A 72089-nucleotide genomic window follows, 5' to 3' on the forward strand; every position below is an offset into this window, starting at 1 on the left:
GCACACCCCTAGTTATAGGCTTTGAATTTTTGTCTCTCCCCCTCATAGGATTTAGTTTAAAGCCCTCCTTATTAGGTTTGCAAACACATTTTCCCTACCTTCATGAGGTGCAAACCATCTCTCGATTGAAGAGCTTCATCTTGAAAGTGTAAGCCATGGTCTAAAAAACCCAAACCTTTCCTGATAACACCATCTATGTAGCCAGTTATTTATTTGCAATATTCTTTCCCTTCCTAAACTATGGTCTTCAATAGGAAGAACTGATGAAAGCATAACCTGTGTTCCCAGGTCCTTAACCTTTTTACCCAGAGCCACATAGTCTCTTTTAATATTGCTCCTCAAAAGGTTTGTTTATTTCCTCTTCGCCTCCTAGAAGGGGAGGTGAAACTGACAGAGACTTCAGGAGGTGAAGAGGAAATTAACAAACCCTCTGACGAGCCATTTTTGCTGGCTCTGTAGAAAGGGGAAATTGACAAAGCCTTCCAATCTGTCTTTTAAAACTCATCTTCCCAGCTAACATTACAATTCCCTTCACATGCGTGTTGTAATGTAATTTGTCTCTTGTAGTTTAGCTCTCAGAGCCCAGTTGTCTATGGTGTGTGCCTCAGATGAGGAGGAGCCTAATTCAATTCAAGGCTCACCGAGCAGATCAGAGGTGAAGTGCAAGATTGGAACTTCAAGGCAGACTAGAGATTTGAACCCAGATGTCCTTAATCCTAATCCAACATCCTAACCACTGTACTACACTACCTTATGCCTTACTTGTCCTCTTAGTCTTGCACTGAACACTTTATTTTACAAGTAGGCAAATTGGAGATTCAAAGACATCAGTCACAGAATGGTGTTTGTGCTATAAGGAATTATAAGGAAAACTCAAGATGTTCTATAGCATAAGACAGAGACCTACAAGCCCATTTTTATATAGTAGCTTCCTTTACCCACCTGCAAATCTCCATAAACAGAGCATTTCATCCCCCCAAGGAGACATTAGCAAACTCAGAGCAGCTATAAATTGAACAGGGTATTCATTTGGTTTCTGTCCCAAGTGCAAAGTAGGATTAGTAAATCAAAATTTTATTAAGGTTTTATTGGGGTGATTTACAATTTGCCAATAAGGGAATATATATGCTGCTGTTTTTTTTTTTTTACTGCAAGCTTAAATTACCGATACAAAAACAAATCTGAAATGCTCTAAACATTGGTCCAGATTTTAAAAAAATAGTCTGACCATTTCCTTCAAAACGAAAGGAGAGTTCACACAGTTATATTTGCTACTTGATGACTTTTGTGAAACATCCATCATAGATCAAGCATCACAGACCATGGTTCTGGCATCTTTGGGTACTTGCTGAGGTCCACACAACAGCATGGAGGAGGGCTTCTTAATACCTGCCAATACTGGACAGTGGTGGTGATTGCTTCTCCTTCCCCACCACAGATAATTGCAGTAGCTACTTCCAGAGGCACCAGGGGGAGAAGATATCCCCCAGAACCCTCAGCTAGTGCCTCTAGGTGTGAACGTAGGTGTCAGATAGTTGTCTCGGGTTTAAGGGAACCACTGCAAGTACCTTGCCCAGAACCCCCAAAGGACCCTCTGCAGCCAGTTTTGTCAGAATGTAAGTATATAGGAGAGGTCACTGTTGCTCAGACTACTAGTCCATCTAGTCTAGTGTTCCACACGGTTATGGCTGCCACCTGCCAGGCAGAGCCTGGAGATCTCCTGGAATTACAAGTGATCTCCAGCTGCCTGAGACAATGGCTGCTTTGGAGGGTGGACTCTGTGTCATTATAACCTGCTAAAGTCCCTCCCCTCCCCAAAGCATACATTCTCTGGGCTCTACTCTGAAATCTCCAGGTATTCCTAAGAGTGAGTTGGCAGCCCTACAGTAGTCAACTAGTTGCCCTGGAGGGCCAACAAACAGGACATACTGCCAAGGCCACCCTCTGTTGTTGCCTCCTATTACCGGTATTCAGTAGTTTACCACCTCTAGATATGTAGGTTCCCTATAGTCATCATGGACCTCATGAATCTTTCTAATATCTTTTAAAAGCATTCCATGCTAGTGGCCATCACTGCAGCACTGGCAGCAAATTTCACAGTTTGATTAATAGTAAAGAGTCCAGTAGCACCTTTAAGACTAACTAACTTATTTTAGCATAAGCTTTCAAGAACCACAGCTCTCTTCTTCAGATGCATCTGACGAAGAAAGCCGTGGTTCGCGAAACCTTATGCTATAATAAGTTGGTTAGTCTTAAAGGTGCTACTGGACTCTTTACTATTTTGCAACTACAGACTAACATGGCTAACTCCTCTAGACAGTTTTATTAGTAACTGAATAAAGAAGAATGTCCTTTTCCCATTCTTAAATCTATTGGCTGTCATTGAATGACCTGTGTTCTAATAGTGTGAGAGAGGGAGAAAAAGGTTTTTTTTTCTATCAGTTTTCTCCAGCTCATGTATAATTATATATATTTCTATTGTGACCCCCCCCCCTGCAGTGATCTTTTTAGAAACTAAAAGGCCTCAGATTCTTTAGCCTTTCCTCATAGGAAAGGTGCTCCAACCCTTTGATTATCTTGGTTGCACTTTTTCCAGCTCTGTAATTATTGTTTTAGATGCAGAGACCTAAACTATACACAGTATTTCAAAGAGGTCACAAGTAAAACGACAAGGAAGCCACAAATAAGGCAAAGGCAATAAAATATTGACCATTTTATTTTCAATTACTTTCCCTTTCAATCCCTTTCAGACCATTCAGAACTTTTCACGTTGCTTCTTACCATTCTTAATCACCTTTATGTATTTAGCTATTTAATTGATACACCACCTGTCTGTTCAGTGAACGTCCAGTGTCAATAAAACAATAAAATATATCAGTCCATAAAAAAGTCATTACAATAACATTAAAATCTCAGGGCACCAGTGAACATCAAACATCCAAGGCCTTCCAGAACACACACGTCTTCTGTTTATGCATGAAGGCCTGCAGAGAGTATACCTGTCAGACTGCTGGGGGTGGGGGTGGTGATGACGAGTAAAGTTCCATAGTTTAGGGGAGGCAGCTGCAAAGGGCCTCTCATATCTTGGATAAGGTGGGCTTGCTCACTTGCTTGCTCGTTCATTCACTTACCCACTCTGTTTATACACCTATGAAGGAGAAAAGCAAAGACAAAAGCAGTGGGCAGCAGGGGATACTATAAATCTTTTAACTAATGTCCCCACATTTAAACTGAGAATTAAAACAGCAGAATTATGTTCCTGTTGGACAAACAGGATTGCGGCCAATAGAGTTCTTCTGCAAGCAGGAGAACTTGTGCTCATGCAAAGAGGGATCTATGGTTTTCTCCAGTATCCTGTCCTCTTTTGTGTAGTGCATGTGGGGTTGCAAAAGAGGGGAGGAGGGTGAGAAGGGTCTTTTCTGCCAAAGGAATGCAACTTGTGATTGTTGGAATCCAGCCCATTTCCCTTTACATACACCCACATCTACAAAGACACAGATTTACACAAGAACCTTCTGAGAACTTGGATCAATAAGACAGCCAACATATGCCTCAGAGATCTTTGCCTGAAGGACATTTAACAGTGCTATTTTTGGAACATTGCTAATTTAATCTAGGTTGAAGGACATGGAGTGTATAACTATTTCTTTCTCAATTTGATATTATATGGTTGCAAGAAATGTGGTTATCTGAAAATAATATAGTAAATTGGTCAGATTTTATACATTCTAATGAAACTGATGTTGGAAATAAACACTTGGCAGAGTGGCTTGTTTAAGTTTCAACAGCTGAATCATGGTTACTTGATGTATCAAAACCTTCATAAATTAGTGTCAAACTGAAACAATCAAAACAGCAATTTTATTTACTTGGGTTCATACATTCCTTCTAGTAATTCACCAAATTATTCTGGAGATCTCTGGAAGGATGTAAAGGAGTTTATAAATAGATTAAATGGACAATACTCAGTTGATTTAACGATTCTACTCAGGGCCAAGCTACAAGTGACGAATGACACTTGAACGGCAAGTGGATTGAGTGGAGGGCAAGTGAACAGGGAGAAATACACTTGCCGTTCAAGTGTCATTCATCACTTGTAGCTTGGCCCTCAGTTTTATGCCAGAGTTTTATGGGTTTATGGTAGAAAGAAGTCAGGTGGTCACTGGCTGGGTGGCATTTTGGAGGACACCTAACTGATGTCCACTAGAAACCCAAATATGGCTGCAACTATAAAACTTCTGGGAGTAAGTCCCACTGAATAGCCTGGGAGTTACTTCTGAGTAGACCTACTAAGGATTGCTTCTTATGTTTCCAATAAACACAAAACAAGTCAGCATGATACTTCTGTGCTAGAAGTTTCACAAATCGTGGAAACTGGCAGAGATTTGATTACTTCCTCCATTGTATTCAGTTGTCAAATGCCCCCCAGCCCTAGTATGTCTCAAACTGGGAATCAACTGAGCACATTTTAATGGGCAGGGGCATCAGTAAATGGAATTTCCAATGTGTCTGCAAGAAAGAAAATATGCATTTGGGGTTCAATCCAGATATACCAGATCATATACCAGATGAATGTACACATTCAGTTTTTAAAACATGTTTCTAGATCACTGAAAACGTGCAAGATGTCGCTCAATACATGTTGTAATCTGTTGTCCTTGTTGTTACCCAGCTCCTCTTCCCACTCCTTCTTGCACCCCTCCCCTGCTTTATGGCATATGTGGCTCCTCCAACACCCAGCACTGGCATTTGGAGAAACTTTGGGTCACTTTACAGCCTACGAAGTCCTCATGTTTGTCAGCAGGTAACACAAGGACTTTGCAATAGACATTCAGTGGGAGTTTTGTGCCTCCCAGACTCCTCCATGTCCTTTTCTCCTTGTAGCCAGGGCATACAGGCAGAAGCAGTTACGGCCTTCCCTTCTGCACTGTTTCCTGTTCCTTAAACTGCCCACTGGAGCTGCTCTCAGTTCTGTTGCTAAATTTACATGCAGCCCCATAAATAATGTGATCCTGCAAATGGAGACAGTAACAGATCTTTGGGTTATAGGGAGGGGGAAGGCTGGAGCTGCTTCAACCCACAGGTGACAGCCTCAAGGAGAAAAGGACCTGTGAGTACCTGGGAAGCACAAAGTTCCCCCTAATCATCTGATACAAAGTCCCCATGTTGTCCACCAGGACTTTGTAACTAGGGGTGTGCACTTTGGGTTCCAGGTTAGGGGAAAAAACCCAAACCGGGCCCAATTTGTAAAGATTTGGTATTTCCGAATTGGGGCCAGTATGATGGCCCTGATTTGGAAATACCAAATCAAAGCTTCCTGAAGCAATTTGGATTGCTTTGGGAAGCTGTGGGGCCTTTTTAAAGGGTGCCCACCCTCCCACCACCACCTCACTTACCTGGGGCATCCTTCTGGTGGTGGAAGCAGTGGCCTTCCCTGCTGTCTTGCTGGCCACCGCAGAGGCCGAAGTGGCAGTGCAGGCGGCACAGGTGCTCGCTGCTGCCTTGCCAGCCGCCACAGAGGCCGAAGCAGTGGCGCAGGCGGCGGCATTTGCTGCTGCCTTGCCGGCCACTGCAAAGGCCGAAGCGGTAGTGTGGGCAGCTGAGGCACCAGCTGCAGCCTTCCCCGCCATCCTGCTGGCTGCGGTGGTGGCAGAGGCGCCTGCTCCAGCCTTCTGAAGGTAAGTGGGGTTGGAAGAAGGGGGAAGGGGGGCTCAGGGGGAGATGGGAATCTCACTTCAGTATGCTCCGAATCATTACAAAGCATACCAAAGTGATTTCCGGCAACTCGAACCTGAAGCGGCTTGCCACTTCAAGTTTTGGGTTATTCCAGATCATTTTCCCGCTTTGGGTAAACCCGAAGCAGAAAAACCGAATATTTCTCTGCTGTGAAGCTGTGCAGGAACTGCTAAGGAAAGGAAGATGAGGACAAATTGACAAATGCAAAAGTCTTGATCTCATGCTTCTTAAGACCCAACTCTGAAGGCTTTTTCTTTTTTTAGTATTTTTGGGTCATTTTATTGTTTGCTGCTGATGTAGTCTAGCTGTTTTAATATCGGTTTTATTTAGTCATTTTATAAAATATATATATCCCACCTTTCTGACCTCATAGGGACCACCAAGGTGGCTAACAAATTAAAACATAAATAATAAAATCATATGTTAAAACTATTAAAAGCAACAACACATCATTAAAGCATATCACCAACATCATTAAAACATATTGCCAACAACAGGTCATTAAAGCAATTAAAACCAGAATTAAAAATACAAAGAGGTACAACGTACAAAGACATAAAACAACAATTAAAACATTGGGTGGGAAAGAGGGATTGCTGAGGGGATGCCAAACAAAACAAAAAAGGTCTTTACCCACTGGCAGAAGATGGCAACGAAAGCAGACAGATGTGTCTCCTGGGGGAGAGAATTCCTCAGTTATTCTTTTGCTGCTTGCTGTTTTCCCAGGCATATTAATGATTAGTTTCTGGCTGTTTTATAGAAAGTTATGTTTTACTATTATGTTTGTGTAGGACAATGGAAGCTGCCTTAGGAGCTGCTATGTCCCATGGCATGTCAGGCATGTTTAAATGAATAAAAATTTCTCCTGTACATTAAAAAAAAATTACTGTACCCTATTTTTCTGTCCCAACAGAGAATCATAGCAGCTTGCAACATCATTCCATTTTCATAATAATTATAAATAATAATGAAAGAATACAAGTCATACTATATTTATGAATTCAAGTCAAATAATGCAAGTCATATAATATATACGGGTGGGGGGGTAAGAATTGATGTAATGTAAAGTTGGACAAATAATTTTAATATGTGTTTGTTAAGATAGAAAACAAATTCCAAAGATCAACATGTGAAGGTGAGGCAAGGTGTATACATAAGAAAAGGAACAAAGAAAGCTTTGGAGCATTGGAAGAGTCATGGAGGGAGGAAGTATTGTCTCAGCTCCCAGCAAGCAGATAAATTTAGATAAATTTACTTATTTTGGTCAATAGATTCCACAGAACTCAGACTGTACTTCATGGGAAATCTCTTTAGAAAATGGAAGTAACAAAAGGTAAAGGAAGAAAAGTGTTTTTTTTAAATCACTTGAGGATGGAAATACAGAGGTTAAGATTTCATTATTGTCACAGCAAAAGATATAAATGAGTTCTAAGGACTGCTTTTTAAATTGTTTCCACTATTCAAGCAATTTCCATTCTTTATGCAATTCATCTTGCACAGCTGTTTCCACAAAGATGGATTATGCATGTATCAAATGCTACAGAAGTACAGGATATGTTTTAGGAGCAACTGAAAAGTGGGGGGGGGGCTACAATGGCTTTCAAAGAGGGGCAGCCGTATTTATCAGAACAATAGCATAAGGCTGGAGAAACTGTAGTGTAATATGATAAAACAATGTGAATTACTCATATTCAAGCAGACTCCTGTGAGTAATCAACATAAATTGGAAGTGCTTCTCAACCACATTGTTTTCCTGTTTGTAAATGATGATGAAGTTTGTATAGAAGGTGTGCATGTCTTTGATACTTCTGCAACTGTCCCACAAAAGTGCAAGACGGCCAGTGCCAACCTGTGCAGATCTAGTGTAGTGTAAGCCCATTGAAATCAATTCATTAAGTTGAAATTGATTCCATTGATTTTAATGGGTTTAGACTCTGCACTAGACATGGGCACGAACCGCATTACGAACCAAAAAAAACCCACGAACCGCCTGATCATCTGTTCGCGAACTGGTGGTTCGTGAGGGTCCATGGCCAACGAACCAGCGTTTGTTGGAAGCCCAGTCCGTTGCGTTCTTCCACGGTTCGTGAAGCCAGACAGTCAGGCACCATCAATCAATTCCCTTGGAAACGGAGCTGGGGGAATGCCTGAACTCTGTCTGCACTCCTTCTGTCGCCCTGGAAACCCGAATTGAAGCCCAGCTTATCTTGATTGGCAGGTCTTCCTTCCAACCATGGAGCTTCAAATTGGTTACAATTGGTTACATGGGAGAAGACACCCGGGGGAGGGAGGGGGAAAGGGGGTGTTCTGTAGCCATGGGCACTCCAATCACATCCCTGTAAACCCTGATAGGTAGTTCTGACGGCCAACCCCTTGTACACTGGGCCAACATCAACTTGTGGCTCTAATTGTATCGAATGGGAGTTTTCTGGGGGCCTCGGATTGGAGAGGGTATAACTCCAAGATCCCTATTGCAATCTTGACCAAACTTGGGTGCTGAGAGCCTGCTAAACACTCCCTGGGAATACGGGCTCTCTAAGTCCAACGGGGGCCATTCTGACACCCACGAACCTCAAACCGGTTCATCAGCGGGAAATGTTCATTTTGGCTCATTAGTTCAGGTTCAGTGGCGGCACCGAACCACAAACCACTGGTTCATTAATTTTTTTTGGTTGATGCCCATGTCTACTCTGCACTGTGAAAATCCTAATATCCTGGTGACCTCAGCTTTTCATAACGTACTTAGCCATTTTCTAGTCCTTGAGCCTGTAGAAATGTATTTGCCCAGGGTTCTGAGAATCTGAGAGCACACCAGGCTATCCTGGCCAGCTGAAACTGGAAACAACCAATACTTTGGACAAGAGGCTCAAAAGGCCAACAAGAATTTTTTTAAACCAAAGCTAGAATCAGTTGTATGTACACGCACGGGCCTAAGAACTGAAAAAGACCCTGTACTGAGGTAGTTATAAAGCTTTTATAGACACTTATATTACCTTATATGGAAAAATAGAAATAAGTAGTCTTGGCATAATCTGATTAGCTAAAAGTTTTTCAGGGCAGAACATGTGCTCTGAGGACTGGTAGACGTGACTGTCTCGCTTACTGTTATGGCTGCAAAGTGAAGTAACAACCCTGAACCAAAGTTTCCCATAACAATGGACAATGCTCAGTTCTGGAAGGGTGGTGAACAAGTACAAGAGATTAGAGTAGAAAGATGAAATATTAGACAAAATAAGATCATATTCAAATGGGATTAACTCAGTAATTTATATGTTTAAGATTACAGTTTACAAAATTTGGTTACAATTTCTCTCTGTTTTCTTCATACTTTGTAAGGCTTTTTTAAAAGAGCTGTCATGCCTTCCTCTGGCCTCAGACCAGCTCCCCTGCTTCTCCTTTTGGGAGTGGGATCCCATGGGTTCTTAGGGTTGCCAGACGGGTTCAACAAAAATACTGGACATACTTGATGAAAATTGACCATGAGGAGACTACATGGCTTGGCTCAGGCTCTCCCCAGAGCTGCAAAGAGGACACTTAACTTTTGTTCATTGATCCCTTTTACTGCCCTTTCCTTTTCTCACTTGGAGAGCTGCTTTGCCTGCCTTGCCTCATACATCCCCTTCAAGCTGGCTTCCTCTTCTGGCTCCCATGTAGGAAAAAACAGACAGCTTTTCTCTCTCTCTCCCTTCTCTATCTTGGTAGGGCAGTTGCAAAGAAGAATGATGAGGGGAGAGCATAATCCAAGCAAATCCAATCACTAAACCACTCCTATATGGGCACGGGGTCTGCCTGCCAGCATTGGTGTGGTGTGAAGCACACATAGCAATAGCACTCTGAGGCGTGCCTCTTTCTCTGCCTCCTGCACACCTCTATGCCTTGGCAGCCCTGGGGCAGCCCACTTCCCCGGTAAGTCTCTGGTCCCTAAAGGTGTCACTCACTTCTGCCTTGAGCTTTCCCAGCCCTTCCTGCACCCTTCCTGGGCTGTTCAGTGTCCTAGCCCTGTTGCTTCCTCTGACCCCTCCAGGGGTGGGCCTGGCTTTCCCTCCTTGCTGTCAGCAGGCTATTTTCTGGCCCTGGCCTCCTAAGACTCCTTTTGTAATGCATTACCTGATAGTTTTAAATTGTTGAGGTTGTTCCAAGTCATTACTGACCCATGGGGGGACATCGCATCATGACTTTTTCTTGGCAGATTTTTTACAGGGTGGTTTGCCATCGCTTTCCCCAGTCATCTACACTTTACCCTCAGGAAACTGGGTACTCATTTTACCAATCTCGGAAAGATGGAAGGCTGAGTCAACCTTGAGCCGGCTACCTGAACCCGGCTTCCACTAGGATTGAACTTGGGTCATAAGCAGAGCTTGGGCTGCAGTACTGCAACTTTCCACTCTGCGCCAGGTGCCCATTGTACAGAGTTAGAACTATATAAATTGTGTACGAAAAAAGGAATTTTTAGTTTAAATCTTTTAGGACATTTATATGCCTCTTCTCCATGGCCCTACATGATCTGGTATAACAGATGTTGTAGATTAACTGAACAATCTTAAGCACAGTTACAGCCTTCTAAATCTATTGAAGCCAACGGTCTTAGAAGGGTGTATGTTTAGGATTGCACTGTAGATCCTGAATTATTGTCTTTTATACAGGATGTGAACCCCTTGGATTTCAGCTGAATAACTGTTGTGCACTATTGTACCTGCAATAATTTCTGGACTCCATTGTTTATACTGTCACCTCTTTCATAACAGAAGTCTCTGGTTATCCGGTGTCTCTGCTCCTCACTTCTATGCTCTGGATGAATTCTTCATTAGAGTTGCCTTGGGGGTGGTGGTGGGCCATCTAGAAACAACTAGTGCCAGATTCCCTGTGGATAGTTAGCATCAGGGCTTTTTTTCTGGGGAAAGAGGTGGTGGAACTCAGTGGGTTGCCCTCAGAGAAAATGGTCACATGGCTGGTGGCCTCGCCCCCTGATCTCCGGACAGAGCGGAGTTTAGATTGCCCTCCATGCTGCTTGGTGGCACGGAGGGCAATCTAAACTCCCCTCTGTCTGGAGATCAGGGGGCGGGGCCACCAGCCATGTGTCCATTTTCAAGAGGTTCCGGAACTCCGTTCCCCCGCGTTCCCCTTGGAAAAAAAGCCCTGGTTAGCATGCTAAAGCAAAAGGGCAACTTGGTTGCATTCTGTTTCTGAGACTGATGCTTGCTGAGGATCTATAGATCACATGAACATATATGGAGCTGCCTTATTCTAAATCAGACCCTTGGTCCATCAAGGTCAACATTGTCTACTCAAACTGGCAGCAGTTCTCCAAAGTCTTAGAGGTTTTTCACATCACCTGCTACCCGGTCCTTTAACCTGGAGTTGCCAGGGATTAGACATGGGACCTTCTGCATGCCAAGCCAATGCTCTGCCACTGAGTCATGGCTCCTCCCCAACTACCCAGAGATTTAACTCAGCAGATCATGGTAAGGAGCCACACTGCTCTCTCTGGAAATCAGCTTGACTGGAGGTAACTGACAGCATAAACAAACCTTGACAGACCAGCCTACTCTTCAACATCTTGAACAGTTGTCCCTGCTATGGCCTGTGGCAGTATGTCAATTGATTACAATATCTAACAATTTCCAGAGGCAAGGCAAAGAGCAACACAACATCCCAGAGGAAGGGAGGCTGACTGGCTGCGCAAATACAAAGTAATGTCAAAATGAAGTGACTGATGGTTTAAAAACCAAAAAAAAATCATGGCAAGAAAATTCCTGGAATACAATCGATTGTCCTCGTTGACAAATACAATCCTTGATTAAGAAAGCCCCAAATAAATGTGCTTTAAAAAAAAGGAGCTGTTGGAAGCAGATGTGATGTTGTGGAAGAAGTCGCAACAGGAGGGCTGATGCCTTGAGGAAGGAGGATGTCAGCTTGAAGTGTGATGCTGCAGGGGGAAGGTTACTGGCTGTATTCCAATTTCTGCATAATTAGCCTTAATTTAGTGAAGGAGAGAAAAAAACACACACAAAGAAGATTTTGTCTTATTTAAAAGCTCTGATTGCTGAAGTGGGTAATCTACTTGCTTCTGATTTGTGGCAGGAAGGGCAATTAAGGGAAGATGAAGGAGGGAGACTTTGCACAGTTCCATTCTCTTCCTTTCTTCGGGAGGCAAAGTGATGGAGGAAACCAAGTGAGCATATTTATTGATTGTTTTAATTCAGATCTTTTAAGTCAGCAAGGTCCCCAGTGACTTCCTGGCTGCACTGCTTGGTAGGCACAACTGCTTGCGCACAAATAATCCACATGTCAGTTTGAAGGAACCTCATTCTAGGGTTTTTAAGAGAAATTCTCTTAATTCCTCTTTAGCTAGTTTCTCCTTGAAATACAACAACCCTTTTCTTTCCCTCTTTTTAGAAATTTGGAGTCGGTTTCTAATCGACTCCTTTTTTGATCAAAGAGAAATGTGAAGAGATGAGGGGCAGCAAAGGAGGTTCTGCAAAATTTTGGAATTTCATTCTGTAGATGCTCAGAGGCAGGCAAGGTCCTCTAAAACCTTCCCATCTTCCTGCTAAAGTACCACCCTCAGGTGTATAACATACAGGGGTCATTTAGTAGAAAAAGAGCTGCAGGAACTCATTAGCATAACTCATTAGCACAACTCATTAGCATATGCCATGCCCCTTGCCATCACCGGAAGTGTGTCATTAGCACAGCTGATTTGCATATACCACACCCCCTGACATCACCTATCCTGGCTGTTTTGGACCCAATCCTGGCCATTCAGGGCTGAAATTGGGCCCAAAATGGCAAAAAGGGGCTGAAAATGGCAAAAGGGGCCCCAAATGGTCAGAATTGGGCCACTGCTGAACAGGAGAGTGATCCACCACCTGTCAGAGGTCCAATCCTGGCTTTTTTGGGACCAATCCTGGCTGTTTTGGGCCCGATCCTGGACATTTTGGGCCAAATCCAGGATGAAATGGGCCCAAAATGGCCAAAAATGAGGTGGGCAGGGCCACCTGACATGTGACCTTTTTGGAGAACTACCGGAATTGCGTTCCTGCGCGTTCCCTCTCAAAATGAGCCCTGATAACATAAAACAACTGCAAGGGCTGAAGTTATAAAACAGCACCTTAATATCCTTTTGAAGAGAAATGAAAGAGAAATCATGCTCTTAAAAGAGGATAAATCAGTGGCTGTATCTAAAAAAGTGTAGTTTGGAAAATTAAATTCCCCACCCCGTAACAGCCCTACCTCATTCTAAAAGCTGCTATAGTATAGTGGTTAAGTGATTGGGCTGTGAATCAGCACTCTGCTTGTTCAACTCCCACTACTGCCATGAGCTCTCCAGGTGGCCTTGGGTAAGCCACTCCTCTGAGCCCCAGGTCCACAGCTGTATTGTGGGGATAAGTATGACATTGATTTTGATCATCCCTCTGAGTGGGCATTAATTTGCCCAGAAGCGTGGTATATAAACAGGTTGCTCTTGTTGTTGTTATTTTCATTGTGTAGAAGTCTCTGTGCAGATGTAGATGTGTACCGCATGCTCAAGATGAACCAGACCCTTCCTTCAATCAGTCACCACTGAGAATTAGCAGCTTATGAGGATGCTGCTTAGCAAGTCAGAGCCAAACGTCATGTGATGCTGGAATTTTGTGGTTGGAACTCCTGATATACAATTGGGCTGCAAAAAAGAGCAAGTCCCAGCAGGCTTAATTGGGGCATGACACTGCGGAAGGTATTTTTAAAAAAGAAATCTTCCCATCACGCCATTTCCTGATTACACATTCCCCTTGCACGGCTGCTTTTAGCGCCAACTGGAAAAAAATGACAGGAACTGAGGTACCTGTCTTCCATGTTGGAACTTTAAGTGCCTGGAGGAGGAACATGTTTGATCCAGGAAGAGTTAACCCTATCCCTGCTCAACTGTTTTTTTTAAGGACCCAACTATCTGGCAGGGGTTCTACTCAATGTACTCCAGTGTCATGGGGGTGGGGGTTATACCTATTCCAGTACTTCACATTAGTTCCACAAGTCCCCAGGTTACACAGCTGAAAACTCCAAACTGAAAAATGCTTTCAGAGGCTGATCAACTTGCACCAGTATTGAAAGAGGCCTCCAAATAAGCTTGCCAGCCTGTCATCATCTGCTGCCCCCCAGCCCCACTCACCTGCTTGGCAGGGGAGGAGACAGCATGGGGGGGGAGCACATTGTGCCAGAAAATGACATTATTTTCCAATGCAATGAGGGAGCTGTGGATTGCGTTGAAGCCCAATTCATTAAAAATTGCCCGTTTGGAGGTGATTTTTAATGAATTGGGCATCGATGTGACCTGCAGCTCCCCATCATGCTGGAAAATGATGCCATGATGTTATTTTCCAGCTGTCAGACTATGGCATTCCAGACACGAGAGTCTGCCTTACTCCCTTCTGCAAGAAGACAAGGTCTTTTGATTTCAAAAGGTTTTATTTTGAGAGACAGCATTCAGGCCTAGACGTCCATATTCCAGGATTTGAGACCCTGGCTGAACAAGGCATTGTTAGGAATGAGATACAGAATAGAAGTTGTTACATTTCACACTCTCAGAGCCCAGCCTCCCCCCAGAGTTCACATAGCAGGAGAGTTCTCTGTGGGAACACTATTCAAGGTCAACTCGGCTTGCAGAAAAGATAAGACAGTGTCTTCTCCCATGGAACTGGCTCCTTGCAGGTGGGGCCTAGAGGGAGAAGAAGACTAAACAACTAAAGAATTAAACATGGCGTTAGGTTGCTTCCTGTCAGGCAACATACAAACAGACCCTGACACCAGCATGATAGGGGAGTGTAGGAGTGAAACCCTATTGCACAACCTCCCCCCAGCCCCCTGCACTCCCTCTTTGGTCCCTGGGGGACCTGGCAACTCTACTCCCAAAGGATGAGTTTTTAATCGCTACAGTTGCTGTGCCCCTTAAGAGAACAAAGTAATGAAAAATACTTGTCACTTTTCAACTCCATTTGCTTTCATTCAATGTGAAATTCACAATGCAAAGTGAATTGTATGCAGTATGAAGAATGTATGAAGAACAGAAGCTTGCAGAAGCAGTACACATTCCCTACTTTGGGATGGGAAGGGAAGCTTAGGAGGGGATGGATGAAGGACATTGAGAAATACTATGAAATATGAGATTCCCCTCCCTTAGGACCTCCTTCTGGGTCTGCAGCTGAGTACCTAAGAAGAAATTGTGAGAAAAGTCAGGAGTTACTCCTTTGTACTTCCTACTTCATAATGGGCCTTTACTATTTGCTGTTCATGCAAAGTAGTCCCTCTTACCAAAGTTCCCATTAATACACTTGCAGACCTCTGATTCAGTGGCAGAGTGAAGATATCTCATGCCATCCGTGCTTCTTAATTATGAGGTCTATAATTCCTCTCTGGGGATTGTATGCTCCCAGTATTGGTTGCAGAGACGCCTGTATGCTCAGTGTGTTTGTGTACCATATAAATTACAATGAGATGGGTGGGATTGCACGTGGTGACTTCATCCTCTCTGGGGTTCTAACGTGGACAGCCTAATATGTTCAGTTTGACATGGGTACAGAGCCTGTTTGTGTAGGCTTTGTCCATAAGGTCAGGAATTCCTTCTGAAATCCTATCAGATTCTACCAGTACACGCACCACAAATCCAAAACCATGTGCCAAGCTTTAAATAACTGGCTGGGTAGGAGGAACGTGTAGTGAACATGTAGGCAGGCAAGAGAATTGCAGTCGTCATATCTTTCATGCAGAGATGACATTCTGCAGAAATAAAATTCTGTTCTTCCCACCTAAAGAAAAGAGTTTTGGATAATGTTCAGAGACTGCGAGAGCACTCAAGCTGTCCTTTCTGCCTCACTGCTGACACATCCCAAATGCAGTGTCTTTGTACCGATATGCACTTGGGACTGTATTATAAAAGTAGGTTTCTTTTGTTTTTTGCAGTCTAGCATCTAACACCACAGAAAGAGTGTGAAGGAGAAAGGCTATGAAGAAAATCTGAACACATTTTGTGCTTTCACATTTCACCACCTTCTGCTAACCTTGACTTTAATTCTGAGAAAGCCAGACAGAGAAGATTTTTACTACATAGAAGTATGCCAGTGCCCTCATAGGTACAGCATTCATTACAATAAAACAAAGTTTGTTTTTAGTTCTTCATTGTACTCAGCTTGAGATTTTCTGACAGTGCCTCTGGCCTGGGTGTTTTTCTTATTGCTTTTGTTGGTTGGACGTACAGATTTTCCCGTTGCTGTGCAGTGGGATGTATAGTTTTTTCCCCTTAATGTTTATGGTAACAAGGGCTTTTTTTCAGGGGGAACGTGGGGGAACGGTGTTCCAGAACCTCTTGAAAATGGTCACATGGCTGGTGGCCCCGCCCCCTGATCTCCAGACAGAGGGCAATCTAAACTCCCCTGTCTGGAGATCAGGGGGTGGGGCCACCAGCCATGTGACCATTTTCTCCAAGAGCAACCCACTGAGTTCCACCTCCTCTTTTCCCAGAAAAAAACCCCAGATGGTAACTGTAATGATTTCAAGAAATGGGTGCATGTGTCTTTAAATGTTTGGTGAGATAGGTGAAGAGTGGGGGGGTGAAAGAGAGAGATGAGTGAGTGATATGATTGGTTGATGACAGAGTGGGTGGAGTGAAGGCGGTTTTCAGTTACTGAGGAAGAGAAAAAGATTCAGTTAGGGCAAGAGAGGCGAGCTGTGTGCAGCCTGAGTGTGTTCATGTATTTGTGAGGGAAAGGCAACCTGAGTGGAAGCCTGAAATGAGTGTGTGTGTGAGACTATATATTCACTCTATTTGAAGCAGGCAAACTGTGTGTGCACCTGAGAGAGAAAGAATTGAGAGTGAAAAGAAAACAGGCTGGTTGTGTGCTGTCTGAGGAGTTCTCTGTGAGGGAAATATAGAGCCTAGAGAAAGAGGCTAACTGTGTGTGAAGCCTTACAAGAGATCTGTGTGAATGAGTTTGGATGAAGCAACTAGAAGAACCAAGAATGACTTTTATGTAACCAATACACTTCTTAAAAAATAAACTTTTATTTTGTTTTGTTATATCCCAGAGTTATCTCCCATTCCTATCCTCAGGGCCACATAGAACCACGAAGGAGCCTGACGCTCAAACACGTTACAAAAGGGAAAATTTAAATAAAACATTTTGGAATTATATATTCCTGGTGGCAGCTAACTACCCAGAGGGTGTGAAGGGAAAAATTAAAGCAAAATCCACCCTAAAGAAAGTGAAGATCATAACAAGTGGAGGCATAGCGGTGGGATCCAAACATCCTGAGGAGAAGAAAATATTTTAAGGGGGATATAATAGCCTGGGAGGAAGGAACATTCTGAGAGAAAGGCATTCTGAAGGGACAGATAGCCAAGGAGACAGAATGTTCAGTTAAATCCTATGAGAAATATAGAACTGTTATAAAGGAAGACACAGAAGAACTAGTAGGATTTATAAGAGAGAACATAATCTGGTGAAGTTTAGTACAATTGTAGAAGGAAATAAAAGTAAAAGAGAGAAATGGCAGAGTTTATGGGGATGAAAAAGGAGGCTCTGATTCAGAAGTGCAGAGAGTTAAATTTACCTCATGAGGGGAAAAGTGTAGAAGAACTGAGAGTTATACTGATACAAAGCAGTGTGGAGCCAAGTAGAACTGCAGAGGAGAGAACGTACAACCCTAATCCAGAATATTTAGAATTTCTGAGGGAAAAGCTGAAAGCTGAAATAGAACAAAAGCAAAGGGAAAGGGAAGCTGAAATAGAACAAAAACAATTTGAGAGGGAGAAGCTGAAAGCTGAAATAGAACAAAACCAATTTGAGAGGGAAAAGTGGAAAGCTGAAATGGAACTTAAGAGTTCAAGAGATGGAAAGACACACCAGTTTGGAAGCTGAAAGATTACAATTAGAAAGAGAGAGACTTAAGAATGGGGACAAAAAGGAGGGAAACTCTGAACCCAGAGCTGATTTACCTCGAGTTACCCCAAAAGATTTTATGGTGTATGTGTCAGGAGAAGATCCACAAATTTTCCTGTCCACTTTTGAACGATCTGCTCAGAACTGGGAAATACCAGAGACACAATATATGAAGTATTTACCCAGCTTAATTAGAGGGGAATTGGCTGAGATCTACAACACATTTCCCTCAGATAAGCCTGTTGTTTATGCTGAATACAAAGAGGCAGTATATGACAGATTTAGGCTAGGTGCTGATTACTTCAGAAAGAAGTTTAGAAGCCTAGTGCCTCAGAAAGAGAAATCATTTAAGTCTTTTAGTGCCAAACTGACAGACTATTTTGATAAGTGGATTTCGTCTGCCAAAGCTAACTCTAAAGAAGGAATAAGGGATCTAATGATTTTGGATCAGTTTTTATTTCAACTTCCTTCAGAGATCAGACTTCTGGTTAAAGACAAACTTCCAGAGAATGACAAGCAAGCATCAGAGTGGGCAGATAGATTAACACTTAATAGAGGAGGATGGGATTGCCGTGAAAAGAAAGACTATTCTTATAAACCAGAGTTTAAATCCAATAAAGGACAAGAGGGAGAAAGGAAAGGAACATATGAGAGAGCTGAGATTATAAAAAGTCAGGATAAAAATATAGAAAGAAACCAAGATGGATACTGGAATGATAGAAGATGTTATGCATGTGGTCTGAAAGGGCATTTAGCTTACAAATGTCTAAAGAACCAACCCAAGCAAACAACGCTTGAGCATGTAAGGAGGGTCACTAGAACTGACTCAGATGATCAGAGTGATGAAGATGCTAGAAACTCTGAAAGCTCAACAAACCCAAATGAAACACCCAGTAAAAACACTGAAGAAACAGTCTACTTGTGTGGGGTAAAGACAGATAAGGTTGCTCAGGGTACTGAACTGAGAGAGGTGGTACAAATAGATGGGAGAGATACTTTAGCCATTCTAGACACAGGAGCCTCAGTAACACTGGTCAGGGAGGATTTTGTTAATAAGAAAAACCTGATTCCAGATAAGCAAATATCCTTACAAGGTGTGTGGGGAAATTCTAAAAGAGTGCCACTAGCATGGCTAAAAATTAACTGGAGAGGAAAAGAAGAATATTTTCCTGTAGCAGTTATTAAAGAACAGAAAATACCAGTAGTATTGGGAAGAGATGTAATGGGAGCAAAAGCACGAATTCAAATATGCACTGACTCCAATGATTTGCTACAAGCTGAAGCCAGGGGAGCAGAAGACAAGCCCCTAGGTATCTTAGCAACAGACACAATTGATACATTGCAGGAGAGAAAAAGAGAGAGACAAACTCCTGTTATTAGTACTGCGGAAATGTCCCAAGAAAAAGGAGGAGCCATAAATAAAAACTCTGAGGTGTTTAAAAGAGAAATTATGACAGATTGTGAGTTAAAAGACATAAGAGAGAAAGCCAGGCAGAATGAAACGAACACAGAAAGAGACATTTTTGCTTGGGAAAATGAGTTGTTACAGAAAAGGGTTACTAACCTAAAGCTAATTTGTGAAAAAATAGATAGGTCAGAGCAAGAAAACTCTTACCTGGATATAGGAAACAGAATGCCAAAAAAGACTCTAACTAGCCAGAGAAACCTCAGATTTCAACTAGAGTCCTTAGAGAAACAGAATATACAAATTGATGAAGAGAATTTAGAACAGTTGAATCTGTGAAGAGTATGAACCTCATGGTGGCTCAGTTACAATTTGAAAACAAGGAACTGGAAAGTGAGAACCTACAGCTTCAGAAAAGTCTAAGGCTTAGGAAAACATCTTTTAAGAAGGCTGAACATTTAGAAGTCAGTTACCAAGGTTTGGATACAGAAAACCAAAGGCTGTAAAAAGCCCTAGAAAACACCAACAAAAAGATTCAGAATTTAGAAATGTTGATTTTTGCCGTAGTTACCCTTTTAATTGTCTTTCTACTAATACACAGGAGCTATCAGTCAGTTAGAAATAGACTTTATGTAAGAAGAGAGAAACAACTTGATAGTACAGTTGCTGAACTGGTTGAAGACAAATGTAAAGTACTAGAAAAGTTCAGCATGTGCAAAAAACAGAATAAAGAGTTAGGAAACTCCTTGAAGGATGCTAGCCTACTAAATGAGTCACCCAGTGCATCAAACATGAAGAGAGCATGTAAAGAACTGAGCAGCTCAAGCTGTGTTCGTAAGAAAGAAATAGACTGTTTGGAAAAGAACAGAATATTGATAGAGAAACAACCAGAAGAAGCAAACAACGACCTAGTAGAGAAGGCCAAAGCCGAGATGACCTCAGCCCAGCAGTGGAGCATCCCAGAGAGGGAGATGACCTCAGCCCAGCAGTGGAACATCCCAGAGAGGAAAATGACACCCCAGCAGAGGAGGAACGCAAGTTAAAGAAACCCAATACTTTAAACCAAAAACCACAGAAGAGTGAGAAGTGGACTTAACTGGAACTACAGAGACAATAAAACATTCCCTAAGCCGGAGAAAGCTGCACACAACTCTTCTTGAAAAGAGATGTGTTCCGCTTAAGGAGAAGGGGGGGGGGGATTTGTAATGATTTCAAGAAATGGGTGCATGTGTCTTTAAATGTTTGGTGAGATAGGTGAAGAGTGGGGGGGGGTGAAAGAGAGAGATGAGTGAGTGATATGATTGGTTGATGACAGAGTGGGTGGAGTGAAGGCGGTTTTCAGTTACTGAGGAAGAGAAAAAGATTCAGTTAGGGCAAGAGAGGCGAGCTGTGTGCAGCCTGAGTGTGTTCATGTATTTGTGAGGGAAAGGCAACCTGAGTGGAAGCCTGAAATGAGTGTGTGTGTGAGACTATATATTCACTCTATTTGAAGCAGGCAAACTGTGTGTGCACCTGAGAGAGAAAGAATTGAGAGTGAAAAGAAAACAGGCTGGTTGTGTGCTGTCTGAGGAGTTCTCTGTGAGGGAAATATAGAGCCTAGAGAAAGAGGCTGTGTGTGAAGCCTTACAAGAGATCTGTGTGAATGAGTTTGGATGAAGCAACTAGAAGAACCAAGAATGACTTTTATGTAACCAATACACTTCTTAAAAAATAAACTTTTATTTTGTTTTGTTATATCCCAGAGTTATCTCCCATTCCTATCCTCAGGGCCACATAGAACCACGAAGGAGCCTGACGCTCAAACATGTTACAAAAGGGAAAATTTAAATAAAACATTTTGGAATTATATATTCCTGGTGGCAGCTAACTACCCAGAGGGTGTGAAGGGAAAAATTAAAGCAAAATCCACCCTAAAGAAAGTGAAGATCATAACAGTAACAGTATTCTTTTCAGTCTTGCCAAACACAAAGCCCTTCTCATCTAATTGGATGTCTGAAAATAATAAGAATAGCTATGATTTATATAATGTTTTCAGTCTTTAAATTGCTTCACGTGCATCATTACAGCAATGCAGCAAACCTCAATTGTAGGCCTATATTATTCTTATGTTCAGATGGGTGGTTGAAGCTGAGAGACTTGTTTAAGTCCACTTAGTGAGTTGGTTGCTGAGATAAGATTTGAATATACCACAGCTAAATCTCTATTTGTCCTGTTTGGAAAACACAAGTATATCCCATGGAACATGTGACTTCCCCCAAATAGCACCCTTCCAGGACAGTTTCAGGGTGGAAAAATGGCACGGGAGGCTGAAGCCCCATCTTCATGCGTGATATGGTTCTGATACAAACTAGAGAACACCCAGGAGTGGAGGAGGATCTGCAACTCTTGTGAGACTGTGTTATGTCTGATGCAGGGTGGAGACACCAGAACCAGTCTGTGTGCTTTACAATGAATCGGCACAATGGAAAAGAATCCTTAATTAAACCGCATAAGTGCTGTGTACCAAGATGAAATCCCCAGGTCTGCCAGATGGCTGCTGCCAGGTGAAGAAGAGTACGTTTGGATGGTCAGACCAGATTTTGGAAGTAGGCTGGTGCAATTTGAATATCCCCATTCCGATTTTGCTTCTCCCTTGTGATAAAGGTTTTACATTTTTGCACGATTTTTTGTTTCCTGTCATTAAACCTTTCCCTGTAAAAATGGACATGTGCTAGTTGTGCACTGATTGCATGTAAGTGGCATCTGCATGGAAATGGCATACGAAAGACGTGGAAGTAAAAATGGTGTACAAAAGATATAAGTTAGCATAAAAGAAACAAGAAGAATTGACAGAAAGGAAAACAAAGTGGATTAAAACCAATAACAAAAACAACACAGGGGATGAAAAACCAAATGGCTGTACCAGCTCATCTTTAATTTTGACAATCAGGTCAGTGTGTAAAGTGGGCTAAAATAGTATCTGAATTTTGCATTAAAGTCATCCGAATTTTGCAATGAGAAAAACTGAATTCCACAGCCAGTGTATGTTATGCAAATTAAATATATTTGCATGATATCTCTTCTACATTATTCACAGTTCCACTGGAGGAACTGCTGGCAGGAGGGGGGCATCTACCTTCCTCCCCCCCTTCCGGGAAGGGGGGATGAGACAGCTGTAGTTTCTTTTCCCTTTCAGAGGATGTTTAGCCTGAAGGTTGACTGACAAGTCAACCTTGAGTGCCTAGGTTCTCACAGGCCAAATGTCCAACCCCCAGAAAGGGGGGCCAGTACTTTGAACTACATGTACTACTGTTTGTTGATAATGTGTCATTCCTAACGAAGTCTTCGTTATACCTTGAACTGGATATTTATAATAAATCTTCATTAAACCAACCAGTGGATTTTTTTGGGTAAAATATCTTGGCAGGGTCCTTACAACTGCCACCTCCCACTGACCTGAAAGCGAAGCATTACATGGGGATGGAGCAGGCATCTCCTCCCCACTGCCTCACTGCCCAAAGAAACAATAAAAAGTAAAAATTCCAGTAGCACCTTTAAGACTAACCAACTTTATTAAGGCATAAGCTTTCGAGAACCACAGCTCTCTTCATTAGCATCTGAGGAAGAGAGCTGTGGTTCTTGAAAGCTTATGCCTCAATAAAGTTGGTTGGTCTTAAAGGTCCTACTGGAATTTTTACTATTTTGCAACTACAGTCTCACACGGCTAACTCCTCTGGATCTATGCCCAAAGAAAGTCAGACTGGGGGGCTGAGAGAGGGAAAAAGATAAGTGGGGAAGGAGATGAGCAGAGGAAGAGATGAGCAGTGGGGCAATGGGGGGAACAAGGTGAGGAGGTGAGAGGGGATAGACATAAGGGGTGGGGCAATGGGGGAATACAGAGAATGGATTGGGGACAGGAATAGAGTGACAGAGAATGGTGGGGGGAAGAGGGAAGAGAGACATAGAAAAAGTAGGGGGGTTAAGAGGAGAAGAGCAACAGAAGGGGTGGGGGAAGAAGAGTTAAAAGTGACAAAGAAGTGGCAGTGAGAAATGGGTAAGAATGAGAGATAAGGGGAGGAGGAGATGGGAGCAAGAAAAGCCAAAGGGAATGGGATACCCCCCACACTTCCTTCCCCCATACTTTAGAAACGTAGGGGGCAGCCTGGACTGGTTCCCAGCAGTTCCCCTCCACTTGTAAACAATAAACCAAAGCTCAAATAAAACATCCAATATCATAAAAGAAGCCCCCAAAAGACAATCAGCAAAAGCCCTATATGACTACAAACTGTCTCTAGAGCTACGAAAAGTCTGCTGAAATAGAACTGCTTTTGAAAACTGCTCAGAGACGGTGCCTTGTGCATAGTAAAAAACAATGACCGAAAATGCTCTGGAATAGGTAGCAGCACAGTAAGCAATGCTGCGAAGAGCCTATAAGCAGGAACTGCTGAGAGGAGCGTAACTGTTGCATGGGTTCATATTTTTCAAACTGATTAAATCATATAATGGATGGCCACGCTGATGAGTACTCCACTTGTATCACTTCTGTTAGAGAGGGGGAAGACCATGTAATAAATTACCCAGCTGTAGCTTACAGCCTGGCACTTGGTAGCCTCAGCATTTCCAAGAACACTGGGAGAATATTTTCACAATGCTAGCGTTACCATCAGGATCTCAGGCTTTTGTGCTTATACCAATCATTTGCTAGTCCAGTGCTTGGTCTATTAGTGTACTTTCATCCATAAAACCCGACTCAGCAATGTTCCACTAGGGAGGTGGCCTGAGGTTGCTTGTGCTGTCTGAAAACAAATTGCCTTGTGATAAATAGAAGCAGTTCCAGAAATTGGTGTGAATGGCTCAGCTAACTCCCAGTTCCCCCTAACCAGTTTCAGCTCCCCTCCTACCACCTGATTTCAGTAGGCCATTGGGATGGGCTTTGAGATTTTTGGCTTTCTTGTGACTGATGCTTTTACTATTGTTGAACAGGCTATGAGGGGTGAGGTTGATTCTTGGAATCACAACAATTTATCTTCTGATAAGCTACTGTACAAGATCATACCGTTATATTCTATGTTAATTAGAAGGGAAACCAGTCCTTTTTCATTTGTATACTAACAAAAACAAATGCAGCTGCCACATACCCATTGGCAATCCTAGATTTGGTGACTGCCCTCCTAATTCCAGTTTGATATGAGTGACATTTTCCTCGGGTATCTATGCATGGACTAGAGGTGGGCACGGACTGCAAAATGGACCAAAATTTAACAGACTGGCGGGGTGGGGTGGGGTGGATAGAGCGCTCCAGGCACCAAGTGCGTTAACTTTTAAATCCCCCTTGCTCCAGCTGACTGGCTGGGTGCCAGTCAGCTAGAGCTGGGGGGGGGGGGCGAGTTTAAGAGCGCTCCTGGTGCTGCTGGAAAGTGGCTCCAGGAGTGCTTTAACATATAAATACCCCCTTACTCCAGCTGACTGGTGGGCCCAGGAGGGACCGGGGAAGGGATTTAGAGCACTCCTGGTGCTGCTCACAAGTGGCACCAGGGCATTTTAACATTTAAATCCCCCCTTCCTCCAGCTGACTGGCTAGCTGCCAGTAGGCTGGAGTGGGGGGGGTAGAGTGCTCCTGGCGCTGCTGGCAAGTGGCTCTGGGAGTGCTTTAACATTTAAATCCCCCTTACTCCAGCTGACTGGTGGGCATGGGAGGGACCGGGGGGGTTAGAACACTCCCAGTGCTACTTACAAGCGGCACCGGGAGTGCTTTAACATTTAAATCCCCCCTTGCTCCAGCTGACTGGCAGGCCCGCTAGTCAGCCTAAGCAAGGGGGGTTGTTAAAGCACGCCTGCTGCCAGCCTGGACCAATAAACTGGTCGGTTTGCAAACCAGCACTGGACTGTGAAAAGTTCGTGGTCTGTGAAACACCATGGGCCATGGCTCCACAACCTATGGGTTTTTCCCGGTCCGTGCCCACCTCTAGCATGGACAGATCTCTCTCCTGTTTTTTTAGATATGTAGAGAGGTTTTATGAGGGACCAGCCTCTATCTTCACCCCAGAGCATGGGAAGAGTGCCTTCAAAGCATGACACAAAGTAAATCTCAGCTAGCTCCATGTCTTACCAATAAGAATGCTGCCTTTTCCATGCTGGAACCAACAATATCCACCATGGAATTACACTATCCCGCTCCTTTGCATTCAGTCAGTTCTATGGAAAAGATGTGCCAGATCTTGCCAGATGCTCTGTGCCTATATTTTTGGGGTGACCTGAAGGTCACTGAGAATTCCGTTTGCCTGGGAAACCTTAGGAAAATATGATTGAAAGACAACAACTCTGTTTACATTTTAAAAATAACACTGTAGTATCTTTTTGCCTTGCTGGCCTAGGATCATATTTCTTTCCTACTCTTTTGAAAAGAAATGATAAACAAAGTAGTTGTGGGGGAGCTGTATAGATCAGATAAATTCAATCAGCTAAATATACAGACATCATTCTCTGCTTCGATGTGGAGGAAACCATTTCCATGTTAGCCAAAGGTCATTTTCAGGGCTGCATGGGACTGATAAGACTGGAATTACATATCTTTGACATTTGTTGGTTTACAACAAGGAATAGAGATGGAAAACCTTCTGAAGCAGAATTTTCAAAGAAGAGTACAACTTGGACAGATTGACAGATCTAAGTCTGAGCATTCATCACAGCATATGTCAGGCAAGAAGAGCAGTTAAAATGAAGAAAGAATTCTGCAAGGAAAACTTGGCTTCCTCTAGATTCCACAGCATCTCCATGGGCTTTTCAGTATTTCTCTTGATTTAGAAACCAATATCAGTAACATTAAAAAGTTTAAGAACAGCCTATTAGTGAAATTTTAAGCAAATTTTACATCCTTCTAACCCCAGTGGAATCTAAAGTCAATGGAATTAGAAGGGTGTATTTCTGCTTTGGAATGCACTATATGATCTCTTAGAGCAAGAATTAAATCTAATCTAGCACTCTCCAACCGTGATCATTCAGATTTCCCCTGATTTATTCTATCATACAAATTCAATATTCAGTAAGTCTGAATAGATTCATTAATGCCCATAGTCCACTGGATATATTTCACTCAAAACAAGCCGAGAGTTTTTCAGAACTAAAAACTTATTTGCATATGTCAAACCCCCTGACCTCACCTATCCTGGCTGTTTTGCACCCAATCCTGCCCATTCAGGGCCGAAATTGGGCCCAAAATGGCAAAAAGGGGCTGAAAATGGCTGAAAAGGGGCCCAAAATGGTCAGAATTGGGCAGCTGCTGAGCGGGAGAGTGATCCACCACTCGTCAGAGGCCCAATCCTGGCTGTTTTGGGCCCAATCCAGGCCAAAATGGGCCCAAAATGGCCAAAAATCATATGCGGGGCTCTCTTTGGAGAACTACTGGAACTGCATTCCTGCATGTCCCCCCTCAAAATGAGCCCTGGGTACCAATAATAAACCATAGCTTGGCCCCGGAGCCTGGCAGCAGCCTTGGAACTTGAAGGGGTAGATCCCTACCGCACCACTCCCAGAAACCTTACCTGAGCAGGTAGCAGGAAAGATACCAATAGTAAATAATAGCTTGGCCCCAGAGCCTGGCAGCAGCCCTGGAACCTGAAGGGGTAGATCCATATCCCACCACACACAAAGAAAATTCAAGTTTCAATGTACTCTCCCTGTCTCTCAAAATGCCAACAGCAGCTGTCTCTCCCTCTCCACTGTCTACAAAGACTAGCCAGAGCTGGGACCTCCCCCCCCCCCATGGTCTTTGCTCTCTTGTAACAAATTTGGAACTCCACACTTGAAAGGAAGACCTGCCTATCAAGATAAATTGGGCTTAGATTGGGGTTTCCAGGGCAACAGCAGGAATTCAGACAGAGTTCAGACAATCCCTGTCTAAGTTACCAAGGAAATTGATTGCAGATGCCAGACTGTCTGGTTTGATGAACAGCAATGAACTAGGCTTGCAATGACCGCCTATTCATTTAGAATGGGGCCTCACGAATAGCTTGTTCACGAACTGCAGATTGGGCTATTTGTGGCTTTTTTTTGTTCGTATTGCTGTTCGTGCCTATCTCTACTTGGGAATGGAATGACAGCAATAGGTAACTGCTCTACCACTTAAACTGTAGAACTCTCCACAAACTTTTTGCACCAAACTCACCATTTTTGCACCAAACATTTAATCTTCTAAAGATTTTGTTGACTGTTTATTATATGGTTGATTTGTGAATATTATCACTGACATTGTTGCAAATTTTACTGTTCTATTGTCTTGTTACTGATCTTAATGCTTTTATTGATTTAGTAGTTTGGTGTTGTTGCTGTTTTTATTGGTTGCAGTGCTATTCTTTATTATTTTATTTTTTATTTTATGGGTTTTACTGCTCTCCATCTTTTCTGATAATTTTTATGATCCTTTAGATCATGCTGCTCTTGAAGGCTTCATCAATGCCATCTTAATGACCGTGAATCAGAAACTGGCACTGAAGCTGATTTTCTGATGGTCAAATTAGATCTGACATGACATGTAATGAATCTCAATCAGGTTTTGTAAGGCACATCACAGCTGCATATGGCATCATTTCATCTCAGGATTTTGTGGGTAGGGGAATGAGGAATTTGACCCTTTCATCCTTGCATGGTTTTACTAATCAAAACTTGGCTCCTCACTGTTACTGGACTTCTAAAGAAAAAAAATGAACAGATGTTTGACTATTTTCTTTAAAAGACAAAGTCTGTGCTAAGGGCCTGATTTCAGTTGCAAATCTGTACCTGTGTAGGAGCTAAAAGGGTTAAACTCTTTCACCCACCCACCCCTTCTCACATGATCATGTTCTGAACTGGAGCCATGGATGGTTGTAATCAATCTCAGAAAGATCTCCTAGAGTGCAGGATATAAATATTTCACAGAAAGCATTTGGGACAAAGCATTTTCTTAAGCATTGTTTCTAAACCCTGGCCTTTGCAGGCTGTTTGAATACCAAAACAGGTCAGCTTTAGCTCTTGATAAACAACTCACATCTGCTGGCTTTTTCATAAGTGAACAGTGTACCAGTCCAACAAGAACAAATGATGGCCATAACGGAAGGGTAACCTGCTGGCACCCAAGCTCGTGCTTGATAGTGTTATCAGTGTGGAAGTGTTGGGGAAATTTTATACAGTTTGATGTTCTGCATGCAGCTAGAGTAAACTTCCTCGCAGGTATGGAATGCATGTGGCTTTTCCACTTGAGATCTTAGCAGGACCAAAACAAACAACTCTGCATTGTGATTTCAGAGTGCTGGAGCTGCTGAGATAACATAGAGGTCCCTAAGCAGTGAACTCTCAAGCTGAATGGAGCCTGCCAGCCGCTTGTTTTTCATTATTAAAATTTATTGATAAAAAATTGCCTCTCAGAATAGTCCCCAAAATGTAGCAAACAAAACAGTCATAAAACTCTAGATGTAAGAATCCACAGAGCAAAAAAAAAAATCACAATTACAGTTGATGTGAAACTTCCATTCCTGTCAGACAACTGAAGCAGCTGGGTCTTCACATGTATTTAGATAATGTATATGCTGCCTTCTCTAGAGACTTGCTTGAGGTGACTCACAAAGTAAAAACAAATAAAATCATAAAAAGCAACCACAAAATTATCATTATAATATCATTATCAATATCATAAAAACATTAAGCAATCTATAATGATATCCATAAAACAGCCTTCACAAATCATTAAAGAAGCTAAAAAGTATACCCTATCCTGGGTAAACAGCCTCAAGGGGAAGTCTAGAATTTTGATGCCACCACTGAAATAGCCCTGTATCTGCCTGTCCACCACTCATCTCAGATTTGCAAGGAGAAGCACAGAGAGCAAGGCGTGGGAAGAAATCTGAAATGGTGGCCAGATTTAGATGGTATGGGAGCGGGTGGCTCATCATGTACCCCAGCCCTAAGCCCTTGAGGACCTTGAAGGTAAAAATCATCACTCTGAATTGTGCTTGGAAACTTTCCAAGGAAAAGAATAGAGGAAAGTGGCCAAATGGTTCTCTTTAAACCAAGAGTTTCTCACAATCCTAGCTGGTCAACTACACAAGAGGATGGAATCTGTAAAAGAGTTCCTCACAAGCATTATCTTTACCGTAGGACACTGATCATAATTTTTGCTCTTCTTTGTCTATCCTAGCAATGATTTCTCTTGTATTTATTTTTCTCTTTTTTTTTAGCCTGGTTTTGTAATTTCCTAACCACAGAAATGTCTTTATAATTCTATTTCCAATATTCTTCTCCCTTTCCTTAAAAAAAATCACAAAATAGTTCCTCAGTAAAAAAAATCTCTGTGGCTCATAATAATGAAGCAAATTGGCTTTCTCCCCTCACCACCTCCCCACTTTTTGGAATCATCTGGAGAACACAGAAGTTGGGTGTAGGCAGGACTTTATGTATGTTTCCAAATAAAATAAATGTAGGGTGTGAACACTAGGTTATATTAAAATTTTTGATTTGCATTTCTTTCTTTCAAAACAGGTGGTGGGGGGGAAGAAATAGACCACCATCACTATAACAGCTGTGTTGTTCATGCTCTTTTTGCATCTTCTACTTGATTGTAAGTGACACCACATGTGAGTTTCTATCTCTGAACTGCTGTTGGAGGTCAGCTTGTGCCTCAGATGAGAAGAATGTGCTTGCAAGACAGCAACTTTCTGTTCCTCCTGAGCTTCTGAAGTAGCTTAGAGTCCGACACAACATCAGTCTTTGAGAGGACAACAGTGATAACTTATAACTTAATCAACTGTAAGTTTATTCTAAGCAGGGCTCATTTCGAGGGGGAACGCACAGGAACGCAGTTCTGGCAGTCCCCCAAAGAGGTCACATGTCACGTGGCCCTGCCCACTTGACTCTCGGCCATTTTGGGCCTGTTTCAGCCTGGATTGGGCCAAAACGGCCCAGATTGGGCCTCTTATAGGTGGTGGATCACTCTCCCACTCAGCAGCAGTCCGATCCTGACCATTTTGGGCCCCTTTTCGGCCATTTTCAGCCCCTTTTTGCCATTTTGGGCCCAATTTTGTCCCTGAATGGCCAGGATTGGGTCCAAAACAGCCAGGATAGGTGATGTCAGGGGTGTGGCATATGCAAATCAGTTACGCTAATGACACACTTCCGGTGATGGCAAGGGGTGTGACATATGCTAATGAGTTATGCTAATGAGTTCCTCCAGCTCTTTTTCTACAAAATGACCCCTGATTCTAAGTATATAAAGGGAAATAGTCTAGTAACCAACCCCCCCCCCCCAAAACCCAGAGGTATAATGAATTTATACAAACATGAATAAATAAATACTTTTATATATTGTTTATCTGTGAAAAGTACCAAGTGCCAAAGTGCTATGTTTATAAATAACAATAAATATCACATTGAAAATCCTAATAAATATCATACAAAAGTTTCCTATAAATTGATCATATATATACAAAAATCCAATTGGTATTGAGTTGCCACAAAAGAAACTTCCCAAGGAATATAGTCCTTATTGATTTGTTCTATTTGTATCTCTTGCAGGTAATATAGAATCCTGTAGACGGAATTTCTGAAGTAAACATGGTCTAGTGGTCATTGTTGAAAATCAGCTTGTAGCTGTAGAGCAAGATGTGGGGATGGCTTATGGATACAAAACAGGAGTTAAGCAGCCCCATCTATTCTTATGTCTCCAGAACCAGAGGTCAGAGGTTAGTTGAAGTTCCTCAGCTGATAATTTACTGTTGCTTTTCTTCCTTTATTAGGTATTCAAAACAAAGAGAATCTGGCCAGTTTAAAAGCTATATAGAAACTTTCTTGACTGAAGGACAACATTTTCTTCAGGCTCAGGTAAGGTTTGTACTCAGGATTTTTTGGTGAGCAAAATCTTTCCACTATTGGAAGGGATGTAGGAAAGGTACTCCCTAGACCAGGAGCCGCTCATATAAATAATTAATGATACTGGAGGATGTACATAATAGGAGGACGACTTGTCAAATAGAGAGGTAATAAACCAAGGTGTATGAGATGGCGTTTGAGGGTTTCCTACCCACAAAAATTGCAGTCTTGAGAAAGAGGAGGGGGCTGCTTTTCTGTTATAATCACATACAAGGTTGACTGAGGATTGGGAAATATTCGTCTATGTTGTATAAGCGATCCAAATTACAATCGCATGCTACTTCCTTGACTGATTATTTGCAAAAAGAATATCATTCCCCGGGGACTTAGGCTACATAAACCACCGGTATGTTCAAGGATGACGATGTCTTTAAGACACGTTGGGAATCCATTCTGAATCACGGTTCTTTTGACCTTATGTTACTATTGATAGAGACTGCTTTTGCAGAGGCTGACAAACTGACTGTTGAAACTGACAAAGTTAAAGAATAAATCAAGGGGTCTGTAACAGATGAGGAGTTCAAAGTCAGAAATAAGGACTTGGACAAATTAATTAAAGATTGTGAGTTAAAACTTAAGGACATTAAGAGTAAAAAATTGGCATGGGATAAGAGGGATTACAGTACTGGCAATATCTATATGTGGAATGATACAGTTAATAATACCAAAAAGAGGAGGGTCACTTGGGCTAGGTCCACAGGTGCAGGGCCGGAATTTGAAACAACAGACCCTTTGGACACTGAGCAACCTGGTGATGAACAACAAAATGTTCGCACATTAAGAAACAGAACAGTCCCTTATACTAATCAATGGGTTTTTTTAGGAGGAAATTACAGACCTAGACGAGGGAGATTTTGGACTTAGGGCCAAGCTACACATGACGAATGACACTTGAACGGCAAGTGGATTGAGTGGAGGGCAAGTGAACAGGGAGCAATACACTTGCCATTCAAGTGTCATTCGTCATATGTAGCTTGGCCCTCAGTCTTTAATTTATCTGATCGGCCACTCACAGATACACTCACTGAACAGGGGACTGGGATTTGTTCCCACTACACGATGCAATGCTTTTCGCACTAGGGTGGATCTCTTTAAATTGATTTGTTTGTTAAAACTTAGAAGGCATTTAGTGGATCAGAACGTGCGGGCTAGAATGGGCAGTATGAAGTATAGATCTACTTTTGTTCCTAAGGTAGCTGATGGGTATATTGACACATTTGAATGATTGGTGAATAAGGAAATAGAGAAGTTGGAAACACTGGATAGTAGACCTTGGTGTAATTTATCTACAGAAGAATGGAGAGCTTTGGATACTCTGAGTAGAGATGGTACTATTACTTTAAAACCAGCGGACAAAGGTGGCGGGGTAGTTGTATTGAATCCTATGGACTATCTTAAGGAGATTGATTTACAACTCGCTAATAGAGAAAATTATAAGCCGCTAGCATGGGACCCTCTACTGGAAATACAGCATATTATTAAAATTGTACTGGAGGAAGCCCTATTAGCAGGAGATCTTGATGACAGGACATTTAGAAGTTTTCTATGTATTACCAAAGATACATAAGAACGCCATGCCCCGCCCCAGATGCCCCATAGTATCCGGAACCAACTCAGTATTGGAACCATTAGCCTTTTATTTAGACTATATGGTACAGAAGACTAGGACTTACATCAAGGACACAACATTCTTTATAAAATCTGTAGAGGAATTAGACCTTCCCCAACATGCCTGCCTCATGACTATGGACGTGGAGGCTCTCTACATGTCCATTCCTCATGAGGAGGCAAGACATGTAAATGAACATAACCTTTGGTTCAGATCTAAAAAATCCCCACCCACCCCCTTGTTACTTAGTCTCCTGGATGTGATCCTTGAAAGGTACTATTTTCGTTTCTGTAGCCAATTTTTTTTACCAAATAAAAGGAGTGGCCATAGATTGCCCAGCAGCACCCAGCATAGCTAACCTTTATCTGGCTGATCTTGAAAACTCATTCTTTTTGAACCCCACTGTTAACCCTTATTTTGAACGGATTATATTCTTTGGCAGGTATATTGATGACATTTTCATTGTGTTAAAGGGGCAGGACCATGCCAACAATTTGGGCAACTGGATGAACACAGTTGATAGGAATATAAGACTTACTTGGCAAGCTCACGTTCAATGTGTGAATTTTTTGGATGTGGTTGTTTATAAACATTCGGATCACAAATTAGGAGTAAGACCCTTTAGAAAGAGCACAGATAGATGGGCATATTTGCACTATATCTCTTTCCATTCTGGCAGTTTAAAGAACAATATCCCGTTTGGACAATTCCTCCAGATTAAACACAATTTTTCTGTGGAAGTAGATTTTGAGAGGGAGGTGGAGAGGATGGGAGAAGCCTTTACCACCAGGGGCTACCCCAAACATATAATCAATAAAGCTAAGATGGAGCCAAGCATATTCATAGAGAATCACTGTTTGTGCCAAACAACAGAGAAGGGAAGGAGAATATTAAATGGTCCATTGACTTCACCTCCCTGGCACCACGGATTTCCAAAGTGATCAAACGGAATTGGCATATCATTCAGAGCATTCTGGGATGTGAAGTTCCCCTCACAGTTGGGTACAGATGCACTAGCAGTTTAAAAGATATGTTAGTACATTCTGATTTCAGGGAGAACATGATGAAACAACAATTATCACAGGGACATTTTGCCTGTGGGCATTATAATGTATGTGCATTAGCTGTGAACACTAATACCATGAAAAATCCCAAAACAGGGAGACTGTTGTTTACTAAACATTTTTCTACATGTGCCACACCTGGAGTTGTCTATGTAATTGAGTGTTTCTGTGGACTTTTGTATGTGGGGAGCACCTTACGTCCTGTAGAGATTAGAATCCAAGAACATCTTTCTAAGATCAGAAATCGCGTTTGTGATGCTCCATTAGTACAGCACTTTTGTCAATTTTATCAGCAGGAACGTGAGCTCAAATATTCTGTGCTACAAGTTTTGGAAACTAACCAACATACATCGATGCAAAAACTTTTATTGCAGATTGAAGCACAATGGATTTTTAGGCTTGGGAGCCTCGCCCCTAGATGTTTGAACCAGGAGATAGATTTCACCGCATTTCTGTCGAATGGGTCGTATTTCTTAAAAAAAATTGCCGGGTTGTTTAGTGGATATTTCTTTGAGCCTCCCTTGTGTGTTTAAATGATTAATTGGGTATATAAATACTGTTTGACCTCAAACCTAAAACAAAAATTGCTGTAATAAGTACCAAGCATTGTGAAACAGGATGTTTTAAGTGCTGGCGCACCCATTGCCAACTATCCTGGAACACTGCTCCCTGTTGTTGGGCACTTTGGTTCTGCATGACAGGCATCTGCCTACAAAAGAGAAAGAAGAATTTACATGAAATACGGACTGGTTATATGAATTGTGATACTTATCTTCTCAATGAGCATTGGTTTGGACTGGATTCAGTTAAACTACGGTATTTAACTATTTAGGAATATTGGCTATCTGGAGTAGGAATATCCTACAAGGATGCATCTACTGTTTACAGTAGATGTCTATATAGTATGTTTACACCAATTGCACTTGCACCTTAAAATTAAAAACTATAAAGAATTCATAATTTAATCAATTCAGGTCTCTTAGGACGTTTTGTCCCCTTTGGTTTGTCTAATCTCACTCTAGCCTGTAAGATGGCTTTTTACCTTGCCATGATCGACCTGGCCACCTGGATCCATGCTATGGTGACATCAAAACTTGACCACTGTAATGCACTATACATTGGTCTCCCATCTAAGTTAACTAGGGGGCTCCAATTGGTGCAAAATGCTGCAGCTTGACTCTTAGTAGGAGCAAGCAGGAGCATGAACATCACTCCCATCCTACAGTCACTCCATTGGCTACCTGTCAGTTATCATGCTCAATTCAAGGTATTGGTTATTACATAAAAGCTCTTCATGGCTTTGGCCCAGGATACCTACAGGACTGCCTCCCTCCCTATGTCTCTCCACGGCAGCTTCGCTCATCCGAACAGGGTCTCTTGCAGGTGCCAGCCTGCACATGGGTAAAATCAATAGCAGCCCATACATGGGCTTTCTCCGTGGTGGCCCCTACCCTGTGGAATGGCCTGCCTGAGGAGGTCAGGAGATCCCCTACCCTCCTGGGTCTCAGATGCTTCGCTAATGAGTTAGGGATCATAGACTTCACCACGATGTTGCCTTGCATATTATCGGTTGCTTTGAATATGTACTCCTATATACTACCTGTGCTTCATGTTATCTAATGTCAGTCCTAGAACTGATTACGTTCTGTTTCAGCAGTTCTTCAACTCGGTATTGGATTATTGCTAATGCTCTGTCTTTGTAAAATCCTATGACATTGCTTATGGAAATGTCCTTGACACTGTATGGAAATGTCCTTGATACTGATTGTACTAATCTCACACTATGTAATCTGCCTTGAGTCTCAGTGAGAAAGGCAAACAAACAAACAAACAAACAAACAAACAAACAAACAAACAATAAATAAATAAATAATCTCATTATCAGAATATATTCCCATGTGTGTCCCAGAACAGAATTTATAGTGAATTCACAATTCGTGTTATTGATGGGATAATAACGCTTACCGTTTGATAATCTGAATGTGCAAATCTGTTGTTACCAGTTGTCATGGATAATGATGAATTGGATCTCCTGGAGAAGAGCCTTTAGCATCAGGGTTAAGGCTTCTTAGAGGAAAACACTTCAATTAGTGGAATGGATCTGTGGGCTCCAACCCAGTTTCTTATCACATCAGGTTAGAAGCCAAGTCAGGTGTTTATAAACCTTTTAAACATTTCTGAGCATTCTGAGTATAGCTGCTAGGCAAATCCATACTTCCCACCAGTTCATCAGGTATCTGGAATGCCTCACTAGTTTATTTTTAAGTATTAGCTATCAAAGAATGGGCAGTCGCTCACCTGTAGGAATTTTACCACCTCTCAATATGGCCAGTATGGTAACTGTGGATGGTGTCATGTGAAAACCCTGCTGTTTGAATCCACTTTTAAGTGAACACTTGATAAAAAAACTCTTGTGTTTTTTTAGATCGCAAGCAGAATCCCCTGTTGGATATATCAGCCAAAAAGGCTCTCATCACAAGACTGAGCTGTTTGGGTTTCATTTGTATCCTGTTCTTACTCTGCCTTCTTTTCTGGCATTTCTCAAGCCGTTTCCTTTTACCATCTGCCCCTCTGTTCATTTTCACAAACGTTCCAGTTGCATTCTTCAGTGTTCTGGCTATTGCACTGCAAAGATTTGGAAGTGACTGCAGTGTAGTTTATTTACCTCATTGCTTTGTGCAGCAATAATCTCCTCTGCCTACATTCAAGACTGTGAACTGGGGGGCTGGGAGTAAAGCCAGATTCTTGCCTAACAGCAGCAATCAGGGCTCTGAAAAGTTGGTTTCAGTCACTTCCTTCTGCAGCTGAGCCAAAACTATCCACAACATTTCATTAAAGTTTTTGGCAATGCCTAACATGCTGCTTTTTTCAGTGATTTTCTGGCACTGCTTTTGAAAACATCATTTACTAGTTTAGATTGCCCTCACTTGCCCCCATCTCAATTGCCCTCATTTGCCCTCAGTGATATAGCCAAATCTCAGGAGTGAAAAGGAGTAGTCCACCTCTGGCCACCCTTCCCCCTCCCAGAAGCCCAGAAGAGGGGGAATCCTGGTCTGTTTCTTAGGGATAGTTCTCCAGTGACCTGTCACAAGCTCTCCAAGCTCAGAACAGTGCACATCCATATTCTTAGAAACAAGCCAGGAACATAAAAACAACATCTTTAAGCAGCAGGATGAAACCTCAAACCTGAACTCTGTTCTCATCTTAAGAAAGCTCCAATGACAAAGGAAAAGTCTAATGTAGTTCCTGCGCCTCTGCTTCCCAACCACCGAATTTAATGAGGGAACAAGAGGGATGGAGGAGGAAGCATGGTTCCTCACAAAGGCTGTTTAGTTTAGGTAAGAAAAGTATAGGAAGCCCCATGGCACAGAGTGGTAAGCAGCAGTACTGCAGCCCAAGCTCTGCTCATGAGTTCGATCCCGGCAGAAGCTGGTTTCAAGTAGCCGGCTCAAGGTTGACTCAGCCTTCCATCCTTCTGAGGTCAGCAAACTGAAGGGTTATCCAGATGGTATGTTCTTCTCTGCTCAGCTGGGTGATAAAGGCAAGGAATGGGAGAAAGCAAGGATCTTGAAAAGCAGCTAGCATAGGAAAGCTCAGACCTAGATTGTTCCTGTGAAGATTTCACAGTCCATGTTGGTCCTGCCGTTGCCACTGCTTGCAGTGCAGGTGTACAAACAGGAATACAGGTGAAGTAAATGGGAATGATGTTGAAAGTGTGAAGAGGGAGGGGTCTTCCTTGTCTCTCATGGGCTGAGAGGCATTCTACACATTATATAGCAAGAAACCTGCTTTTGCAATCAAGTGTACATTTGCAGCTCATTTGACTCTCTGAGAGTCCAATCATACAAGACATTGTAAGGGCCTTGAATGGATATGATTGGAGGGACTGCTTCATTCCAGTCTTGTTCCACCTACACTGGCTCCCAATTTGCTTCTGGGCCCAATTAAAGGGGCTGGTATTGACCTTTAAAGCCATCATCAGCTTCGGACCAGCAACCCAAACCTAACTAACCATTCCAGACATCTTCAGAGGCCATGCTTTGGGTGGCCCCGCCATCTCAGGCTAGATGGGTGACAGCCTGAGAAAGGGCCTTCCCAGTTGTATTACCAACATTTTGGAACTCTCTCCCTAGGAAGATTTTTCAGTCTCTCTTTGTCTTTTGCCATTGGTTGAAGAATTTGTTTATTTATTTATTTGATTTTATGAACTTCTATTTGGTTAAAAATTCACATCAATAATAAATTACTTGAGTAAAAATCAACAAAACAATAAAAATCCAATATTTTAAATTTATTTTTAAAATCCAAACAAAACATACAACATAATACAAAATACATAAAACCACACTAATTCCAGCCCAAGACTATGCAATCCTACAGAGAAACATCAGTATTACCAGTAATTACAGTACCCAGCAAGTCAACTATGCCTCACTATAACAAGACGTTAAAAGCCAAAAGCAATCTGGAATAGTTCTATCTTACAATATCTCCAAAACATCAACAGGTCCTGCTGGGCAATTGGTCAGCAACCTACCAGCAGCACTCTGGACCACCTGGAGTCTCCAGAACATCTTCAAGGGTAACCCTATATAGAGGAAATTGCGGTAGTCTAAAAGAAAGGGGATTGTTGCATGAATTCATATAGCAAGGTCAGACTGAGACAGATATGGGGAAAGCTGTCAAGGCCAGCAAAGATGGAAAAGTGCTGTTCTAGCTGCCACGAACACCTGTTTGTCCATGGAGATAGATCAAGATGGGTAGCTGTGTTAGTCTGTCTGTAGCAGTAGAAAAGAGCAAGAGTCCAGTAGCACCTATAAAACGAACAAAATTTGTGGTAGGGTATGAGCTTTCGTGAGTCACAGCTCACTTCTTCAGAGCACTGAACTCTTGTTCTTTTCTACTGTTTTTCCATGGAAAGCTTAGAATCAAGGCAAACCCCCAAATTCTTCAGAGTCCATAGCAGATAGCTGGGCTCCAAGTAACGGGAGTGACAAATTCCTCTCTGGCCACATGACCTCAGTTTTCAATGAATTTAACTTTAGCCAACCATCCCTCAACCACTCCACCACAGCATCCAGGGACTGGGCCAGGGAGAAGATATCTGCTTCTGGCTGCTTATCAAGCAGAAGGTAGAGCTAAATGTCATCACCGTACTGGTGGCATCAAACCCAAAGCTCCTGACAATATCTGCTAGAGGACACCCACACACAAACATATATTAAAAAGTATCAGGGACAGGATCAATCCATATGTGACCCCCCAATTCAGCTCCCACCAGGATGAACCATTACCCCCAATGACCATCCTCAGTGAACGTCTTTGGAGGTAGGACGCAAACCACTGTAAAGCAGTGCTCCTCACTCCCAGTGAGCACTAGGCTGTCAATCAAAACCTAGTGGTTAATTGTGTCAAACGCTGCCAAGAGATCTAATAAAATCAGCAGTGCACGCTACCCTATCCAATTGGAGCTGGATGTCGTCAACCAGAGGTATTAAAGAGGCCTCAGTCCCAAAGCCTGGTCTGAAGACAGATTGCAATGGATTAAACCAGCGATTATGAATTGATGACTTGACATGGGAGTTGGTGTCACATTCACTCACTATGCAATCCTAAGCAGAGTTACACCCTTCTAAGCCTACTGAGTACAATGCATTTTGAAGGCTGTAACTCTGCTTAGGACAGTACTGTTAGACCCGAAACAGACATGACAAGTTACCTCAATTCAACCTGGGTTTCCTTGCCTCAAGGTTTGACAGGAAGTGTAGGCGTTCTTGCAGGTGCATTGCTGCATTTCTCCTTCCCCTGCTTGCGTGGCCCGGAGCTACATAGCTGCACGTGCTCTGCCTCCCCCCCCGTCGCACTGAGCGTCACTTCATCTCCCCCCTCCCTCGTCTGGCCCAGTCCCCGCAGTTCTGGGCTGCACGGCTTCTGGTGGGGGCCGGGTGAGTGAGGGGGAGATGCAGCATGCTCCAGGAGCCTTTCCTCCCGCTCTCCCGGTGCAGCCCGGTGTCGCTCTGTGGGGGCTGGGCCAGGCGAGGGGGGGGGAGATGAAGTGACGCTCAGTGCGACGGGGGAGGCAACTCCACCCCCTTCGCCTGGCCCAGCCCCCAAATAGCGACACCGGGCTGCACCGGGAGAGTGGGAGGAAAGGCTCCTGGAGCACGTTGCATCTCCCCCTCACTCGCTTGGCCCCCACCAGAAGCCGCGCAGCCCAGAACTGCGGGGACTGGGCCAGATGAGGGAGGGGGGGAGATGAAGTGACGCTCAGTGCGACGGGTGGGGGGGGGGAGGCAGAGCACGTGCGGCTATGTAGCTCCGGGCCACGCAAGCAGGGGAAGGAGAAATGCAGCGATGCACCTGCAAGAACGCCTACACTTCCCGTCAAACCTTGAGGCAAGGAAACCCAGGTTGAATTGAGGTAACTCGTCACATCTGTTTCGGCTCTTAGACTATCTTTTTTCCAGACCTGGGGTCTTTGTTCTACAATGTAACAAACATCTTACATCTGGGCATAATTTCCCCACATTTCAGTTCAAAACTTATTTTATGGACTTATGGATTTGCCTTCTTTGCTTCATTCTCACATTTGGCTTCTTTATCTTAGGGAGTTGCCTCATTATTTCTCACAGAAACTACTCTTGACCTGCAACCTGTTCGCAGGCTTTGGCCAACAATCTAGTATTCTTCAGCCCTCCTAATATATTTTTTTTCTCAAACATTTATCCTTTCACCCTCCTATCCTCCCATTTTAAAAACTGGATCACTAATTTTATCCATCATGCCTTGACATGAACCAGCAAATCAGTTCATTGATTACCTAGTTATATAGAGAATTACAGGTTACATCCTGTCTGGTTTGATATGACAACTGTGTTTCTTTGACACACATGACCTCTCAGGCTGTGTGATCCTAAGAACACTGTCCTGGGAATAGCCCCATTGAATAAATGGGACCTATTTTTGAATAGACCAGTTTAGGATTGCTCTCTCACATCATGCAATCCTAAGCAGATCTACTCAGAATCCTATTCAATGGGGCTTACTCCCAGGTAAGTATTCTTAGATTGTATTGTCAATCTTGGAGATCAACCAAAAGCCATTTTGCATTTCATGGGAAATGTTGTAATGCCATCTTATTTAGCTTCACTCCAGAAGACCAGGAAAAACCCTAATATTGTTGTTAAATTCTATAATATTTTTCGATGCTTTGATAGGAGTTCAATTTTCATGGGCTTTTAAAAAAATCTATGGGTTCTTGCCTTATGCTTTGAAAAATGAATGACTGAAGTATAATGAATTACTCTGGATGCCTTGTCTGTGAGTGGTTTAAAAGACAATCAAAATGAAAAAAATCTCCATTAAAAGTGAATTGGTGCAGCTCCAGAAATATCCCATTGGGCATCAGAATTTGGACTTTTCTCCTCTTGCTGTCTGTTCTGTGCTGTCATCCCTGACAGGACGGATCACCTCCAAAGGCTGGAGGGGAAATGGACTCTCTGGTTCAGTTCTATCTGGCAGGGGATGAATGCTGTCAAAGATGACAGCTGTGATCATTTCAGGGATTGCATCAGCAACCAGGAAGCTGATGTGGTTGGACGGGGCACCCGCGGATGTTAGAACAAAACTGAAACAGATTTCAAGCATGGAGTGAATCTGTCCAGAGGTTGGTGTCTTGGAAATCTGATACATATTTTCCTAGGACATGGTTAGATCTATAAGGAAAAACCATCCACATTAAATATGGAACCTCGTAAATGATGCAAACTCTCTAAATAGTGCTCCTCTCTGCTGTTTTTTGCTCCTAATAAAGAATGGATGAACTGAGTACTGAAACATCAAAGTTAAATGAATTCGTACTGATAAGAGAGAAGAAGACAAAACTTTTTGGATCTGATTACTTTTTAATTAACTGTTGCAGACAATGGTGAAATCTTGATTTAAATGAGTTTGGTTGCTTTAAAATGATCTAGTTGGGGTTTTGTTCAGCCTCCTGGCTCTCTGTTCCTTGTGATTGGTCCTACCATTATTCATTTCTGCTATGAACTGAACGGACATGCATGGTATTGTTTCTATATATTAAACAGCCAAACCAAAATAAATAGCTAGTGTGATAGAGAAAATTGGGGACACCTGGGTTCCAACCCCTGTTGGGCCTTGGAGCTTATTGGGTGGTCTTCTCCAAGGCATTAACTCTCTGCCTAACCTCCCACATGCATCTCTCTTGGCATTTGGGATGATTTTGTATGGATTTTGTATGGTTTCTGTATTTCAGAGAACCAACAAAGAATGGCGATTGACTGAACAAAGCTTCCCAGAGAACAAACTGTAACCTACACAAGAGCAATAAATTGAAACTTACAGCCTGCTGGCATCTCATCAAATCTTTACACCATGGCTTGGGAGATCTGCTTTTTCCACCTTTCCACCTTTTTAAAACTTGTAACATCCAGCCCAATGTAGAGTCCCGGTGGCCTTGAAAGATTGGGCAGTGTTCTGAGCTGATTTGCTTGGTCCCCGAAAAGGTATTACATGGATTATGTTCCCGTTTGCGGGTTTTGCATGGACCAATATGCCTGTAAGGGCAAATTGTGTGTCTGTAAGGGCAATCCATCTCTCAGTAATGTCTTCTGCAGATTCAATTCTGGTGAGGGCAGAAGTCTGAGAGAAAATTTAGCAGAGGTATTTCTTGTCCTTGTCTTGGCTTTTGTTTTTAAAGATGGGCAGAACTCCAAAGTCCTGTTTCTCTGGAAAGATGTTTAACCAGCAGTGAAGCTGACACTCAAACCTCTAGAGGTCACTGATGTATAAGAGCTTAGACAGAAAAAGGGCAAGGATACCATGTGTGGGCTGAGTAAGTGAAATAATCACAACTGGCTATTTTCACTGGGACCCTCCTCTTCAGAATACTGTTAGATAAAGCCAGGTTTTAGCCTCCCAAGTAAGAAATCTATAAGGTCAAAACAAAGATTTAGATGTTATCTGAATGTTGGTTAAGCCTTGTCAATGAATAATTGTGTCACCATATATATTAAAAGGTTACTAGAACTGTTTATTAAAATTGGGTGTCAGCTAAGAAGACTCTGCAATGCAATACTGGCCCTCTATGCAAAATACTCTTGCCGAAGGGGAGCTTAATGGTAACTTTCAGTGGAGATTTTTGTGTGTGTTCTTTTATATCAATGCCAGCATCCCTAGGTGGGTAGAAACAGTCAATCTATAAATCAGATCACTGAGTTGAAGATATGAAGCTGCCTTATACCAAGTCATAATGCTGGTCCATCTAGCTTTTCCTAGTATGGTATACTCTAACCAGTAGTGGCTCTCCAAGATCTCTGCCAAGGAAAGAGCTTTCTCAGCACCCACTATATGTGATCCTTTGTACCTGGACATGTCAGAGATTCAACCTGCAACCTTATGCACACAAAGCCCGCATTCCACCAATGAGCCACTGTAATAAATGATGATGTGTGCATACATGCCCAGGATGCCCCTACCCACAGGAAAAAGTGGGAGGCAACCAATGAGGCTTGAAATGCGGGCATCAGCATGAATATGTCTGCATTAGAGGTGAGTACATTATGGCCTGGGAGCATATCTATCCCATGAGAGCTTTTCAGCTGGCCTTTCAGGTGTTCAGTAGCTGCAATGCAAGGTCATTGGCCAATGCTTACAAAAATTGTTAGGCAACTTGAAGACTGAGTGTCCTTAAGAGCAGCAGAATGGGAGAAAGGATAGTGTCTGGGTCTCTGTCCTCAACAGGCAATGGTCTCTTGAAGCTTCCCAGTATCTCCTGCTCACTTGAATTAAAACACAGCAAGCCAGAAGTGATGCAGAACTGCTAGCACTGGGAATTAAAACAGTTAATGCCCAACTTGGAAATTTCAAAAGCAAGCAGAGACCCAGATGAAATTTGCCAACTCTGATCTATATGAAATCTGCTCCAACACCTTCCAGTTGGGCTCAAGTTCTGTTCACCAGTGGTTAACGGGGAACCAGTTTTTCAATGGACTGTTCATCAACCTGTTGGCTTCAACTGTTTCTTCCTAACAGTACGTTACAGTTCAATGGGCTCTTCATGCATGCATGTTCTTGCACAACCCAACAGGCTTCCTCTCTTTCCTTGCTGCACGGCTGATCCACTCAGCAGGCATTTGTTTAAGTAGAAAGTTAACATTCAATTTATTCGATTTATATAACATTTGATTTATATACCACCCTTCAGGATAACTTAACATCCACTCAGAGTGGTTTACAAAGTATGTTATTAATAACTTATTATTATCCCCATAACAATCATCCTGTGAGGTGGGTGGGGCTGAGAGCTGTGACTGACCCAAGTTCAGTTAAATCAATCACAAATAATATACACCACTCATACATAAATGCTCTACATTTTTAAATCCTACCATTTGGTGTTTATCTAAATAGTCCTTAGGAATTTTGCTTGGATCCTGTTCGATCAGCAGCTTTTTAGTGCATGCACAGTTTTACACATGCATACCCACACACCCACACTAATGCAAACCCGTTCATCTGGTGTTTGAGTCATTTTGTGCCAAACTGAAATGGTCCGGTGATTGGTTCAATACAGCTGAACATGGAAAGTTTGCTTGTTGAACATGTTTGCCACAAAAGCACCTTTAATCTAATGAGCTGTTCTGCTTCATACAGTCTAGTTTTTTTACTTTGTTAGAAAAAAAATCTTGTAAAAGGAATGGCTCAATTAATGGGGGTTATGTCTGGCAGTGCCCTTTCTGGGATAGCCCAGGCTAGCCTGATCTCATCCGATCTCAGAGGCAAAGCAGAGTCAACCATATTTGGCTGGAAGATCACTAAGTAAGTCCAGGATCGTTACACAGAGGCAGACAATGGCAAAACACCTCTGAACATATCGTGCTTTGACAACCCTAAGGGGTTGCCACAAATCGGCTGAAACGTTATACACACATGCCTGTCAGTGACTAGAAACCATGATATTCTGGACTGGAACTTCCATGCTGAGAAGCAATATATGTCTCATTGTCAGATGCTGGAGACAAACAGCAGGAGATGGAGACTAGTCATGCCCTGATTGTTATTTCACTGGCATGGCTGGCTGGAAACTGCTCTGCTCTTGGTGGATCTGCATTCTGCTCCTGAAGCACTGTGCTACTGTAAGAAGGAGAAATACAATGAAAGCAAAGAAAGGTAATAGACTATATCAACACAGCTATAGGCTGGAAACTCAACTGCGTGACGGGTGAGTTGATAAAGCAGAGGTGGGGAGACCCATGTAAAAGGAGGACTCTCAGGAACTAGGCTGGGCACGGCAAGGGGCATCAGTCTGTTGGTGCACTGCAGGGCAAGAGCCAGTGGGATCTTTGACCAAAGAGCTTTTGCCTTGGAGCTTGCAGCCTATGACTATTGTATGAGCTGCCCTGTGGGGTTCAGAACCTGCTCAGAATGTGGCCTTCTCTGTGTGTTTTGTTTATTTCAATGGCATTTTACTTATTTAAATTAAATTTAGGTGTTTTTGTAAGCCACTTTGGGTCTCCATTGGGAGAAGAGCAATAACTGACAATATGTCAGATGCCAATTCTGCTCACATATCTATGATTACAGGACCCAATGGCGTCAACTACACAATCTCTGGCTGCTCATCCTCCAATGTAATATATGCCCTCATGTGCCAACAATGCCCATCTGCTCTGTACAATAGGACAAACCAGACAACCTCTGTGGAAAAGAATACATGGACACAAAGCTGACATCAAAAATGGCAATATCCAGAAACCTGTAGAACACTTCAATCTACCAGGACATTCCATCAAGGACTTAAAGGTCACTATAGTTCAACAGAAACATTTCAGAACCAAAATCCAACAGGAAGCTGCTAAATTGGAATTCATATGTAAATGTGACTCAATCAGATTTGGATTGAATAGAGACTTTGCATGGTTCTCTCATTACCAGAAGTAACTGCCTTCAGGCATTCCATCGAGATACAGCAGTGGAGAGAAGGGGTTACACCCAGCCTGGATTGCACACTATACCTCTTTCACCCCCCTCCCCTCACCACCCATATATCTCTGACCAGTTTCTTCATACCCTCCATGCATCTAACGAAGAGAGCTGTGGTTCTCGAAAGCTTATGCTACAATAAAGTTGGTTAGTCTTAAAGGTGCTATTGAACTCGTAACTGACAATAATTATTGACAAACAAGTTGGTGCTGGATCCAGGGCTGATGAGGAGCACCATGCACCTCCACATAAAGAATATTCTGGAGACTCCCTTCACATTCCAAGTAACATGTTGCAAATGGTTGATTAGAACAGGGATGTTGCTCTAGTCCTCCAGCAACATCTTGTTCGGCGCTCCTATACCACTTGAGTTTTGTGACCCTAGAATGCCCACCCATGAGTCCTGGCTAGATCACTCATCTGTGTCCTATCTTTGGGAATGAATTAGAAAAAATGTTCTCATCATGTGGTGGGCACTTTGCTAATATCATAATAAAGGCTGCTTTAATAATAAATAATAATAAAGGCTGCTTTAGAACGACAATAATAATCCAAATTCTCAAATGTGCAGATTATTGAAAAAAGGACAAATGCTGTGGAAAGATTCTGCCCTACCCTTTCTTTACATTGACCCGGGTGTTTCCCGTGAGCTTTTCACAGCATTGTTCCTGCTCCAGCTTGAGTTGTGTAAAATAGGAATTCCTGTCCCCCTGACTTTCCCACTGTTGAAACGCAATTCACAGCTGATTACTCAGGAAACTACCCTTTCCCTTGCCTCTTCCTGTCAGTTACTCCAAGAGAGGAAGCCCAGCACCACCAATCAGCAAATCCAACAGGATTTTCGAAAGCAATCCACAATGAAATGCTATCCCAGCATGGATGCTCTTATGATCTATGCTGACATTTAATATACTTTAGTAATGCTGACTGGGTAGAATCTTAAGGCCCTTGAATATGTCTTAAATGTTAATGGTGAAGCAATTAAGGGACAAAATAGATTTGATATCAGCAGACCTGATTGCTTAAGCCCAGTTCTTCTCTAGTTATATATAAAAAGAAGCATGTGTGTGCGCGCGCACACACACATGAATACATTCTTTAGAACCAAATGGGATGCAGGTGGGTGGAGTGCTAAAGTCGTCTTCTACCTGCAATTTATCTTCTGACCATGAGTGGTTTTTGACCAAATGGTGTCTCAGATGATGAGCATGCCTTCACCTTAATAATTTTGTTGCTTGACTTGAATACTTTCCTATGAGACAATAATTTTTGCATGCTATGATCTATAAAACTGTATTTTTGCCACGTGCGCATGCGCGTGTGTGTATGTGTGTGCATATGTGTATGCAAATAAATACAAATGTGTTTCTTCTAAGGTAACAGTGCAATCATAAATCAATTAACTTAGAAGGGTGTAACTGTTTACGTTTGCACTGTAAGAGTGCAATTGTATGAGAGTCCGTCCCATTGAATATACTTTTGCATAAGTAATAGGCTAGTGCATGGCAGTTGTGTTCTAAGACCTGATCTTTTTGCACATTTGTATTCAGTTCACCCACTTTACAATTGTTTTCTTTTGAAAACCATATTTGGTGACAAATTTCCTTTCTATTTCTATTAAATAAGTGAGTAGATTCTCCTGGAATACATAGTCAGACTGTAGACTTTTTTTTTTTGGTTTTCCTGCAGATTGGTACAATTTGGGGGCCAATCTTTAGATCTGTGGCAAACCTGAAACATTAGCTGCAGTGTATTGCATTCCCCTCCATGTCTCTTTGAGTGGATATGGGAAATTGCCATTCATTTCCCATGCCCTCTAAACTGTAAATCATGAGTATAGCAGTATCTCATACCAGAGTATGCCCTCTCAATATACCTGTTTCTGGGAACAATGCCAGCTGTCTTGTCTTGGCAGTCACCTAACTTTGCTATGTTCTGGTATCTGGGAGCTTTATTTATGCAAAACTCTAAAGGACGTACAGATTTGTGGTAGAGAAATGCAAAAGTAGGGTTTGTGGATAAAAAGGAAATGAACACTTTGAAACAGGGTTCCAAAACAATGTAGTGGCAAGTCCACCAGATACAATCAAAGAGGCAATGCAGATTGCTAGATGTGTTTCCATGAAAAGCTGTGTGGTTCTCATATGATGTAAAACACTATTATATCTAATTCTGGGGTTATATACACCACAAGCTTTCAACTATCATTGTGAGAGTTAACTAGTAGGCCCACAAATGTTAGGTGGCTGTAACTGTGACAGGGAGAAGGGGTACAAAATGGGAAGGTCTGAGAAGGCTTCACTTACGTTTTGCACCTGACAATGACATAGGGAGTAGACACTAGACACACATACCAGCTTTCAGGAGGAGCTTTACTCTTGTATCTTATACAGTTATAAAGAGCCAATAAGCCCCACATCTGACTGGCCCCATCCCCATAATTCCCTCTTGTCCTATGCAAGCAGCCAGATCAGAGGCCTTGGCGGAACCCCTCCTTTATTATTTAGGTCTGTGGGCCAAGCTACAAGTGACAAATGACACAGGTTGGACACTTGTCAGCTTCCCTCAAGTTTTGATCGGAAATGTAGGCATCCTAGCTTGCAGCTTGGCTCTCCAACTGCTGTCCAATGGACTTTTCAACTGTCACTTGTCCAACATTCCACCAAGCTGCCTACATTTCCCATCAAAACTTGAGGGAAGCTGACAAGGGTCCAACTTGTGTCATTTGTCACTTGTAGTTTGGCCCTGTGGCTCATTTGTAGACAGCAGTAGATGTGAATAAGGCTGCTGTTGGTGCTCTTACTGGAGGGGAGGGAGTTTAAGAACTGTTTTCCTGTACCAAGGTGATCCCCCCCACTTTTGCTTATTTCAAAATATTTTTAAAATTGCTTGCTGTCGAAGCCCCTGGAGACATGTACATGAATGGTAATGATGCCACACTGAAAAAGTAAAGGATGTTTGAGGATAAGTTTGCTGTCTCTGGGTCAGGAAATTCCTGGAGATTTGTGTGTGGGGGGTGAAGACTGGGGAGGGACTTCAGTGGGGTATAAAGCGAGTCCCCCCTCCAAATAGTTTGCCCTCTGAGGCTGCCATTTTTTCCAGGGGACCTGATCCCAGTAGTCCAGAGATCAGTTGTAATTCTGGGAGATCTTCAGCCTTTACCTGGAGGTAGGTCACCCAAAGTAAAGGACATTGGGGTTTGCCACTTTACAAATATTTATGTGGATCAAATAATGTACACTTAAAGGACATTAATTATAGCTTAAAAAAAACAGATTCTCAAGCTTGTAAAGCCTTGTGGTTTTGAGAGGGCTGAACGTTTGGATTGACTGATACTTGAAATAATGATGTAGTTAAGGCTACTAAAATTTTGACACAGATCTTTAGCTTACTGATTGCAGTGTATCACCCACTACAGAGCTATATTTAGCAGAACAGAAAGTGTGGTTGGATGACCAGCACAATGAAGCAACTAATTTATGGAAGTGTAGGGAGTTCTTTTTCATCACAGTCTGTAATCTACTTGCTTGTAAGTGTGCAGCACTGAGTGGGTGCAGATCAAACCATGGCAAAGATTCAGAGACACATAAGCTGCACAATTTTCAGCGGCAGTTGTGCATGCATGAGATGCTACACATTATAAATGCACATCATCTGATCAAGTGCCAGGTATAATTAACATGATCTTCTTTTGAGGGGGTGACATGTTCCTTGAATAGACGTATTTAGATGTTTTCTCCACAGGTATTAAGGGATGGTTTACTGGTTCTTAACTTTTAATTCACTGCCACCCACTAAGAATGCAATATTATTTTGAATGCCCCTCAAATCACAGGTAAATATAACAACATGAGCCTAGACAAGGTAACTTTATATAAGTGTATGAATATAAGTTTTCTGACTGAAAATGTCCTGAGTCAGTCCACATTAGTTCACTCACACCCAGGATTGCAATATTTAAATGTTCCATTTCTTGTTTTACTATTTCTAGGTTACCTGGCTGCATACTTTTCATGTTCCATGTTCCTATAGTGTGTGTTGCACAACTTTGGATGTTCCTTTTGCATCTATTCACGTCTGCGGCTGGACATCCTTTTGGCTTTACTCCAGTCCCATCTTTAAGAATAGTTCTATTTGTACTTGTCCTCGACTCTTCCACAGTAGCCAATTGAGTGCCATCTTACCTGGGGGTCCTGTCTTCCAGCACTATATTTTTCATTCTGGATTGTCTCATCATAGAGTTTTCAAGGTAAGAGATTGCCTTCTTCTGCTTCGCAGTACTAACCAGGGTTAATTGAAGTGACACTGCCATTGTCTGTGAAACATCCTCCACCAGTGTCACCTTCCAATACTTCTGCTGTCCAGTAGCTAACCTTCAGGAATTCCTCTGTTCCCATCACCATTGGAACATTCAGTTCTCTTCTGCAGATGTGACCGTGATTCCTGAAGGGGGTGGATACATCTTAGTCTGGTGTCTAACATTTGACCATTCCACCTTGAGTGACTCTTCCAGGAGTTTAGACTTTTGACCAAGCCTGTGATTCTGATGGTGTTGCTCTCAGCTTCACTGACACAGTCAAATCCCCTCACCATGTTAAGGTGTGTATCCAAAGCAACTGGGAAAAACAAAGCACCTGGAGTAGATGGAATACCAATACAGCTATTTCAAGCTACAGAAATGGAGTCCATCGAAATCTTAACAAGAATCTGTCAACAAATATAGAAAATGATGGCCCACAGACTGGAAATGCTTAGTCTACATTCCAATTCCAAAAAAAAGAGATGCAAAAGAATGCAGCAACTATTGGATTATTGCGTTAATTTTCCATGCAAGCAAAGCAATGCTCAAGATTCTGCAGCAAAGACTCTTACCATTTATGGAACAAGAAATGCTGGATGTTCAAGCTGGATTCAGGAAAGGAAGAGGTACCAGAGATCACACCACAAATTTATGATGGCTAATAGAACACACCAGGGGATTTCAGAAGAAATTCAGCCTGTGTTTTATAGATTACAGCAAAGATTTTGATTGTGTGGATCATGAAAAGCTATGGATAGTGTTAAAAGAAATGGGGGTGCCACAACATCTGATTGTTTTGATGCTCAACCTGTACTCTCGACAAGAGGCTACTGTTAGGACAGAATATGGGGAAACAGAATGGTTTCCAATTGGCAAAGGTGTCAGACAAGGATGCATATTATCTCTCTAACCTGTTCAACCTCTATGCAGAGCATATCATAAGGAAAGATGAATTAGATCATGTTGCTAATAAGAAGTATTGTCAGCCAAGGAACCCACTAACGCTGGCCCAGGAACTTGGCAGTGGCCCTGAGATTAGAGTGACGGAAGAGCCCTAACCCACCACCCAGGTTCTCTCCAAGCCGAGACAGATGCTCAAAACAATAGTAATCAATAACCAAAATAAAAAAGAATTATGTGGGCCCTCAGCCGAGGAACCCACTAAGCTTGGCACCAGAGCCTGGCAGTGGCCTTGAGACTGGGATAGGGGAAGATTGCTAACATACCACCCAGGCGCCTTCCCAGCTGGGACAGGTGCTACAAATAATAATTAAAAACCAAAATAAAAAAGAATACTGTGAGCCTCAGCCAAGGAACCCACTAAGCTAGGCTCCAGAGCCTGACAGTGGCCCTGAGACTAGAGTGGTGGAAGAGCCCTAACCCACTACCCTGCCACCTTCCCAGCCGACTAAGCTGGGCTCCACAGCCTGGCAATGCTCCTGAGACTGGGGTGGGGAAAGAGCCATAACCCAACATTCCCACAACTTCGCAGGTGGGACTGGTGTTCAAAATAATAATAATTAATAACCAAAACACAAAAGAACATGGTGAGCCCTCAGCCGAGGAACCCACTATGCTGGGCCCCAGATCCTGGCAGTGGCTCTGAGACTGGGCAGGGGGAAGAGCCTTAACCCACCACCCAGGCACCTTCCCAGCTGGGACAGGTGCTCAAAATAATAGTAATTAATATCCAAAGATAAAAAGAATACTGTGAGCCCAGAGCCGAGGATCCCCAGAGCCAGGTAGTGGCCCTGAGAATGGCATGGGGAAAGAGCTCTAACAAACCACCCAGGCACCTTCTTAGCCAGGACAGGTGCTCAAAATAACAATAATTAATAACCAAAATAAAAAAGAAGACAGTGAGCCCTCAGCCGAGGAACCCACTAAGCTGGGTCCCTCATTCTGGCATTAGTCCTGAGACTAGGGTGGTGGAAGAGCCCTAACTCACTACCCAGCCACCTTCCCAGCCAGGTGAGATGCTCAATATAATATTAATTAATAACCAAAATAAAAAAGAATACAGTGAGCCCTTAGCCAAGGAACCCACTATACTTGGCCCCAGTGCCTGGTAGTGGCCTTGAGAATGGCATGGGGAAAGTGCTCTAACACCACCCAGGCGTCTTCTGAGCCGGGACAGGTGCTCAAAATAATAATAATTAAGAACCAAAATAAAAAAGAATACTGTGAGCCCTCAGCCAAGGAACTTGCCAAGCTTGGCCCCAGAGTTTGGCAGTGGCCCTGAGACTGGGGTGGGTGATTCCTAACACACCACCAAGGCACCTTCCCAGCCAGGACAGGTGCTGAAAATAATATTAAGAACCAAAAGACAAAAGAATACTGTGAGCCCCCAGCCGAGGAATCCACTAAGCTAGGCTCCACAGCCTGGAAGTGCTCCTGAGACTGGGGTGAGGATAGAGCCATAAGCCACCACTCAGACACCTTCCCAGATGGAACTGGTGCTCAAAATAATAATAATAATAATAATAATAATAATAATAATAATAATAATAATTCATAACCAAAATAAAAAGAATGTTGTGAGCCCTCAGCCGAGGAACTCAATAAGCTTGGCCCCAGAGCCTGGCGATGGCCCTGAGACTGGGAAAGGGGAAGAGCCCTAACACACCACCCACGCACCTTCCCAGTAGAGACAGGTGCTCAAAATAATAGTAATTAAGAACCAAAGTAAAAAAGAATACTGTGAGCCCTAAGCCGAGGAACCCACTATGCTTGGCCCCAGAGCCTGGGAGTGGCCCTGAAACTAGGGTGGCAGAAGAGCCCTAACCCACTACCCAGTCACGTTCCCAGCCCACTAAGCTGGGCTCCACAGCCTGGCAGTGCTCCTGTGACTGGGGTGGGGAAAGAGCCGTAACCCACCACTCAGACACCTTCCCAGATGGGACCGGTGCGCAAAATAATAATAATTCATAACCAAAATAAAAAACACTGTGAGCCCTCAGCCGAGGAACCCACTATGCTTGGCCCCAGAGTCTGGGAGTGGCCCTGAAACTAGGGTGGCAGAAGAGCCCTAACCCACTACCCAGTCACGTTCCCAGCCCACTAAGCTGGGCTCCACAGCCTGGCAGTGCTCCTGTGACTGGGGTGGGGAAAGAGCCGTAACCCACCACTCAGACACCTTCCCAGATGGGACCGGTGCGCAAAATAATAATAATTCATAACCAAAATAAAAAACACTGTGAGCCTTCAGCCGAGGAACCCAGTATGCTGGGTCCCAGATCCTGGAAGAATCCCTGAGACTGAGGTGGCGGAAGAGCCTTAACCCACTACCCAAGCACCTTCCCAGCTGGGACAGGTGCTCAAAATTATAGTAATTAATATCCAAAGGAAAAAAGAATACTGTGAGCTCTGAGCCAAGGAACCCCAGAGCCAGGTAGTGGCCCTGAGAATGGCATGAGGAAAGAGCATTAACACACCACCCAGGCACCTTCTGAGCCGGGACAGGTGCTCAAAATAATTATAATTAAGAACCAAAATAAAAAAGAATATAGTGAGCCATCAGCTGAGGAACCCACTATGCTTGGACCCAGAGCTTGGCAGTGGCCTTGAGACTGGGGTGTGGGAAGATCCCTAACCCACCACCCAGGCACTTTCTCAGCCAGGACAGGTGCTCAAAATAATAGTAATTAATAACCCAAATACAAAAGAATACTTTGGGCTCTCAGCCAAGGAACCCACTAAGCTTGACCCCAGAGCCTGGCAGTGACCCTGAGACGGGAGTGGTGGAAGAGCTCTAACTCACCACCCAGGCACCTTCTCAGCTGGGACAGGTGCTCAAAATAATAATTAATAACCAAAGTAAAAAAGAACAGTCCTCAACCGAGGAACCCACTAAGCTTGACCCCAGAGCCTGGTAGTGGCCCTGCGACCGGGGTGGGTGAAGAGCCCTAACTTACCACTGAGGCACCTTCTTTGGGTGGGGGTCAAGGTTACTTTTCAAAGGAGGATCTTCAATCCTCAAGGTTAGCCCAGCAGGGGGAGGTTGACCTTTATGAATGGCAATTGATCTACCAGAGCTGGATCCAGGTGTGAGTGGCAGGGATGGAGGAGGTCTCCCACATAGGAGAATACTCGCTTGCTCTGGACACTGGTGGGGGGGTGGCAGGAGAGGAGATTCATGGCCACAGATGACAGGTCTGGCCAGATGGCTGCTTTGTGTGCCCAGTACTCCAGGGGATTGGAGTCAGGGGGCTTGGTGGGCTCAGCAAGGTACTCTCGCACCATCACCTGCACTGAGTCCTCCATAAGGACATGCCTGGCCAATGCTGCCAACCTCCCAGCTCACCACCGAAGACCAGTAGTGGGGGGGATACTTGTTGGGTGGGCTCTCACTGCCTGGGGCACTGTGTTGACCAGCCTCCTCCACCAACAATCCCTCTTCCATGCCCTCTTCCCTCTGGCCAGATCAATTGGCCTAGAACTTCCGAACCTCTCTGTGGAGGTCTTGCATCCCTTGTGGGAGCTCAGCATTGTACATCACAATGCTGCCCTCTATACAGGGGTCGCAGAGGCAAGCCAGTCTGTACACCCCCTCTTGGCAGACAGGATGGAAGTGGGCAGCCATGCCTGTCTGCAACCTCCTCACCAAGTCCCTGATCTTTGGGAGGGCTTTCCCCTGCTCCAGTTCTTTGGTCAGCGCCTGGTCCAGACCCCGGATCAGGGGGATGGCTTGCCCCAGGCTGGCTGTGTAGGTGCAGAGGAGGTCAGTGGTATCCTGAAATGTCTTCAGGACACAGACCATTTGGGAGAGGGTTAGCCAGTCCATGGCGCTAATGCTGAGATCCTCTCCCCTCTGCAAAATTGGCACACAGGACATGATATTCTGCACCACGTTTGTTAGTTCCACCAGATGAGCTATCATGATGTAGATGGAGTTCCAATGGATGGGCATGTCAGGATCCCCCTCCTCCCTTTGCCTCTCATGCAGCTGGCAGGAAGACTGAATGCTGCAGGAAAAATGGGCATCCAGACGCTGGCAGCTGTCCAACAAGGCACGCATGTCCAATGTTCCCTGGTCCCAGGTGGGCTTGATGGTGCTACCCAGCCCAAGAGCATCCCTCATGACCAGGCTCAGCTTGTGCACCAGGCAGATAATGCCCTTAAGGGACGTGGCATTCAGGGCTGCTACCATGTTTCTATCTGTGTCTGTGACCATGTAGCCTTGTACAATCACCTGCAGTGCCCACTCCCTTAGTCAAGCCTTGATCACGGCAGCAGTGTTCCTCCCCGTCTGGTCCTTATCCATCCCCCATGCCTGCAGCAGAACCACTCTGTAGCCTGGTGGCAGGGCAGTCTCCTCCTCCTGGGGTCCTGATTTTCCCCTAGTGGTCTGGAGGGCCTCCAGTTGCCACCAATGGGCAGTGAGGGTGAGATAGCTGTGCTGGTGGCTTCTCCACAGGTCCGCTGTGAAGTGCACTGTCTGCCCTTGTTCTCTGGACAACTTGTTCCTGACCAGCTCTGCCACACAGTTGTAGATGGAGGGCAAGACTTGCCAGCCAATGGTCCACTGCGAGGGCATGGTATACCAGGGGGCTAAATGATGCAGCATCCGCTGAAAGCCCGCACCCTCCACAACAGACAAAGGTAGTCCGTCCAGGGCAATAATTTCTGCCACCACATGAGTGCCCGCCTCTTGAGCCCTCTCCCTGTTTCTTATACTTGGCAGTGCCACCAACCTTGAGGGAACAACCTCTTGGATTGTAGCCTGCCTGGACATTCCACTCCCATCCACAGCACCCTCGGTGCAAGTCTTCCTCCTTGAAGCACACTCCCGTTCCCCTCCCCCTTCTCCCTGCTCAGAAGCCCTCTTCGTCACCCCACTGGATGGTTTTCATTGCTCCGGAGGCAACAGACTCGGGTGGTGCCTCTGCAGATGTCTGCGAAGGGCACTGGATGAGAGGTGCTTGGGGTCTGAGCCCCTGTGCACCAGGGCATTGTAAGCCTGGCAACGTGCTACACGGGATGTTAGGGAGGGTTAGGAAGTGCTTCCAAAGTGTGGGACTGAAACGGGGACCAGGAATTGGTGGGTCAAGAGAACGGAGGCTTAACCGCCAATGTATGGGGCTGGACTGGAAGGACGGAGTAAGGGGTGGACTGCAGGCAGGGGCAGCCCCAAGAGGTTGAAATATGGAGCAGCTGGATGTTTCTCCCAGACACCCCAATGAACCCAGAGGTCCCTCCTCCCCTTCCTCAAAATGTTTTAGCAGCTGCTCTTCCTTTAACACTAAGACCTCTTCTGCCTCCTTGGTCCCCGCAAGCGGATCTTGAAAAAGATGCTCTGCCGTTGAGACCTCCCCACTCTTGCTGGGCACCAATGGGCCAGCAGGCCAAGCTTGGGACTTCATCCCTCCATGACCACCATTGCCCCTCACTCTAATCCTCATGGTACTAATAAGAAGAGCCCTTGCCGAGAAACCCACTAAATTTGGCCCCAATGCCTAGCAGTGGCCCTGAAACTGGTGTGGGGAAAGAGCCCTAACCCACCACCCAGGCACTTTCCCAGCTGGGACAGGTGCTCTTAAAAATGAGACTGTTATCAGTCTAATATGAAATAATCTCTTCAGCACAAGCTCCAAAAATCTCCGTCTCTCATTGAAAACCCAGCAGCAATTCCTCCCTCTCTCACTGCCATCTGGAAAGTGAAACCAGGCACTGGAGAGCTGGGTGTTATATATTCGTTGCTCTCATAGAGCAGAATGGGAGCTCTCTGGTTGGCAGACGGAGCTGCCTATCAACCTATGAAGGGCTAAGATTGGTGTTTCCAGGGCTGTAGAAGGTCTGCAGACATCCATCCCCTCTGTTGCCTGGGGAATAGATTGATTGGTGCCAGGCTGTCTGGAATCACTGGCCAAGTAAAGGTTTTTTTAAAAAACAGCCTTTGCGGCAGATAAACTTTTGGAACAGAAGTGGTTTCAAATTATTCCACTTCAGCATGAGTTGGGGCTTTATTTAATAGCATGCTTAGGCTGAACAGCACCTTATATACACAGCTGCCACCAAAAATGGCAACTGCACATTAATTTTCCCCACCCTCTGTAATGGCTAAGGCATGTTCTGACAAACTGGCATTTTGGTGTTAATCTGAGTTTAGTGCTGAGTAAAAATCTTTCAAGTGCATTTTTATTCCCTCTTCCTAATGGCAGTTTTTCCACCCCTCACTGAGAAATGGTCAGAAACTGAAGGGGTGGGTGTTTGGTGGAAAAGGGGAATACCTCTTGCATTGTTAAGGTAACTAGGCCAATCCTCCCTCGCCTGCATCCTGCCACACATGATTGACTTGTTAGGACAGAACGCCCATCCCATTCATATTCTCCTTTTGGAAGTTCTCTTTTTGCATTTAAGAAATTCAAACAGGCTGTAGTTCTCACCTCAATTCCACAATATTGGCTACATTATCAATGCAGGAAAGCACCATGATTTCAGGACAAGTGTAAACAATCTAAGAAGGGAAGGGTGCTTTTTTCCAGCCGTATCTGTTCATTTGATGTAAAACAGTTCTGGCTTTTGTCTAATGGCCCTGCCTGTGTGACAAGCTTAGGTTTTTGTTTGTTTGTTTTACAGAAAATGCTGACTGTACTTGAAGAGATCAGGCTCGAGAGACGTATATTTGGTACGTCTGGCCCTCAGAACTTTAGATGGATGGTTTTGCTACACCAAACTGTGATGCAAGGTCCCATGGCAGAGAATCAGTTTCCTTTCCAGAGGCAATGCCTTCAGCTCATTCATCACTGAAGGATGAAGGTGTCAGCTTCTGAATGGCATGACATGGAGACTTCAATCAGAAATGAAGAAATGACAAGTGTCTGGCCTATGTAAACCAGCATAGGAGGCCTTGCTCTCTTAGGTATTTGAGTTGTTACAGGAATCTTTCTCTCTCCCTCCCTCCAGCATTTGGGTCATTTGTCTGGCATGTGCAGAGTATACAGTACAAAGCACAACAAATGTCTGCCTCATGTAATCTATATATTTTAGCAATCCCAGAAGCACATATCTACTACTGTGTTCTTCCTTCTCTCCTTCTTCTCATACAAAACTGATTTGATTCCCAGACCGTATTCCAATAGGGGATTTACTTCTCCATTTTTATACATCTCTGTGACTAGCCAAGAAGGAAGCGTCAGGAGATTACATTACTTGTCTGGGCCATTCTTTATTAGTCTGTTCCTAGGTACTTCTTGCAAGCTATCATTATGTGTGTGGTTGGCTTCTGGGAATATGCTTGTTAATTTACTTTCCTTTATTTGTACAGATGAGGAAATGTGGCCTGCACATCTTTCATTGAGAAACATTACCCAAGATGGGAAGATGGAGGTTTCAAAGTCAATATTAATCCAGCTGCATTACCTCTCCAGAGGGTTGCATGGCTGATACATTACTGGATTTCAAGATGCAATGGAAGCACTGAGTCTTAAAGCATGTCAGTCTTAAAGGATGCTAGAATCCCGGAAAGAAACGACTTACTGGATTCCAGAATAGATGGTGCCTGGAATTTTCAGACATCCTTTTTTTTAATGTTGACAAAGCAATAATTTTATAAATTACCAAAGCTTATCTTTAATTTTGTCCCAATTTTGGTTTTATTAAACTAAGATTTCTTCATGGACAGGGAGGATGCCTCTTAAACAGCATTGCTAATGAATGTCGCCATTGTGCAAACTGTAAGAGAGCTGATTTTAAATGGAATGTGCATGTTCAACTCAAATGTCACGTCTATATTGGGTTTACTGATGCATCGAGTTGACTTGTAAAATCATCTGATTAAATATGACTAGTGAAAAAGGTCTAGATCTTGATGGTGCTGGGTTTTTTAAAAAATTATGAAGTCTTCCACTAAGAACCTCAAATGCAGAGGCTTACACTTAGCATAGAGAGTTACTTTAAGCTTTTAAGATATTTTAAAGGGAGGATAAGGAGTGGGAGTGAATTGGGGGGAGCACAATTGTGGTGCCATAGCTAGTCTTCCTTGTTAAGTGAATGCCACACCCTACAGTATCCTGGGTTGTGGTTAGAGTTGCCAGCTACACACTGACAGTGGGCAGAATCTCATCCACACGCCTTATCCCCATGTTTATTTACTCCCATGTTTACTCTTTATTTCCCGTGTTTACTCCCCATGTCACTGGTGTGGTGTTCTTCGAAGGCCAGGAGGGCATCTGCAGTCCTGTTTCTAAGATGTGAGAGATGCTCCTATATTCTCATTCTGAGGGGCCAAGTTGTACTACCCACATAAATCAGTGGGCAAGTACATTCCAAAATGTATACCACCCCCATGGTGTTGCGAGTTGAGAAGGCAGCCATTCTAATAGATTGTCTGTTACCAGGTCTTATAAATGTGCTGCCTGCTGCCAATAACTCGTTCCCCATTGCCCAACTCCCATGTCCACCCCCTACCTCACCCACACCATGGCTGTTACGAACTTTACAAAAGTTGAGGAAGATCTTACTGTCTTGCCATCTCAGCCAGTTACTGGACTAAAAGGTTTGATCAAGGATATTAACTTTTTGCTTGCTTTTTAATACAGTATTATTCATAAATGTATTTAAAGTGGGGTTTTTTTGTTAGCTGCTTTGGGTCCCCATTGAGGAGAAAAGCTATGCAAGCACCAAGTCATTACTGACCCATGGGGGGACGTCGCATTTCGGTTTTCTTGGCAGACTTTTTATGGGCTGGTTTGCCATTGCCTTCCCCAGTCATCTACACTTTACCCCCAGGAAACTGGGTACTCATTTTACCGACCTCAGAAGGATGGAAGGCTGAGTCAACCTTGAGCTGGCTAACTGAACCTGGCTTCCGCCAGGATCGAACTCAGGTCGTGAGGAGAGCTTGGACTGCAGTACTGCAACTTACCACTCTGCGCCACAGGGATATAAATATACTAAATAAATAAATAAATAAATAAATAAATAAATAAATAAATAAATAAATAAATAAATAAATAAATAAATAAATAAATAAATAAATAAATAAATATTGTTTTCAGATTTTGTAATCCAGCTGTATTGCATTGTTTATGGTACATCTTACACTGTTTTACTGATTCTTAAAAAAAATAAAAATAAAAATCTGCCTTGAGTTAAAGGCAGGCTATAAATAAAGTAAGTAAATAAAATTCTAGTTTGCCCCAAGAGAAGGAACACAAAGATAAGGAATAAGTCATGGCATGATTAAATGGAATTAACCTTCATCAGTCAGATGACAGCAAATTATAAGCAGGTTTACTTCTAGTAAACTGGAGGTGATTTTCAGCACAGTCCTAAACAGAGTTGCACACTTCTTAGTCTGATGAAGTGAATGGTTTAGGATTGCTCTGTTTGTTACCAGAACTCAGTGAGAAGCTCTCATAATTTTCAGGCCTCTGTGAAAGCTAAAAATGAAAGCCTTTCTTGCATATTGTGAACTTCACAATATAGCCTGTTATCTAGAGAATGAATATAGGAACAACACGAGTTTACGGTGCATAGTCTATGAAGATGGAACAATTTTATTACTATGGTATGCTGATATTGGCTACTTCACAAATGAGGTAATTTTGGATTAAGAAAAAGAAATCCTGAAGGACAAACAGAATAATTACATTACATGTTATAAAAAGAAGTATGTTCCAGCCTTCAAAAATGGAACTGTTGCCAACTAATCCTGAGCCACCAGGAAGAGTGCAGATGAAGAAATGACTCATGCCCTGATTTCTCAGGGATGTTTGGCCAGACGCAGAGATCAAGTACTGACCAAACAGCAATTGATCCAGCAATGCAATTATCATGCTTGTTGCAGCCCGGCACTGATGGGGGATGGAGGAGGGGGGGCAGAGCAACAAAACCACAGACACAAGTGGATGGGGTAAAAGGAGGCCACAAGTTTATTGAAAACAGCTTAAAGAGCATTGGCGATGCATGGGGGTCAGATCCTGAGCACTGGCTGACCTGCCTGTCAGCTGATGGACCACCATGTCCCCTCAGTCCATTGCTGAGGGGAGGGACCAAGGAGTGGCAGAGAGAGGGATAGGAGTAAACCCCCCTGCCACCTGGGAGTGAGTCTGCCCCAGCAGCCCCTGCTGGGCGTGTACCACCATAACTCTCTCCCAAGATTCCTTATCAGAATCCCCTTACTGGGGAGCCTGGGCACACAGGCCCCTTCTCCCCCCAAAAGTATCCATCCCCAATGCCAAACCACCAGATCAAATTTGTGACAAGGAGATTACAATACTGAAAAAACCTAAACCTAGAATCCAAAGCCCAGTGAAGCCCCTGAACATAGGGTGGGCGGGCAGGTTGTTGCCAAAGCACAAAGTGAGAAGAGGAGACACTGGCAGCCCTTAAGAGCCATAGCGCTGGGCCTGAGAGGAGCCTGCGACTCCCAGGTCCAGCCCATGGTCCTACCCCCAGGCAGCCTGCATAGCCAGCCCTGATTGGCTGTACCTAGATCTGCTGAGGTGAGCACATGGCGGCTGCGCTTTCCCACCACTCCGCTGTCCCACGGGCCACAACTTGGCCACCCTGGTAAGTTGGGGGCTGACAGCTCTTTTAGTTCCATGGACTGGATTAGTCTGAAGAAGTCTACTTCATGTTAATGAGCAGGGGCAATGTCGTATTGTCATCCAGAGCAAACTTTGCTCCTTGAACATCTGGCTGGAAATGTTCCCTTGAACAATCTTTTTAGTGGTAAAAAGACCATGATGTATGGTGTGAGTAAGGGAGGAAAAGTCTAACCGAGTGTAAGAGATAGCAAGGAAATAAAATGCAGGCTTGCTGTGATCAGGAATAAAGGTTTTCAATCAGCATCATTATGGTATTAGCCTTCTTGGAGAAAAAGTGCATTGAAAAAAGGGCTACATTTGCAATTACTTGGGAGGGGAAAATGAAAACAACTACTCTTGCTTAAATTTCTTTAGGGGGCGACTGTTTGGGGTGCCTTTATTTCCTGTTGGTGGGATTTCTAGATGCATCTGGCTGGTCGGGGTGGGAGATAGGACATGGGACTAGAGAAACCTCTGGTGTCATCCAGGAAGAGTCTTATTTTATTTTTATGAAAGGTATAGGGCAAGTTGTTAATTTATCATATCCTCATTTTTACGGAGGGGTTTAAATATATTATTCAGTGATCCCATTGCTTCCTCTGCATATTTAAGTATGCTACTGAATGATTAAAGTGCTTGGGAAGAAGACAGCAAATTTTTGATGTTGAGGGAAAGGCATTCTGTGCATGCCCAGAAGTATTTTTCTTCCAGAACTCAACCTATGCTGAAAACAAGCTCTTAGGCTACATCCTTGTGAGAGCTTAGCACAAACTGAATAATTAGAAAAGACAAATTCTCAAGGGTAGCCATGTTAGTCTGTTGTAGCAAAACCAAAACGGAATCTAGTGCTACCATTAAAAAATGACAACAAATGCATTGTAGTTCCAGCTTTCATAGTTAGAATCTATTTCATCAGAAATAGATGCATGAAGTAAATTCTTAACCTGCAGATATTGCTACACAAATGGAAAAAGTATTTGTGAGTAAGGAAGAAAAACAGTCATAATTCCCATGAAAATGCATGTTATGGGAGCTATCTTACCTTGTAATTAATTAACATTTTGTTAAATTTTAAGAAGCTCATATGCAACGGAAATAGAAAACTGGGGTAAACCCCAATGAATAAAATGGGACTTACTTCTAAGGATATCTACATCTTTTGCTCCTGAACGATCTAGTCAGTTCTATATCGTTCAATATGACCTGTACTTTGAACCTGATTAGGAGTGTGGATCGGGCCACTCTGGAAATTATTTCTAGGGTAATTTCAGTTGCCCAGTCTGTGACTGCCCCTGCTCCCCTTTGTCATACATCTGACGAAGAGCACTGTGGTTCTCGAAAGCTTATGCTACAGTAAAGTTGGTTCATCTTAAAGGTGCTACTGGACTCTTTTCTATTTTCCTGCTCCCCTGCTTTCTTTTTCCTGTTCAAGGGGGAAGCAGCAGGAAAAGGGATGAGCTGAGCTGAGAAGAAAGAGCTAGAGCTAATAGGATTTCACCATATACAAACCTAGAATCACTCTCTAAAGCTAGGAAGACAACAATATCTGGAGATTTGGCACACTTGCCCCCTCTCCCTGGACCATAAAACCAACTTCTCACTTCCACCCAATTTTCCTTCTCCCATAAGTATACTTACATTGTTGTCAGTTTGCTTGTTTTTGTTGTTTCAGCTTAGCAGAAATAATTTTAAAATATTTATGCAGTTTTGTACTTTTTGAGAGAGACTGATGTCTTACCTAGTTCAATGGGGCTTATTTCCAGGTACCTTGTGTCTCACCTATACTTATTTGATGGGGTGTCCTGGCTCGGTCCCTTGGCTGAGAAGTCTTCCTGATTCTGCTTACACCTGTAGGTTGTGTTTTGTTTTGCTCTGTATCCCACTGCAACTGTGTAAATCATAAGAATAGTCTATGATTTAATAAACCTCTCCCCTTTAATGTTTCCTACATTGTGAACAATTATTATTATATTCACAGTAAAAGAAAACTAAGTGACTTGTTTTTTAATATTTGTTTTGGATCAGGGCCCGGGGGGGAGGGTGTCGGGGGGCAGAGGGAATTTTTGCCTGGAGGCCCATAGTGGGTTTCAACAGCCCTGGATGTAAGAGTTACTCATGTTAGAACTAGATGAAGGGCATGGCCCAAGCAAGGCTATGGTGGCTGAGAGATGTTATATGTGTGTCCTCATTAGAGATGGGCAGGAACAGCAATATGAACTAAAAAAAGCTACGAACAGCCCAATCAGCTGTTCGCGAACAAGCTGTTTGTGAGGCCCCATTCTAAATGAACAGGTGGTCGTTGCAAGCCTCATTCGTTGCTGTTCGTTGCTGTTCGTGAAGCCAGACAATCTGGCAATTGTAATCAATTCTCTTGGCAACTGGAGGCAGGAACTGCCTGAACTCTGTCTGAACTCTTCCTGTTGCCCTGGAAACCCCAATCTAGGCCCAATTTAGCTTGTAAGGCAGGTCTTCCTTTCAAGTGCGGAGCTCCAAATTTGTTACAAGGAAGCAAAGAGCAGGGGGGAGGGGGGCTCCCATCTCTGGTTTTGCAGACAGCGAGGGAGAGACAGTTGCTGTTGGCATTTTGAGAGATAGGGAGAGTGCATTGGAGCTTGAATTTTCTTTGTGTGTGGTGGGATAGGGATCTACCTCTTCAAGTTCCAGGGCTGCTGCCAGGCTCTGGGCCAAGCTATTATTTATTATTGCTACATTTCCTGCTGCCTGCTCAGGTAGGGTTTCTGGGAGTGGTGTGGTAGGGATCTTGATGGCTGGAGGAGAGCCTGCTGGTCCCTATGAACAATGAACAATGAACATGTTCGTGAATAGGTCATGTTTGTCAATGTTCGTTGTTTGTTGTTTGTGGATGGCAACGAACAACGAACACCATGTTAATTTTTTTACTGTTCGTGCCCATGTCTAGTCCTCATACCTCCACTACCAGTTAGGGGCTGGGAGACCAGACATGATGGTGAAAGAGGTAGCTGGTGCTACTTTCAGGATCCCTGAAAATAGCTAGATCTGCTGTGGATAGAGCACGCCAGTGCAATTGGCACTTTCCTCATCCTTCCCAGACTCCCCAGCTTTGTTCAGGAAGTAGATAGAGTCTGTCTGGATCGTAAGAACACAGAGCAAGTCTTTCCATGCAATCCTAAATGGTGTCACTCTCATCTAAGGCCATTGTATTCAGTGATCTCAGAAAGGTGTTAGTTTGGGGGGTTATATGATGCAGTTTATGTTGCACAGGGAGCTACATCACTCTCCCCTCTGCATGCTGTGGCTGCACTGGGCCCATGCACTGTCTTTTCCCACCTTGACCATCTTTAGCGTTTTATTTTCAAGGGCTTTTGATTGCTCTCTTTTCCTTATTTTGCCGACCACTGTGGGTTTGAATTTCCATGCTGATCTCTGGCTGGCAGTGTGGGTTTCTCCTCTTGGCTGTGTTTGAAAAGCATCTTGAAAAAAACATTTTTTTCATGTACAAAAAAATCAATAGTCAGTGTCTCCTTTAAAGATCAGGCTATATATAAAAGGCATGATTACAAATCCCCCAAAGCTGTTCACCCTAAGCTTATCAATAAATCAGGACATCCTTTAGTTAAACGGGCTCCTGTATGCATTTCCTTGATGGAGGCAGCACAGCTGGCTTTTCATCTGCATAGTGCTGTACATCTGGACACAATGCATCCATTTCTTCTTCTCATTTGCACTGTTAAGTAGGAATGGAGGTACATATTTCCTTCTTGCAATGAATTTTCCCTAGAAGCTAAAATGACAAAACAGGCTATTGTACTTTGGTCACATTATGAGAAGACAAGACTATCAGGAAAAGTCAATAATACTAGGAAAAGTGGAAGGCAAAAGGCAAAAAGGAAGAGCCAGAATGAGATGGTTTGACTCAATAAAAGAAGCCATATCATCCACATTGCAAAATCTGAGCAAGTCTGTTAATGATAGGAATGGAGGTCTTCCATTCATAGGGTCGCCATATATTCACTATATATTCTCCAGAGCAGCAGCATTGTTGGGTGGCACAATAGCTAGGTGTAGCACTAATAGTGAAATCCTAAGAAGAGTTACTCCACAACATGACATTGGCTATGAGCAGCCTGTTTTTTGCTGAGATGCATGCTCTAAGGGAGATTACTAAGTTTTCTCATGCCCTGAAGCTGGTCCTTCACAAGCTTTACCTCTCAGGAGAAAGAGCCGAACAATCTCCCATGAACCTTAAGGGGACACACAGGAAGAGGTTACTTGTAAGTAGGGTTGCCAACCTCCAGGTGGTAGCTGGAGCACTCCGGGAATTTCAATTGATCTCCAAGTGACAAAGATCTGTTCCCCTGAAGAAAATGGCTACCTTAGAAGGTGGACTCTATGGCATTATACCCCATTAAGGCTCCTTCCTTCCCCAAACCCCACCCTCTCCAGGCTCTGCCTCCAAATTCCCCAAGAATTTCCCAGAGCTGGAAACCTTAGAAATTGTTTGAGTCTGATTTTATTAGGACTTCAGAACAAACCGCTGTGTGGAGTGAGGTTCACCAAAGTGGTTCATGGCTGTCTAACTTGGACTCCAGCTTATGGAGACAAAGAGAGTTCCTCGGCCATAAACAAACTCCTTGGGTTGGAATTGCTTGAAAGGGCCTGACGACCCATATGCTGAACACATATTTAATGGGGGGGGACCCCAACTTAACTCACATTTTATGTATGACCACACTTACCTTCAAGATGGTTTGTGGAAGGAAATGGGCCCATGAGTGCATGCACGGAGGAAGGAAAGTCTTTTTGATTCCTGCTTTCTACCCAGTTTGCTTTGCAGATACAAAAGTGCTGAGGGAGGGGTGGGGTGCTTCTTTGACTGCCTTGTTCATTTGTCTGCCCAGGAGACATATATCTCCAGCAGTAAGATGAACAGCCCGTTCCCCACAGCTCTTTTATATCTGCAAAAGCACTCTAGGTAGAAAGCAGGGATGGACAAAGCCTCTCCTTCTTCTGCATGTGTGCCCGCAAGCCAATCCCCTCCCCACAAACCATTTTGAAGACAAATGCAGTCGTAACATAAAGTGTGAGTTCACTTGGGTTTACCTCCCATTAAACATGTGTTTAAAAAGGTAAAGGTAGCCAGTCCCCTGTGCAAGCACCAAGTCATTACTGACTAGCACATGTATAATCAGGTCCAAACTCTTATATCCTAGAGCAACTGGAAAACATGGCGTTCTAAACATCAATAGTATCCAGCCAGTGAAACAGGAATAGTTTCATTTCCTGAGTTAAGTTCAGGGGAACCCAAGAGCTGTGACATCAGTAGAACAATCTGAATTTAAACAAGCAGACCTGCAATTGATGGAGTCTAGATGATGCAAGCTATTATAATTTGCACAGTACAGTTGAACTAAGGGTATGTCCTCCTCTGTCTGGGAATCACAGTGTGCACATGTGTACACACACACACATTTTAACCTACATTCACGTGCTCATGAGCAGCACTCATGACAACACTCCAGTGACAACTCTCACTGGACCTGGGTGCCTATGCTTCATACTGCTGTAGACCATATAGGCTAAATTGGTACTAAAGCCTAATGAGGCACTGAAAGTATATTTTCATTTGCATTGTGCATGCTTTCCTTTGTGCCACATAACTAATGTGGAATTTGCAATATTTATACGCATGTTTGCTTTTAAGGCAAGCTAGAGACCTGTACAATAAATTATATAACTGTCATACATTTGCAGTGACTAAGCAGGCAGCATTGGCAGATTGTATTTCTTCTTCAGCAAGTAGCCTTTCTCTTCCTTATCCCCACCTGTGTTTACAAATTGTGTGTGTTGTTCAAAGTGCTGTTCGAATTGCAATTGACTTATGGTGACCCTATATGGTTTTCAAGACCTGCCTCTGCGTAACAGCCAGGGCTGACCCTGCTTAGCTTCTGAGATCTGAGCTTCCAAAGTACACAAACATATTTTCCATACTCTGAGTGTGTGTGTGTGTGGGGGGGGGGTTGCTTTATTTTGGTTATCCTCAGGATTAAAGATTCCCCCCAAATTAAAGGGACTATCTTTAAAGGATAGGCTAAAAAGCTGCCCAAGAAGTAACTGGTACCACGTTGTATAATATATGATGAACTAGGCCAAAGTATCAGCTCTGCTTTTCTTTTGATATGCAATGGGTGGATATATATTTACTTATTGGTTTGCTTATAAAGCTTATTGTATTGCTTTTCTGTCCAAAGACATTCAAGACAATTAAGATTAATTAGAACAGGGGGAAATCTAAACAGAAATGGCAGTAGCCACAATGAATGAAAACGTTTCCACAAGAGGAAAATATAAAATAAAAAGCTCCTTTTTTAAAATAAAGGGGTTTTACCAGCATGCTCCACAGTAAGCAGTAAGGACTTGGTCAACCTGCATTCATGGCAGCTATTCTGCTACGGAAAACCATGATCCTTATCCGATCTGCTCTCTTTTAAAAAAGAAACTCAGAATAGCCCAGATAAAGGGAGACACTCCTGCATGCATGTTGGGCCTGGGCCATTTAAAGCAGTCAAAGCCATAACCAGTCTTTTGACAGGCACTTCACTATTATGCATGTTGCCAACTTCTAGGTGGGGCCTGGAGTTCTCCAAGAACTACCACTGATCCCTAGACTAAAGAGATCTGTTCCCCTGGAGGAAATGTCAGCTTTGGAAGGTGGATTCTATGGCCACATCCCTAGGGAGCTCCCTTCTCTCAACAAACTTCTCCCTTCCCAGGCACTGACCCCAAATCTCTAGGAATTTTCTTAGCCTGAGTTGGCAAACTTAGCTTTTTCAGCAATATTACCAGGAGCCCTGGAAATCCTTGGGAGCAAGCTTTTGGGCATTCATGGCTGAGGTTTTTTGGTTTCTTCTACAATCATAGCTCCTTTTCTGTTCTGGAGACTACTTCTGAAAGCCCACACAAATTTTAGGAGCGACTGCTTGTCTCATTTGTTTGCTCTCAATACACTGAAGAATATTTCTGCCTAAAAGGATATGTTGTGGTTAACTTGGGTGGGAAATTTGCCCCCTTTACCCTACTTGTCTGCATAAGCTGCCTTCATGCAAATGGCTCTTGAAAATAAATGAGTTCTGCTGGGGTGGGGGTGGGAGGTAATGTTATAATGATGTGAGCGGACCTGGAATTAACACAGGAAGGGCTGGATTCTTCAGAAATTGTTGTATTTAGAGTTTGAGACCTTCCTCCCCACTGGCATGTGGGGCCATTTCCTCTTCCCCTCTTACCTTGACACAACTTGCTCTGAAGGAACGCGAGGGAAGGGTGTGACCTTCCAAGCCATTAGGGTGAAAGGAAGGAACATACCAACCCCATGAGGACACGGGAAAAAAATGCTGCTGACTGTTAATTTCACCTCCACCCAGCCTCACTCAGCAATATTTTGAAAGGCTAAGTCAATAATAATAATTTATAATAATCTAGGGTATTAAAAGACTAGTGAAAGAGAGAAACGTGCAGTGATGGCAGCTCTCTGATTCATGTTCCCCAAATTTTAAACTGTGCTTCAACCAATAAATTGGTTTCATGTGTATTTATCAGGAGTGATGAAAAAAGAAGAATTTGGACAGATGACGCTACCCTATATATTCTGAATCCAGTCACTGGTCCATCCAGCCCAGCTTGGTTGGCATTGGGGTCGGCAGCCTTTTTTAATTTAAGAGCCAAGCCACATTCAGAGCAATATACCAAGAAAGGGCCAGCGTAAAAAAGCAAATTGTTGCATAATTGAAAATTTACAACTTGCCCGGCTTCGATTGCTTCCTTTTGCAGGAAGGTGGGCAGCATCATGTGTTACATCTGGCTACAATCACCATTCTTTTGAACTAAGTTGGGCATCCCAAGCCGAAAATATATACAAAAATCACTGTTTATGGTCATTATTGTGATTTTCCAGAATGGTAAGACAAATCTGGGATGCTTGGGAATTATGAAACCCTGTGCATGAAAAGGCATGTGGTTTTTCATGTTTGGGTGCTAGCAAGGCAGCAGGCATCTGGTTTTTCTTTGATTCTACTGATTTCGTGTGCTGTGGACCAGGGAAGACAGCTCTCATGGTGCAAACCTGGTGCAGGGCCCAGCAGAGCTGCTGTTCTGGCTTGCTCCCGCTCCTTCGCTCCAGCCCAGAATCCTACTGGCACACTTTTTTCAGGGAGCCATAGAATTGGACCCCTCAGTCCAATTTGCTTGAATCTTGGGGTGTCTTTAGTGGATAGGCAGCCCTAGTTCCTCTACAGAAAACAGCCCCTCCACCCCCAAGTCCTCCATAGGGAATAATGACAGCACTGTGGGATGGAATGGGAGAGGGAAATGTTCTGTAAAAGGAAGCCTTCCTTGCTTTGTGAAAGGGAACAAACAATAGATAACAAAAAGAAAGGACAGCAAACAGAGTTTTCACTGGAAAGGTAGAAATATTTTATTGTCAGTCAGTTACTGTAAGAATAGGAAAATGAAATGAATGCAGGGGTTTTTTTTGGTGGCCTTCTACTGCTCTCCTGCTAGGCTGCCACATGACCACCATTTCCCCTCCATAGGAATTCGTAGAGAGAAGCGCACCCACACCAAGAGGTACCAACTTTGGGGGTCTGTAAAACTCCCTTTGTTCAATCTGCTTGAAATTTAGGGAGTCTTTAGATTCGAGGGGGGACTTTGTTCTTTGCCAATCTGGTGCCATTCCCTTTTTAAGTAGGTGCACCCAGGGGTGGTGCCAGGGTTTCTGGCACCCGTGGCTGCCCCTATGTGCATGCGCACATAGTGCGCGCATGCCCCCCCCAGACTGCATGATGACATCACTGCGTGTGACATCATCATGCAGCAAGCCGTCCCCATTGGCTGGCGGGTGGCTTGGACGGCGAGCGAAGGCTGCCCACACTCCCAGTCGGGTGCGGTGGGTGGCTGGGGAGGTTCTGCTCACTGCCCCAGATGCCTGCCGTGCCTGGTCCATGGCTGCTATGCCCGGCCTGGGGCATGTGTTGATGGTGGCAGTGCTGGGCTGGCTGGCTGCAGCCGCTGTGGGCCAGGCATGCCAGCTCCATGGCATACGCCTCCACCCCCGGTGCTCCCTCCAGCGCCCCCTCCAGTGCCTCAGCACTCGAGGAGGGGGCCAGACCTGCCTCAATGGACGCACCGGCCCTGGGTGTGCCAGACCCTTACATACATTCCCTGTTAAAAATAATGGTCTCAGACTCTGGAAACCGAAAAACCAGAGTCCAATGAAAGAAACATAAAGACATGAAAATATAAACTGGGCTGATATTTTTTAATTAGATCATTACTGAACTCCCAGTGCCACATGGCTCTAGTATGGACCAACTGAGAAATAACTGAGAAACTGGCAAGGCTGGATCTAGGGTTGCTGTCGCCCAGGGCAACTCAAGTCCAGCTCCTCATGTGCTTGCTCCTGGCACCGCGTGATGACGTAACTTCCATGACATCATCACACAGGGATGAGTGTTCCGTAGACTTGGTAGAGGCAGCACGGGGGGCTGGGAAGCTGCACACACCATTTGCCTGCCCCACAGGACAGGGGGTGGCCAGCCTCCCCTTGTCCTGTGGGGAAGGTGAATGGAGCGGGCGGTCTCCCAGCCCCCTGCGCTGCTATTCACCTGCCCTGCAGGATAGGGGATGTGCAGCAAGCTGGCCGCCCCCTATCCTGCAGGGCAGGCAAATGGCACGGGTGGCCTCCCAGCCCCCCCCACACTGCCACTTGCACACTGCCAGCAGCTGGCAGCTGTGCCCGGCACCCCCTCTTTAGTGGCGCGGGGGGCAGACTTTCCCCCTGCCCCCCATCGATCCAGCCCTGGAAATTGGTATAATGCTATAATGTCAATTTGTCCATTGACCAGAGCAAAGGAAGGTGTGCACCACTTGACACGGGCCCAGACCAGCAGACGGACCAATCAGATCCCATGAAAGGAAGGGGGGAGGGGAAGAGAAGCAGAATGGGAGTTTTTGATTCTTCACGGACAGAACACGTACCAGCAGCAACTGGGCAGCAGCTTCAAAAAAATCATGGAATGTGTGCGCGGGGGGGGGGGGGGGGGAATTGGACAAAAACCATTTCTGCTCCCGATGACTTGTTGCAAGTACAGAACTCAAGACAACATGGGAAGCAGAATAGATTCTGAGACATTGTAAAGTGGCCATGCAGAAAACACCAGTTTGGGGAGGGCGATGTTACATGTGGGTTTCCCAACAGGCCCAGGATCAGCCCCTCAGGACTGTCAAGGCTGGGAAAGTGGCACAGTGGGAAGGGCTGGAGCCTCCTTTCCACATTTGCTGTGGTTTTGATCCTAACCGGACACTGTATACGTGTGAACTGAGGATAATCAACGACCCAGGTGTTATTGTGTGGGTGGGGATGCCAGACCCTACTTGCGCACACTTGATGTGTGAAGAAGAATCCACAGGCCCTCCAGAATTGCTAAGATGTCGGCGATTATTGTCTTCCCTTGACAAGCAGGGCTTGTCTACAGCTTAACACTTGAATGAGAACAAAAGGTAATTCCTATGAAGCAACCAGGTTTCTTTTGATTATTGCAAATGAAATATCCTTTTATCTCTAGCTGAGATATTTGTATATATGTGGTGTCCTTTGATGTAGCAAAAATGAAGTTGGCACC

The sequence above is a fragment of the Eublepharis macularius genome, chromosome 8, assembly GCF_028583425.1.
Source record: "Eublepharis macularius isolate TG4126 chromosome 8, MPM_Emac_v1.0, whole genome shotgun sequence".
Classification (NCBI taxonomy): Eukaryota; Metazoa; Chordata; class Lepidosauria; order Squamata; family Eublepharidae; genus Eublepharis; species Eublepharis macularius.